A 72,089-nucleotide genomic window follows, 5' to 3' on the forward strand; every position below is an offset into this window, starting at 1 on the left:
GGGAACCCCATTTTTTATGTGATCAAAGGGGGAGAAGAATGTTAAGTATGTTAAGTCTAGGGGGAGGTACATTTTAAATTGAAAAATCGTTAGACTTATTTACAAATTAATTGCAAATTAACTATTTTTATTGCATTTGTTTACCCTAGCTTAACTTGAGTTGCTCACATCAAAAACGGGGAGATTGTTGGAACCCCAAGGTATTTTGAATTTTTGATGTGATCAAACAAGTTAAGTTAGGTCATGTTTTGTCTAACCCTTGTGTCTAAGTGTGCAGGAGCTTAAGAACACAGGAAGTCGAGCGGAAGACGCGGCTAGCGAGAAGGACGGCACGGGGAGAGAGCCGACGGACTCAGTGCGTCTGAGGGACGAGGTGACCGCGGAAGAGTACACCGGTGGACGAGAAGAACGTGTGTGGCGTTCAAGGGACGAGAAACCGGGAAGCAAGGCTGCTCGAGGAGAAGGCCGGAACTTGGGTTCGGGTGAGCCCTATTCCGGATGGCCGAGATCACCCAAACTAGCGGAGCCGGAGCGAACAAGACCCGGACCGAGACGAGCTGAACCAGAGACGAAAAAGTCAACTTCTGTTGACTTTAAGGCTTGGGGGGCCCGGAACCATTCCGGGTGCCCGGAGCAGCCCGGGGCGCCCGGAACCCTTCCGGGCGCCCGGGATGAAGTTTTTGACCAGATCGATTCTAACGCGATCTAAACGCTGAGGGATAAAGTTTTATCCTCCAGGGGGCCCGGAACCCTTCGGGGCGTCCCGACCAGTGCTATAAATATAGCACTGGTTTGCACAGATCTTTTATCTCACTTGTAATCAACTTCTGTGTGCTTTACTTTTCTGTCTGTGCTTTCAACGCTGTAAGAGGCTACTCCACCCAGAGGAGAATCAAATAGTGCGACATCTTTGCCTTGGATTAGCAATCCTCTGATTGCAAACCAAGTAAACCCTCTGTGTCTGAATTAGTTTCTAATTAGTCTCTATTGTTTATTATTACAAGTTCTTTTAAATTAGTTGAATATCCGAGAAAGGTTTGTGGTTTATTTTTGTAGGGCAATTCACCCCTCCCCTCGTGTCGGCCTTCAAAGGGACCAACATCACCATGGTAAGTCGTCCAACGTCTTCCATCTTCTCGTTTTGGATGCAGACTACGTTCTCATAGACGACGCCAAAATGATCCTATCCGAAAATGGGAGGGTGGAAAGTTGGGGATGTGGCTGCTGCGTTGACTGGATGTAGACCGCGTCCCGCTCTGCAAAACAAGGAACGTCAGTGCCGAGCCAATGAAGGGGTCTCCAACGTTAGCCTTCCGATACTCAAGTTAGTCACTTGAAGTGTAGAAGAAAGCGGAGCAACAATAACGCAAGCGCAAATAGTGAATAACGCGTACCTCTGTCGGTGCTTGGACCCCCTTTATATAGAGCTCTGGTGGGTGATGTGCACACTCCTCAAGGCATGGACATATTCTCCAATGTATCCTATGAAAGGATCTGTCAGAAAAGTACCTCTAATATCATACCTTAATAGGGCATACATATCCTAACAAGAGAATAGAAGCTTACTTCCGCTGTACTATCCGCTTGTTGACCATGTCTTGTGTCAGCGACACTATCTCCCAAAAGGATATCAAGAAATATAATAATAATCCCACTGCTTGGCCGAGCGAGGTAGCCGCTCGGCCGAGACTCCTCTACTCTGTCGGCCCCATAGAGATAACACTGGTCTCGTTGCTTGGTTGAGCTGGATAGCCGCTCGACTGGGACTCCTCTGCTCTGTCGGCTGCTCTTCCTTTTAGTAACTAGGCGTAGTAGCTTGTCCATCCCGCTCGAATAAGCTCTTCGATCTCCTCAGCGTAATGGCTGTCTTACCGTATTATCCCGAGCTGGACGATTGGCACACTCGGATACTGATTGATCCGACTGGTGGTTATAGTCTCTTGTCGATCAGACACTGATTGTCCCGACCAGTTATTGTAATTGACCTTCGCTCGGACATTGTAGGCGAGTCTTTTAATACCCTGGTATCGACTACGTTAATTTTGATCTCCATCTTGACAGTTGATCCGTGCCATCGTATCATACTATTTATAATAGATAAATTTTAAGATGGATAGTCCCCAATAGAATGGACTTGATATATCTAAAGAATAATACTTAAATTAGGATATCTTGAATTTTTTTATTGACCTCTCTTTCTCACTAAGAAGAAATATGGATTATTGCCGTCCACTATTGTAAAAGACAACAGCCCTTAGCGATGAATTTCGCTAGTTATTATTTCAGTTTTCTTTATTGCTTTAATCTTCGCTAGATATTATTTCGATTCTATATTACTTTAAAGATCAATGATAGTTAGATGCTGTTATTATTGAGGCATACATCTTTTAATTCATTATTGGTGTGCCATCTTAAGAACTGAGTGATTTGATCCTGTCAATACCATTACTGTCTATAATTAACTGATGATGCTCTGTTCTTCATTTTCTTACACTTAACACTAAATTTGAATCTTAAGAACTGAGTGATTTGATCCTGTCAATAGCATCACTGTCTATAACTGATGATGCTCTGTTCTTCTTCATTAATTACTGCAATACAAACATGCAAACTCACTCCACAGCAACAATGAACAGACCGAATTCACATCCAACAAAGCCAACTGGATGGAACACATGCAATTACACAGATCGATTTGATGCTCTAAACGCCGACGCTCTGCGCGATCCCAGGCTGCTGAGCTCCACCCGCCGCCGCCGCCGCCGCGTAGTCCGCCACCGCGTCCAGCAGATGCTCCGCCGCCTTCTCGAAGTTAACGAAGCCCATGAACCAGAACTCGTGCCCATCCACCGTCACTACGTGTATGAACTTCTGCGCCGGGTTCCCGCCCGACGTCGTCGGACTCACGTTCGCTATCTTCCCCAGCGGGATCATCACCTGCAACGATAAAGAATTAAATCCAGTTCATTTGATGGAAGATTAAGCTACTGATCGATCGATAGATTCGTATAATAAACCTTGTAGTAGCTCCAGGTTTCCTGACCGGAAGGCGCCCGGAAGGACAGGGGCCGGTCGCTGCAGAAGGCGACGTTGGCAGTGGAGATGTACAGGGTCCCGGCGACGGGCCCGGCGGCGGTGGAGAGGTAGCAGGCGAAGGTTTTCTTGAGCCGTTCGTTGGGGTCGGTGTGGAAGGTCCGCCGGTAGAGCGACTCGAATCCACCCTCAGTGAAGGCTTTCGCGGAGAGGCTGAGCTTCCCCATCGCCGCCTCTGTCATCGAAGGCGCCGCCTTCACTGCGAATCAAACACGACACAGATCGTATCAATCACCGGAAAATTCATTAAAAAAAACAGATAATCGTATAGATTCGATCGATTACAGTTGTGCCAGATGTTTTGCGCGAGGTCCTCGGCCTTCTTGGCCCAGGAATTGAAGTAGTCGAGGATGCTCTCCATGGGGCTGCCGGCCGGCCGGCTCACCGGCTGGAAGTCGAGCACGTAGGGGGGACGCTCGTCGTCGCCTCGCAGCGTCCACAGTGCGGCTCTCTGGTTCTCCGGGTGCGCCGCAGGCGCCGCCGGCGGGCCCATCTGCCTAGTCCCCCACTTGGCCTGCTCTGCGGCGTCGACGTGGGCGTCCACTACCTTGGCGTCCTTCTCCATGGACAAGAAAAAACAAGGATGCCGCTCGCCGGAGGCAATCGAAGACAGTGGAGTTGTTGGATTAATTGGGAAAGGTCGGCAAAGATCGATGGATATGGTTCGTGATGCAATAAAAGATGGAAGATTGAATTTTTATAGAGAGATTGGATGATCCATCAGGAAGGTGCTTAGCCCGCAAGGTTCGATTTTGTCAGTACGCGTGTCGGCGATGGGCGACGCGTGGGCTCGGCGAGAAGACGTGGCAAGGACGAGAACCGTCTCAAAGGGTAAAAACAGGAAAAAAAAAAAGTCGGCTCTTAATTTATTTATTTTTTAAATGCTGACTAGAGTTAGAAGTTTCCAGATGGCTAGATTTGTTAAGTAACGAAGACATTTTTTTATTTATCTAATGTACCTCTTATACTCTTTATCTGAAAACAATTTTAATTAACATCGAGCTCACATAGTCATCCAACTTTATTCGATTAATAATAGATTTTTCTCTAGGACGCATACGTCGATCCCCTTCCATACTGCAAGAAGGGCGGCGTCGCCACATAAGGAATGCAAAATCCTCAAAGTGCAACATCTTTGTAATGACTTTGAACACGCGTCTTATTGGTCTGAAACTAAATGTACACACTTGGCGCGCCTAATAACTAACAGAGGTTTCGTCGGAGATTAGTAACGACGACCTCCAGCAGTGGACAAGAGCACTTTGTTCGGTTTCTTCCCTTTCTTCACCAAAGCATTGGTGTGCTGCTCGGAGCTCTCCACTTCTCGGGCAGAAGATAAAATTGTGGCAAATGACGATGTTGTTGTGTTCCCAGAAGCTATATTTGAAGCAATGAAAATGAAGTCAAAGGCGGATTCATAGACGCTTCATGCACTCAAAAAACAATTATGATGAAGGTTGAGAAATAGCAATTTATAAGCTGGCCAAAAGGCATACCTTGAACATTAGAGGCTTTAGTGGCGTGGCCTGATGACTCGGCAGCTGCTTCACCACCTCTTAAAGAAGGTGAATCGTGTGCCGCAGCAAAACCAAGCCTTGTTACATCGGAGAATAGTTTCCTCTCACCAGTGGGAGGACTGCTGGATGGAATGCTGTTGGTGGTTAAAGCTGAACACAGAATGATATATAGTTGGAAAAGGTCTCACATACTTAAAGAAAGTAACAATCTTTAATGCAGCGTAAAATACCACCCAACAAATTACTGATGCATTGCTGGGAAATTATCATTGGAAATCTTATAAACAACAATAAAGAAATATTCCAATTGGTTTACGTGCATTGGTGGAAAATAATCATTGAACCTAGGGGAAAGGTTCCATTTGATTGATTGACATAAGAATTAGAGCATGTATACGTATAACCCAGATGTAATAGTGAAATACTAGATTATGAAGTAGAGAAAAAAAAATTGTACTGAAACATTTTCTCGCAGAAGGACATTAGGATGTTTCCAAAAAGGTCATACCTTCAAAGTCATCTGATGAAAATACAATATCCTTTTGAGCAAATTGCATCTGAGCAGAAGGTACTAGATTAAAATGTGAGGCAGCTTCAGCCTTACCTCTCTCATTTTTCTCCTAAAGGGGAAATTAAGACATGCAATTTCAAATATAAGAAAAATGAAATGATTGAGCATTTATAAGACAATTGAAGAAGACAGTCTTGGTGTTGGAAAATAATGCTTTATATAACTAGCGTGATAGCAAAAATATTATTGTAATCCCACTTCCTAACTTTTTAGGCTCATCAACATTGCCTCACCTAAAGCAACAGTATGACAGATTGCAAATGGCATGTAGCCTTAGTCTACATGCTTTTGGTGATAAGATTCAAAACCCCAATATGGATGTGAATGTTAAGATAGTTATCTTTTGCCAAGTTTTATAACCAAATAAAAAAATCCCAGTAGCTACTGACAGCAATACCCATTAATACACTTTAGAAGATGATTGTCAATCAGAAGAAAGAACAAATTCAAATAACAAATGTGGTGCATTCAACAGGGATGTTAGGATCCTAAGTCAAACTAGCAGTGTGATGTACCTTCTTTGCAAGTCGTCGTCTCTGCTTTTCACGCTTATTAATTTCATCCATGAATGGAGCCAAAGAATTGAAAGGTAGGAGATGCTTCAAATCAAGTTCACAAAGCTGCATGTAATAAAACGTTGTCAGGAGAAAAAATAGCCAACATTAATTATATTGAAACTTAGTGGGCAATATAATACCTGAAATGTTGTGGTTAATGAGAAATGACTAAGGTAACGGTATCTTTTTCGCATAGCTTCTGACTGTGTTATAGCCTCCAGCTCCAAAATTTCACCATTAATGCTGCATTGGCATTGATCCCATCATGCTTAGTCAGTGTAATGTAAATTTTTCAAACAAATATGTCTTCTCCTCATGACAACAAACAGAATTCTGAACAAGACATTAAATCTGTGTTTTGATGATAAAAATTATTACTTTTCAAATTTTCTTCTTATTTTCTATCTCCCCACTCTCTTTTCTCTCTTTTTTTTTTTCCAGTTATCTTTGTTTTCCCTTCATAGTTATACTCTACCCTTCCGAGATGCATTTAATGCAGTTTGATGGATTTTGAGTTTAGTTTAGGTCTAATTTTATTCCAAGTTTTAAACTTCTAAAGTTGATCAAGTTTTAATAAGTTTATGATGTTTATTAGGCGCATTAATTTTTTTAGAATAATTAGTAAAAAAACCTATGCCCTTTAATTGTTCTACAGAAAGGGGCATAGTCCTAGACCACTCTCATAAGTTATCTATTCAGTTTTAATAAAAAAAACCCTAGTTGTGAGGTGTATCCATTTGAGAGATGTCACTAGTGTTGCAACAATTAGCTTTGTACGAGTTTTGTTCAATTTCGGTAGTACATCACTGTCCTTGAAAGGAGGATAGAAGAAAAGAAGAAAGAAGTGAGAGAAGAAAGAAGAAATAAAGACACCGAGGGGAGAGAAAGACAGGAGACCAGGGCAACGTGTAGAGCCTTAGGGGAAAAAAGAGGAAGAAAATGAGGAAACAAGGAAGAAAGAGTTGGCCAAGAGAGGAACAAGAGAGTGAGAAGTGAAGCACTTACGATGAAGAGCATCCCATCTGTTATAATGAAAATAAAAAAAAAAGAAGATGATTTACTGATTTAATTATATTTATATGGTGTGCCTGGTTGGAAGAAAAAGATCCATGTATCAAATTGAAACTTATGACACAGTTTATGGATGCTTTATGTAATTAACCTTATTCATTGAGTCACACTTATCTTTAGCCTTTACAAAAATGTAGAAACCAAACCATATGCCTAACTCTTAGCAAAGATTGAAGATAGAATCAACAAAATAAAATTATCTAAGAAGCTTGTGCATGAGTAAGATAGCTCAAAATTGGATGAGCTCACTATCACCAAGGGTTTGTTTACTTGGAAAGTCAGGTGGGTCGGAATGAAGGGCTCATAAATTATATAGAATTCCATCTACATGTTGTTATTGCTTTCCCTCCTCCCTTGTATCTTCCATCCAAGTAAATAATTCTAAGGGTCCATCTGATATAGTAGAATGGAATTGAATCAAAGTGACATAAGAAATGAAATGGAATAAAATGAAAAATATTATATTTCACTTCTTTGTTTGGTTGTAAATAGAATGTCATAATTAGAGGAATGAGTCATCATATATTCGACTCATTTGGTTCATCTAACTCTTCGAATCAATATGATTCTATTTGGTCTGTGTTAAATCTACCTTCTCTTTCCGACACACCTAGTTTGTTGATCCATGCACTATGCTTGATTCGAAAGGTCCACTCAGCGCGTTCAGCCTGTCTAATTCATTAGGCTTGATCAATTTGATTGATCTACTCTGCCCAATTGATTTGCTCAGGCCAACTAACACTGTCAGCTCAAACCGTCTCCATCGATCCATTGGGCTATCCTGCCACAATTCATTTGACTGATCTGCTTGAACCGGCTGGTTAAGCAATGACACTTGGCTCTCCTAGCAAGTTTGATCCAACAGGTCAACCAAGCCTAATCAATCCATACAACCTGACTTGTGTGTCAAATCTAGTCAGGCAACCTAGCCTACCTGGCCTTACCTATCCACCCATCTTGTGCAATCTCAACTGGCCTTTGATAGGAGTGGAAAGAGGTTTTTCACCTATTAAATATGGAATGGGTGAAATAGAATGAACCATTCCACCTCAGATTGTCCACCCAAACATTGGAATGGAATCATAGGAATGAATTATTCCCATTTGTCCATTACACCACCTTTGTTTAAAAGATCCATCTCAGAAATTAATGTGACAATGCAGTCCTCCAGAAATCTTCAATGCTCACTTGGTTAAACAAACAAATATATTATATGGAATATTCATCAAGACTTAAAATCTATGTATTCAGAATTCTCTCTTTATTATCTCTTCAAGTGACTTTAAATCACTTGAAATGAGTTCAAAGGATTCATCCACCAATATCTATCAATTGTCCTTTCTACTAATCATCCTTTGTGGCTATACAACTAGAAATCTAAAAACTAGACAAATGTGAATTTCCTTCTATGGTGCCATAGCTATAGAAGCACAAAAACAAGCAGTGACTTATAACAGTCTCCACTATTTTCTCTAGAATTAATTATTCATTTACCCTCTCCAATTTGTGTTGAATACTAACATCAAACACCAATAATCAAAGTGGAAACTTAATATCCCTAGCGATCACATTTATAAACTTTAAGAAACAGCCATGTTAGACACTTGAATTGATAATTATGTTGAATATTTGTAATTGAGTTTGAGTAACAGATTATTTTCCTCCCAACTGTAGCAAAATAGACATTTGACTTTTGCACTAATCCTCCCACCATATGCCTGTTTCCCATGTTAGTTCCCACCAACCACCTCTAGGATAAACATCCTCTCCGAATTCAAATTTCTGAGTTAAACAAATACCGAATATGTAAACCCTCACATCAGCATTGAGCATGTTAACCACCTGCATAGATAGGAGCCTCCTGCACTAACAGGATTTAGAAATCCTAATCAGTATCACCTCAATGGATATTCAGTGTCAAAATGATGCCACATCTATGGGAACCACAGTAGTGTAAAACTTAGCCATCAATAATCTCTTGTAACTATTAATTTGCTTAGACGGTTTCAAATTTCAGTAGGTAAGGAAAAAAAGCACTGTTCCTACTTGTGATCCAATGCTAAAACTAGATGGCACAAGCAAAACTTGAATGTTCCATACCACTTGATATCAACCCATATATCACCAATATCAGGCAAACAAATACTAATTTTGACTTGTATTGAGCAAGAAGATTTCAAACTATATCTAAGATATAAAATCAAATGACAATGTATTCCTACCAGTTCCTTGGCATAGTTAGAGTTTTAATCATCATTATAGATTTTTGGGTTTCAATAAGTTTAGTTTTTACCAATTCAATTATTTAAATTTTGTTATTTAATTTTAAAAGAGTTGTTTACATTTGTTAAGAGTTTTGGGATAACCTAGTCGTGTTTTAATTATCTTATTTACAAAGGTTAAGTCATAATCCTAGTCTATAAATGTCTAAAGAGATCTCTTAGATTGATTTATCTTCCAATTTAATAATATTATTTTCCTCATTTGTTGATATTCCAATTTGGCGCCCATTGTTTCCCTATCTTCACTTCAGCTCATATGCTCAAGATCTTGAGGTGAGTCACTTATTTGGCGTGAGATGTAGATAGGGAAGAGGTAATTCAGCTGTATGAGGCAGAGAATGAGGCTCTGAGGCAAATTTCTTTTCGCATGTGGCCATGTGGGGCAATTTCACATTGGGGGCAAGTCACTGATTTTTGGTATCATAGGGTGCATGCATGGCTTTGCTGTTGGTGATAGGATCCAACAACGTAAGGGGTGTACTAGCTCATATGTGCTAGTTTTAGCATTCTCACTAGTGATAAGGAGCAAAGATGGATCGCTCCTCACTAGACCCTCGCCACCTACTTGATGGAACTGATGTCCCTTTAGTGCCACGAAGGAGCTAGAAGAACTCTCCTTGTTCAGGGAAGCACCAAAATATATTGGCTGAGGCGATTCAAAAGAGGAAGAGGTTGAGGTATCAAGTGCACAATGAGTTCAATAGACAAGTGAACCCTATAAATTACAACACATCCAGCAATCATAAAGTTAAGCAGTTCAGATGGCACAAAAGTAAGCTCAAGGAACAAAAAGCATAAAGAACACATAAATCATTGCAACTAAGTAAAAACTAAAAATTATGTGTCTAAATTTCTCTGCATAAATAAGTTTATGCACCTTGAAGGAAGCATATCATAGCTACCAAAGTGATGAAGGAGACACTTCATATTTAATGGATGAAGAATGAGAAGCTGACCATCAGTTGCCTGCCAATATGAAATGGCAATTTAAAATGCTAGAATTATACATACATGTACAGATAAAAAGTAATAATTTATGAGGCATAAATCTGATGGTCAAATTAGTATACAAAGCCTATGCATACCAAAATTGTTCTATGGGCGATTTGTGAAGCCCAGACCATTTTAGCCCGTATCTAAAAAAGGAAAGATGAGGACAACATTCATCTTCATGAGGAGGATAAAAGCTGCGATCAGCAGAGCAAGAAAAAGAGGATTGTTTTGATTGGAAAAGAAGAGAGGGAGAAACAAAGAGGAAAAATAAGAGAGGGAGAGGAGATCTAGCTATGGAATAGTGAACAGCAAAGGAAAGAAGAAAATTAGGAAAAGAGAAATGGATTGAGGGAAAACAGAATAGTTGATCATCCATTTTTAAGCTCTCTAACCCATCTTTGATTCATCAAGAGACCAAGGTTTTTCCTAATTCTTGTTAGTATAGTGAATTTATTTGTAGGCCAAATTTGAAAGATAAGTTTGGGTTCCAAACTAGAACATCTTGAAGAAGAAACATGTTGCATAAGGTAAGAATCTAGTGTAGTATAATATCATATTTTAATTGATATCCATTTTAATTGTTTATAATTTACATAAATTATCAAATATGACGAACCAATCATGGCCGGTCCCAAACCCGAATAAAGGAGGAGGGTTGCGTTAGATTACCAACCAGTGTTAAAACTATGGCAAATATTAAATGAATGGATCCATTAACTATTGTGCTAATGCTAGGTTGTTCCCCAGAAGGAACGTGTTGCAGGGTCCGACTATAACGTCTCGGCAAAGACAGCTTGGGTGTAGTGCTAAATATGCAAGAGTTCGCGTTGCAAAGTCCGACTGTAACATATCGACAAGGATCGCTAGATCTCCATGAGAACTTGGGTGTAGTGTTAAATAGACAAGAGTTCTTACACCATAAGATGGATAAGAACAGATATGATAGGAAAACTAATAATCTAAGATTTGAAACATGGAACATAAGAACCTTCACTTGTAAATCGATGCAGGTAGTAGATACGATAATTAGGAGAAAAATTAGTATTTTGTGTACAAGAGACAAAATGGATAGGCGAGAAGGCAAAACTGATAGAGAACTCGAGTTTAAAGTTGTGGTACACAAGAAAGAGTAAAACAAGAAATGGAGTGAGTATTATTATAGATAATTCGTTAAAGGATGAAGTATACGAGTAGTTAAAAAAAGGATAGAATTATAGTCCTTAAGATAATAGTGGCGAAAAAAACTATGAACATAATTAGCGTATATACACCGTAAATAGGATTAGACGAAGCAACCAAATTAAGATTTTGGGATGACTTAGATGAAATATTACAAAACATTCTGCCAAATGAAATAATTTTAATAGAAGGTGATCTAAATAGGCATGTTTGAGTTAAAAATAAAAAAATATAAGAGAGTACAAGGGTTATGTGTTTGGAATGAGAAATGAGTAAGGGAAAACTATATTAGATTTTACGATAACATATGACCTTATATTAGCGAATACATTTTTTTAGAAAAGAGAAGAACACTTAGTCACGTTCAAAAGTGGAAATAATAAATCGCAAATTGACTTTCTTATAGTTAGGAAGAAGGATAAAAAATTTGTAAAGATTACAAGATCAACCCTGAAGAAAGCTTAACTACCCAACATAGGTTATTAGTGTTGGATATATACCTCAAACATAGCATCAATAGAAAGAAAATATATACGACTCCTAAAATTAAGTGGTGGAAGTTAAAGGATGAAAAATAAATATATTTAAGGAGAAGGTAAGAGTACAAACATTAGGTAAAATATATGATGATTCTGATACGACATAGGATAAGATGGTATCAAAGTTGAAAATAGTAACTAAGAGTGTACTCAGTGAGTCAAAATAACATGCACCATTAAATAAGAAATCTTGGCGGTAGAATGAGAAAGTACAAGAGAAAGTGAAGAAAAAACGAATATCTTATAAGGAATTATATATTTGTAAGAATGAGAAAATTTTTAAAAAATATACAATAGCCAAGAAAGAAGCTAAGAGAGTACTGAATGAAGCAAAGAATAAAACTTTTGAATGATTATATGAAAAATTGGATACAAAAGAAAGGGAAAAAGATATTTATAGAATAGAGAGAAAGGAATACAAAAGATCTTATCCAAATAAAATATATTAAAGATGAATGTAACAGGGTACTAGTAAACGATGGAGAAATAAAAGAGCGGCGGAAGAGGTATTTTCATCAACTCTTTAATAAAGGTTCAGGTGACCAACTTAACTTAGATAATTTAAATAGGTCAAATGAGCATAGAAATTTAAACTTTTATCGTAGAATTCAAACTTCAGAAGTAGAACAAGCTTTAAATGGAATGCACAATGGAAAAATCATTAGACCAAATGATATTCCGATAGAGATATGGAAGTCAAGGTATTGAATGACTTACAAAATTATTTAACATGATATTGAAAATGAAAAAAAATGTCTGATCAATGGGGCATAAATACTCTAGTTCCCTTTATATAAGAACAAATGAGATGTATAAAATTGTACAAACTATAAGGGTATTAAACTAATAAGTCATACCATGAAACTTTGGAAAAAAAGTAATAGAAAAAAATTAAAGAAAGAGACCAGCAACCGAAAATCAATTTGGGTTCATGCCCGGAAGGTTGACAATAGAAGTTATACATCTTCTTAGACAATTAATTGACAAGTATCGGAAGCAAAAATAAAATCTGCACATAGTATTCATTGACTTAGAAAAAGTTTATGATAGAGTCGCAAGAGAAATTATATGGAGAATTCTAAAAAAGAGATGTGTTAGCGTAACATATATTAAACTAATTAAAAATATATATAAGAGTGTAACGATAAGAAGAGAAAATTACATTTTCAGTCCTGTAACTTGCATTTTTTTCAATTTTAGTCCTGTTATGAGTTAATTTATGTTCTTAGTCCTGTAACTTGTAATATTTTTCAATTTCAGTCATTTTTCCTCCAAAATTAAAATTTTTCAACGGAAAATGTCTAGTTTGTGGTTGGAATATAAAAAGCACATGGGTTATAAAAAATCAAAATCTCCAAATTCAATTTACAACTCATCATTTTCCGTTGAAAAATTTCAATTTTAAAGGAAAAAGGGCTGAAATTGGAAAATATTACAAGTTAAAGGACTAAAAATGTAAATTGACTCATAACAGGACTAAAATTGAAAAAAGTGTAAGTTACAGGACTAAAAACATAATTTTCTCCGATAAGAATAAAGACGTAAGGCGGAATAACTGAAGCATTTCCAATAAAGATAATTATGGACGAACTCATTGCACACATTCAAGACATTCAAGATAGTACCGTGGTGCATATTGTTTGCCGATGATATTGTTTTGGTAGATAAAACACGCGAAGGAGTAAATGTTAAACTAGAATCTGGGCATAAAGTACTAAAAGGAAAAGATTTTACGCTTAGTAGAATAAAGACAGAATATATGAAATTTAAGTTTAGCAATATTAGACAAAATGAGACAATTATTAAGATAAAAGATGACGAGTTACCTGGAACAGAGAACTTTAGATATTTAGGATCATTTTTGCAAAATGATGGAGGGATTGAGAGACATATCTTACATAGAATACAAGCAAGATGGTTGAAATAGAAGAGAGCGTCGGACGTTTTATGTGATCGTAAAGTATCTCTAAAACTTAAAGAAAAATTCTACAAAACTGCAGTTAGACATGCTAAGTTATATGGAGCTGAATGTTGGACTATGACTTGAGCGCATGACTTGGGCTATGACATACGAGAATGGACAGAATACGAATGAGAGCATTAGATAGAAAGTCGGAGTTACATCTATTGAGGGAAAACTCTAAGAGACACATTTAAGATGGTACAGACATGTACTTAAATGACCAATAAATACTCACTATGACAAACATGTATATCAAATGAGGAAGACCATACAAGACTTGGTTAGTAACAATAAAATAAGATAAAATTTAAGTATAGATGTTGATACAGTAGGAGATAGAACTCAATGTCGTAAATGATCCATATAGCTAACCCTACCTAGTTGTTATCAAATAATTATCAATTGGAATTATTGTGTTATTAATGAAATGCTAATTTTATATTAAAAGAAAGCTTGGGAACCCATTTACTAGAGTATCTAGTCTCAATGCAACGGCAATGGAATGAAAGTGAACCACCAAAGAGGGTTATATTCTGGTCATGTCAACATGACAGTGAATTGTCATATGGAACAATCCAAACTGCGAGGATTACCTAAATGTCAAACATCAAAGTGACTAGTACCACCAAGGCTAATTGTGAATATAACCTTAACCTAAGACAATTTTAATTGATTGGACTGAATATTTGATGTGGTTTATTAGACCGCTGATTTGAATCTGTAAACTTCAAAGATAAAATCTACAATATATTAATTATTATTTATTTGATACTTTGACCCTCACTGGACGTATGTATCAATGTGGCTAATAACATCATGCATGTACCAAGTGACACTGGCTAGAAGGGACTTTGAGTGAGGTGTTCAGATCCAGGTAGAAGTTTATCTTGTAAATAACTTTTTAGATATGTAGAGAAATCTTATATGTAACAGTTTATAGAAAGTTTAGTTATGAAATGAAAATCTTTTTCAATATATTTGTTGCCTTGTGTACAAGATAAAAGCAAATCTACAATATATTAATTATTATCTATTTGATACTTTGGCCCTTACTGGATTTATAAATCTATGTGGCGAATAACATCATGCATGTACCAAGCGACACTGGCTATAAGGGACTTGAGTGAGGTGTTCAGATCCAGGTATTAGTTTATCTTGTATATATCTTTTTTGATACGTAGAGAAATCTTACATGTAACATCTTCTAGAATGTTTAGTTATGAAATGAAAATCTTTTTCAATATATCTGTTGCCTTGTGTACAAGCTAATTTGTTTAGCAAAACCGCAACATTCTATTATGCTCTATACTACGGGTGGGGACAAATTAATGGTATCAAAGCCTAGGTCTGTAGGCACTAAAATATACTAGGCTATCTGTAAGGAACACTAGTGTGAGGTAGTATATGGAATTCAATACATTTCATGATGTCCATTTATATGTTATGAGACTTATTGTTTATTCGATAATTTTATTGAATGAAAATAACTCTTCATCATCTTGTATAAGGATGGTATGTGTTAGGAGCAATCATTTACATGTGTCATGAAGTAGAGGATCACATGGTAGTTGTGGTACTTATTGTGTGGTTAATCATCTCTTTTCAAATAGAAGCATGCATGTACCAAGTGACACTGTGTTTGAAAGGGCATGAGCGGAGTATTGGAGATCATGTAAGAACCTTTGGTAGAATGATCGTGAAAATTTCCTTTCCGATATGTACAGATATTACATGTAATGGTTTATAAAAAGCTTCGTTATGAAATGAAAAATTATTCATACATTTATTGCATATTTGCCTACAAGATGAACCAAAGATCAAACATTACCTGGTAGAAACTGTATGAATCTCTCTCAGTTACCTCATTGTTGCTAACAGAATTTTTCTGTGAAGATATGTCATCATGTTGCAATTTCTCACTTCCATTATGTGAAGGAGGAACTTGTTTGGGGCTATCCACATGTTCAGATTCAGCAGCCACTGGAAATACATTAGACATAATTTCTATGGAAAATCCATCTTCATCTGGAATGTAAGATGGTATCACACATTGGGGTTCATCTGTACACAACTTGTCACTTGCCAAATTTGTAGCCAAACTCGATAAATTATCTCTGTTTTGAGTATTAACATTGTAAGTATGTAATTCTCTCCACATTTTCATCCTTTCCTCCAATTGTTCAAGTGCAGCACAGACATACGGAAGCTTTTCTAAGTCATCAACTAGACCGGAATCTGCTTTATGTAGCCAAAAAGTGAGATCAGATTTTCCTTTTCTGACAGACAATCCCACATCCGAAGTTACAATAAACTTAGAGAATGTATCACAGAGGTCATCTGCACTACTTGATAGAGTACTTTCAACTTGCTTAGATTTTGGTACAGGAAATACTGAATCCTTGGATCTGGTTAAAAGTGTAAAGTGTGCATGATCTCCAACACTGAAGTTCTTAACATTCTCAATAAGAACAGAATATAAATCTTTGATTGATATCACCATAAAACAAAGGGGGCATTTCTTCCAGCATACCCCTTTGTGATTCTCCTCTCCCATAAGCAAGTACCTCAGTATACAAGGAAAACAATAAATATGCCCACATGTAGTTATTTGTGGGCAAAGAGGAGTCTCCAAACAAATTGGACATTGCACTGTAAAAGGAGTAGAGTATCTGACACATACCACATCTTCCCAATTTAACATTTTATCAGGATCTATGGATTCAACTTCAGAGCTTTCTCTATTCAAAACCACAAATCTGTAATTTGCTTGTAGAAACAAGTCTTTGTTATAAGGTTTTACCTTGCGTTGCCTTCTGGGAGGAGGAGCCCTGGGTTCAGGACGAGAAATTGGATCATAGTAGAAATTGAGCAAATGATTGGCATTGATTGCGTTGTTCCTTCTTGTAGATGACTGACTACCATTCCCTTGGAAACTGCTAGGCCCAGAAGAATGGACAAGATTTACATTTACAAAAGGCCGTTCATTCTCTACAACATGTACAAATTGATTGGCTTTGCAATATGGAGGCACTTCTTCTCCCACTGTAGACTGATACTCGACATTTGTGCCTCGTTTTTTGCCAAATTGGCTTTTCTTGAAATCATTCACTCTGTGCCGGTTCACCTGAAAGAAGAATAGTAAATTGATCCTGAGCCATAGAGCAAGGCACTTGTATTTTTTTTCATAGACCTCTTGTCATGCCTCAAATATCTATAGCTAGTTAACAAATATCTACAAGTTTGCTAATTAGAAACAGTACTTACTTAGCAATGATAAACATTAAATCGTTAGGTAATTGTCACTAGCTTTTAGGGGGGAAATCACTCTTCATTGCAAATATTGGCAGAGATATGTAACTTGTTATTGTCCCGAGTAAAACTCAACTCCACAAAAAGAAATGAAGAATCTAGCTTACCAGTAAATCCCATGATTGGCAAATATTTTCCATCATAAAGACTTTCAGAAAATGTATGGTACTTATTAGCTTTTATTAACTTGGAAGGGAGGATATGGGCATCTCCTATTTATTTCCACACACACACAATGCATACTTATACTGCATTGGATCTGTAGGTATGCAATTAGGCACTTATCTGCCATTTATATGGAACAAACATAATTGCTCTTCACATTAGACATACTTTGATGAAAAAAATGGAGTGCTCAGCACCAAACTGGTGCAGGACAAACAAAAAGGAAGGAGAGAGAGATGAAAAGAACCCAGGAGAAAAAAAAAATCACTTGATGTAAATTCTACCAAAATATATATATATATATATATATATATATATATATAGAGAGAGAGAGAGAGAGAGAGGGAGAGGGAGGGGGAGAGAGTAAACTTAGTGGGATGATGTGACTTAGTTGAACAAAAAATAAAATACTAGATCTAGATGTAAAGTTCAGATTTTGAAAAGATTTGCATTACATTCTTCTTTTTATTATTATTTTTGTTTTGAAACACATTGAACAAACTACTCTGCATAAACAACAAAGGTAGATAAATTCCATGACATTAGAATCATCAAAAGGAGATGAAGAGAAACTACCTGTGTCGCGCAATCAATGTTTTTTTGTATATATAAATGGCTTCAGATTCTTACATCAACTTAAATTTATCAAGAAAGAGCTAGAATAACAGTTATACTTTTGGCAAAAGTAGTGAACCTTAGGTCTATTAGTCTATTCTTTCATACTAGTATCTACATTGACAATATTACATGATAAAATATCTACAATTTACAAGCTAATATGTTGCCATTAAATAACATGTGCTCAAAATTAGCACAATAGCAACTGTCAATTGTGTCTGCGGAGGTTAAAACATGGGGTTAACCAATTAGAACATGATAACAAATAATATATCAGAATAAAAATGTCAAAGTGAAGGAGAGAATATATCTTAGATCATTATAAGATGAAAATAATATCAACGAAAAAATTCTTACCTTCTTGGGCAAATTGTGAGAATTTCCACCTGCAGCAATAGCTGATTCTGCAATGTATAGTTAAATATATAAATTTCAAATTTGTTGGAAGAGGGATCTACTGGCATAAATGTTCAAATGTGATCCACTAAGAGAAGTATTTAAATGAGTAAAGGCATGCAGGTCATTTCCCATAATTTTAAAACCCAGAATCAAACCATAAGGATTTCTCTCCAGATAAAGCTTACTGGTTTAATCTTTACGTTCCAAGTTGATAAACTTTATGAGGTAGCATGAAATTAGCAGAGTCTCACTGTCTCTAGCAAACAGAGCTTGTGCTAGTTCAGTGCACCCTAAACATCTCAATGATTCCTAGGGATCTAATTGAGATTTTATTTCTTCAATCAAAAACAATGGCAATAATTTAAATAAGAAACATAATGAATGGATATTAGCCAGAGTATTATAGGCATAAAAAATAGAGAATTTTAACAGAAACTTAATGGCTATATCCACCAATCAAACCCGAATCATTTATTCTTATATATTATACATTCCCGATTCTGCATTAAGCAAAGTAACGCCAATCCAAAAACCACCAAATCAAATTCCACTCAACTGAGATAGTGTCAATACCGACTGATCAAACGCCGACACAGAAAAAAAAAACGAATCCCCCCCCCCCCGGCGCATCAATCAGGCCGACGCAGACCAACGAACCCTAGATTCCAGATCGACGTCTCTATCCATCCAGTGCATCAATCAAGGGGGGTACTCACCATGATTCTCCGCGGAGGAAGGGGAAGAGTTATCGAAAGCATAGGCAGCCGCAGATCCAGAGGCGGCGTCAGCAGCACGGCCGCAGGGGAGTCCCTCGGACCAGGAGGCGAGGCTGCGGGGTGATTCCCGGCGAGCGCCATGACGAGAAGAAGCGTTCGGGTAGGATGGCAACGGAAGAGAAGCTGCGGACCTTTGGGCGTCGGAGGGGTTGATGGACATGAAACAGCTGCGAGGGCACGGGAGACGATGCTGAGGGAACAGTCGAAGGGGACCGTCGAGGGTGGGGGTGGATATTTAAGGACGACGAAAAAGGTGCAGCGGTAATTGCACCGCCGCGTCAAATTTGCAACGCAACTGCCCGAGCCCCGTCAAAGCCTGAAAGATAATAATAATAATTATTATTATTATTATTATTATTATTATTTATAAAAAAGAAAAAATCATCCCTCCTTTTTTTTAAAAGAATTATTAAAAGATTGAAAAACCTCTTTAATCATTTTATGCCTTTATTTTTTTAATTTGATAGAATAAAATCATATGTTTTGTTCCCTAAAACTCCAAGAACCATTCTATTTATTTTTTAAAACTTTTAATCAATTTAGATTCATCTAGTAATTTTTATTAAAAGTGTTAAATGGACTCAAACTACCTACTTTTGTTTTTTTAAAGAAAAATAATGTTCCTCGGAGCCCCTATTGTATTCTTGAATCATCAAATTTAATCGATTAAATCAATGTATTAGTTTTAGTAAAAACTGCTCAAATTTCACAAAAGCCTTTTATTGTTCCCTAGAGCCTCTAAGTCATCATATACCGTTAGTTTTATTGTTCATGATTTTTTAGGCTATATAACAATTTTGATGAACATTATTGAAAAGAGTTAATTATGATGACTCCGATCAACCAGAGAGGAAGGGTGCATAGGTGATGACCTAAAAATAAAAACTTTTCTTATAACACAAAAATAATTCAAACTCATTAGTAATGTAGAGTAGGAGTCTAATCGAGTCAAGTCGCGAACTACTCGAGTCTCGGTTTGAAAAATAGCTCTTTCAATTAAGTTAACAATATTGATGCAATTGATCTTTAATTAGGATTGACCAAGCTCGAATTGACTCGAGTTGAAGTTTCAATATTTAATCAATATGCATTGCAAGTCCTAATGAGATTAGACCGTAAAACTCCTAGTGGGACTAGGCAATAGAAGTCTTAACGAGGCTAGATAATGAAATATCTAGTTGAAAACTAGGTAACGGAAGACCTAGTTGAGAACTATGCAATCGAAGTCCTAGTTGAGAACTAGACAATAGAAGTCTTAGCAGGACTAGGTGGTGGATGACCTAATTAGGAACTAGACAAACCTAGTTAAAAATTAGGTTAACTCCAAATAGGTCAGCTGGGAGTTGAACACTTGGCACAAGACAGAAAATTCAAGTAGGTCACGTTTGACCGAACATTTGGCCGTCGAAACTTTTGAATCATATATCAAATGAGGTGATTTTCATTATAAAAAGGAACTCATTCAGAAATCTATATTTATCAAACTCAGGTATCAATTAACTAATGGATTTAATCAGTCGACTGATGACTTTAGAAATTGAACAGAAGCAAATCGATTCGGTTGCTAGACTCAACTGATAGAATACTGATGGCTTTTGAAATCGAACAAAAATAAGTCAATTCAATTGTTAGACTTAACTAATGACATCAATCAACTGATGGTTGCTATTAGTCGATTGATGTCAATCAGAATTAAACAGAAGCGAGTCAATTCACTTATTCAATTCAACTAATTCAATCAATCGATTGATGGTTACATCAATCAACTAATGTTCGAATTATTGATAAAATCAGACAGATTTCAGAAAATTTAGAGGTTGTTCAACGGTTAAAGATCATATCAATCGACTGATAAGTAAGATCAATCGACTAATATATAGAAATCAACCATGACCTAATGACTTTAAAGGAGATGTTTCAAGGAGTTTTTCGCTGCCAATTATTGAGGGTTTTGGAGGATAGCGTCGCCAACAAGAGATATTTCCAAGCTACAAGAGATTAAGCAAGCAAAGGTTTTGATTGTAAAGTCATTTTCAATTATATTTTGTTGGTGCAATCATGCCCTGGATGTTTTCAATGTGTTGACAACTATTTAAGTTTAGGTTAATACATTTGGATCTAACGTGTGCTGCAAGTTGTGCAGGAAGAAGTTCAAGAAGGTCGAGTACCGGAGTCTTGGCAGGAAAAGTCCTTGCAGGTCAGAAGACCGGGTGTAAGGCAAGAGAAGTCCAAGAAGGTCGAGGACCGGAGTCTTGGCAAGAAAGTCCAGGGATGCATTCATCCGGCACGAGGTATTAGTTGGGAAACCAGTAAGCAATCGATTGGTAAATCGATTGAGGCGCATAACTATGAAACAAGATACAGCTGAATCGATCAGACAATCGATTGGAGGAAACCAATCGATCGGCCGATCGATTGATATCCTCTGCGCGAGAGCACAGAGGGAACTTGGATTGATCAGCCGATCGATTGGAGGAATCCAATCGATCGATCGATCGATTCACATGCTTTCTGCGCAAGAACACAGTGCGAACCTGGATCGATCAGCCGATCGATTAGAGATAATCAATCGATCGGTCGATCGATTCAAAAGGTTTCTGCATGAAGGAGCTGTGCGATTTTGAATCGATCAGCCGATCGATTGGAGGTAACCAATCGATCGACCAATCGATTGAATCCACTTCTGTACCTATGAAATATGCGGCTGAATCGATCCAGTGTTGGCCCAATCGATCGTGACGACGCTCAACGACTATATTTGAATCGATTGGAGATGTGCTCAATCGATCGACGACGACGATCACGTGAGAAACGGCTACTTTTGAAGACAAATAAAAAGGGAAGATGTACTGTAGCAGAATACACACTTAAATACTGATTGTGCTAAGCAAAAGAGAGCTCTCCAAGTGATTTCAAAGCAAAAGATTTTGAGTCTCTTCCTCCTAAGCCTAGATCTCATCTTGTAAGAGGAAGAGGCAATCTTGTAAAGATTTCTCCATATTCGTTTGTGATAACGAGAAGAAGAAGTTTATATTGGAGTTTGATCGTGTGGGTGTGTGTCTTGGATTAGTCACCTCAAGGAGGTGGAGACCAAGTAAACCAAGGAGTTAGCATTGTTTTCTTGTTTCTCTTGTCTTTCATTTCTCTCTATTTACTTTCGCTAACAAGTTGTAGGTGAAAAATCGAAGAAAGACTATTCAACCCCCCCCCCCCCTCTAGCCATACGCAAAGGTCCTATCAATTGGTATCAGAGCAAGGTTCGCATCGGAAGAACTCATCGCCAACCGAAGCATCAAGATGGCATTTCAAGAGGGATATAGCACCGCTCGACCATCTTTCTTTGATGGCAACGATTTCACATATTGGAAAGGTAGGATGGAATATTATTTGATGAATGATATTGAAAATTGGTTTAGTGTTGTAGATGTATTTGAAAAACCAAAAAACGAATCGGAAGCACCCCTTCCAACCAAGGATTGGACAAAAGAGATGGCAAAGAAGGCTCAAGCAAATGCAAAAGTCACAATAACCTTACAATGTGGACTTTCAAATGAGCAATTAAGCAAAGTAGGACCATTCAACTCCGCCAAAGAGCTTTGAGAAAAGCTCATTGAATTAAATGAGGGATCAAGCGAATCTAGGAGAGCCAAGAGAGATCTTTTGTTAGGGCAACTCCAAACCTTCACCATGAAGACCAATGAAACCGTGAGTCAAATGCATGGAAGATTCAAGGAGATAGTAAATGGACTCCATGTAATAGGTGAGAAAATTGACAATAGAGATCTAGTAAGATATGCCCTTCAATCTTTTCCTAGAACCACTTTTATGGGTATCAATGGTTGATGCGTATAAGGTATCTAGAGATCTCTCCTTGGTTAAGCTTGATGAATTGTTTTGCGAGTTTGAACTTCATGAACAAGCTAATGTGGTTTCAAAAGAGAAAGGTATGACTCTTATTGTAGAAAAGAAGAAAAAGAAGAAAGAAAAGAAGGTGGAATCCTCATCATCCGAATCCGAGCAAGAATCATCGGATAGTGATGATGAAATGTCGGCAAGTGAAGTGGCACATTATGTCAAGAAGATGATGGGAGATCAAGGAAATTCACGAGAAAGGATGTGAAAAAAATATTTCAACCTTCAAAAGGTAAAAGTAGTCAAAGTTCAAGTTTTAACACTAATGTCATTTGTTATGGATGTAACAAGAAAGGACACATCAAGCCAAATTGTCCGGAATTGAGGAAGAAAGAGGAAAAGGAGAAGAAGAAGGAGAAAAAGAAGGAAGCCATGGTGGCTCAAGCTACTTGGGATACACCAAACGTTGACTCATCGGATGAGGATGAATTATGTCATGTGACCCGACATATGACATTTATGGCATTTGAAGATAACAAAGAAGAGTCAAGTCAAGAGGAAGGGTCAAGTGAAGAGGATTCATCAAGTGAGGAGGAGTCAAGTGATGAATTATCATCAAGTGACGATAAGATAAAAGAATCTCCCAAAGTAGAATTTCTTTACAAAAAAATTGCTCATCTCAAGAATGTTTTTGCTAAGTCACAATCTAGAGTGAAGACCTTGAAGGGAAAACTTAGGATCATTAGAAACGATGCATGCATGTCTAGTGAGTCAAAAATGCTCAAGGAAGAAAATGAAAAATTGAAGGATGATGTGATTGAATTAAGAGAATGTTTAGAGAATTTCACAAATGGATCCAAGTATCTAGATATGATTATTAGAGATCAAAGAGTCGTTTACAATAAAGCCGGAATAGGATATAGATCTAAAGAAAAGGAAGTTGCATATATGTCTTTAATAAATGATACTAGAAATGATGCACTTAGAAACAAAGTCAAGAAAAACCTTAAAGGCAAGGTAAAACAAGCTTGGGTGCCTAAGAAATATTTGAATGACATTTCCGAATCAAGTGCATGGGTACCAAAGAGTTGTGTGTTTTATGTTGTTTAGGTAGAAGAGAAGAATGATGCAAGTATGTGGATTGTGGATAGCGGTTGCTCAAGATACATGACCCGTGATGTGAGCAAGTTCTCCACAATAAATTATATAAAGAAATGAACGGTATCATTTGGGAATAGTGGGAAGTTCAAGATTATAGGTAAAGGTACAATTGAGGTATCACCCATAATTATCATTTATAAAGTCTTATTAGTTAAAAATATGGGATTTAATTTGCTTAGTGTTAGCCAATTATGTGATGTCGGATATAATGTAGAGTTTCATCCCAATAAGTGTTTAGTTAAGCACAACAATCTTGAAAATGTTATGTTAAAATGATTTAGAAAAGCAAATCTTTAGTATGTTGATCTTTCATATGCTTCTAACCCCTCTATTAAGTGTTTGATATCAAAAGAAGAGGAAGGATGGCTATGGCATAGAAGACTTGGACATATCAATATGAGGAACATAGCCAAGGTAGCTAAGATAGAGCTAGTAAAGGGACTACCAAAGATCAAGTACATCAAGGACAAATTGTACGATGCGTGCCAAGAGGGTAAGCAATCAAGGTCATCACACAAAGGTAAAACATTAACTAGCACTTCATTACCGTTAGAATTATTGCATTTGGATCTTTTTTATTGTCATAGAACACCTTCCTTGATAGGTAACAAATATTGTTTGGTGATAGTAGATGATTACTCTAGATATACTTGGGTTTACTTCTTGAAACATAAGGGAGAAACTTTAGAAACAATTATAGGGTTTACCAAGAGGGTAGAAAACGAAAAGAACCTCAAAATTGATAAAATTTGGAGTGACCATGGTTGACTTTTTTATAGTTGACTTTTTTCAACTAGCACTATCGGTCTAGCACTAATATAGTTGACTTTTTTCATCCGGGTCTTCCACTCCGGTCCTCTCGCCTCTGTCTGGGTCTTCCGCTCCAGCTTCGCTCGCTTGGATGATTTCGTCCATCTGAAATATGACTCATCCGAACCCAACTTCCGGTATTCTCGAGCAACCTTCCGCTTCGGCTTCTTGTCCCTTGAAAATACCGTGTGCCTCCTTCTCGTCCACCCGCGTACTCTTTCACAACACCTCGTCCCTCAAACACACCGAGCCGGTCAACTCTCTCTCGTGTCGTCCTTCTCGCTAGTTGTGTCTTTTGCTAGACTTCCTGTGCTTCTAAGTTCCTACACACTTAGACACAAGGTTAAATCCAACAAGACATAACCTAACTTGTTTGATCATATTAAAACTATCTTAAAATTCCAACATATATATCACATGAATTATAAATATAATAATATTTTATAAATTAAAACTTAAAAGAAAATATTATCGCTAACTCGAACTCTATTATATAGCTAACAAGTTAAAATTCAAGCTTATCTAACGATCTAAAAATGATATGTTAATGAATTGAGTTCGAACTAAGTTTAAACTTTTAAATAACTTATTCTCAAACCAAGATTGAGTTTAGGAAAAATCAACTGAGCTAAGTTCGAATCTGACTCGATTCGATTTAATTACACCCCTTAATATATATATATATATATATATATATATATATAATGCTAACAAAATAATTTTAGTGGTTCGGAGTTCTACTTTACTCCACCTATGGATTTGTCAAATAAATCATTCCCATAAAATTCACAATTATTAACTCCTTTACCCAAACAGATCAATCCTTTTGGAGCATATCAAAAGTAGATGAATCCTTGTACAATGTATATCTTCTCTCCAAATGGAACAATTGACAAATGAAACAATTAACTACGAAAAGAAGATTTACCACGAGCTTTAGAGAAAATCCTTGCTTTATAATCACAAGCCCTTGGACATTAATCAACTTGAGCACTTGGTGTTAATAAAACTTTAAACAATTTCGTGCCCCACAAAACCAAACAATCTCCATAAGATTAAGATATTTCTATTGTTCATTCGTCTGAAGGTCAATCCGGTCCCATGAAAATTTCTCACCAATCATCAAATAAATCTCTCACCAATCATCAAATAAATCTGGACCATGAGAGACAGCCCATTACCACAAGTGATTCGAGCGTCACATATATTTATTTACATTGTGTAGGAATTGAACCCTCCCTCATTACTCGGAAAACTCATCTATTCGCTTACCATCACACCAAGTTCTGAGGGCAAGCCAAATACTCTCCATATGGCAAAAAGCGATTCGCTCGCCTCCAGCGCCCCCGCCAACCTGTCCCTAGGTCGTTACCACAAGTGATTCGAGCATCACATACATTTATTTACATTGCGTAGGAATTGAACCCTCCCTCGTTACTCGAAAAACGCATCTATCCGCTTACCATCACACCAAGCTCTGAGGACAAGTCAAATAATCTCCATATGACAAAAGGTGATTCGCTCGCCTCCAACACCCCCGTCAACCTGTCCGCAAGTTAACACGGAGAAGGTAAATCATAGATGGCTCCTAGCCATTAATGTAGATGGCAAGGCATAAGGGGGAGGCATATTCGGATATACCAAATTTTGACCCCAAAATTTCATGTGACAACACCTCATACCTTAACCACCGCACCGCCCCAAGGACACAAGCCAAATAATCTCCATGGTTTATATAAGAGAGGCTTCAATGACTATTTTTTACCTCCAACCTACCAGAAACAACCTGTAATCAACTGATCAAGCACAAATAACCGTTTGGGCAACCAACATCTAATTTAGCAGTCAATTGAAAATTTTATCCGGTCCACTCCACTGCTCAAGCTTTTAGACGACTAAAATAGGAACATAAATATTTTATCTTTGAACTCTTGCATTCAATCGACTCCTAAATCGACTGAGGCTCACTTCTAATTGACTAACTCTAGTCAGAGATCCCGACTTCATTTGATTTACACCCTTGTAAGCCTATGCAAAGCTCAATATTGAGCTTAACCATTAATTACAATCAAAAACTTATTGCCCCTTGGGTGAAGACTTCCTTAAACCACTAAGTAATCTAAACTACAACCTAATCATAGTACATCATGCCAATAATGATACTCAAAAGTGTGACCTCAAGATTACAATCACTTGTAATCTCTCACAACTCAGTTTTTAGGTCTTCAATCTCAATTGTTGTTCTTCATTGTCTTTGAATTTACCTTGTGTTAGACCCTAAGTCCTTCAAATGCACCGTGTCATCCTATGTCCCTGCTAGCAATGGCTCCACCCCCTTTAGGCAACCCTAGTAAACCTCAATTAGGACCTTGACCCCTCAAATGCTCTAAGTCACCCTTCTCCATTCAACCATCAAGCTCGCCTCCCATTAGGTGATTATCATCAAACAAGTTGCAATCAAGCACCCTGACCATGTTAGTCATAACCTCTTTGAACTCCATTTTGCACTGTTAAGTTCTCACACACTTCATTATATCATCAGGGAGGATAAGGTTTAATGGAAGAAGAGAGCCTACGTAAGTGACATACCTTTAGGCTTCTATCCATGAGCATCGATGAGAGAATCACCACCCATTCAAGCTATGCAAACCACTTCAGATGCCATGCGATTTCCAAAGGTCATGCACAAAACAATTATTAGAGGTAAGAATATAATTTACACCAAATTACTTTATTTAAATATTTGGATATAGTCTAAGATCATTGAGGAAACATAAATAGAAACTTCAAGGTAAACTTTGAGCTCTAACTAAACCATGATAATTGAAAGATGTACAAGTCAAAATCGCACCATAACAAACACAACAGGGAGTATAAGGAAAAAAGGGGCTAAGATCATTGTTGACTAACATGGAATCAAAAAGTCAAATGCAAGCCATCGCTCTAAAAAAAGGAAGATCAACTAGAGTTACGGTGAAATGGAAGTTTTTTTCCACCATTATTAGAAAGAAACATTCACATAACAAGTGGAACTAGGTATGAGTTAAACATTTTCAGCGATCCCCTATTTTGCCAAAGGTAATGTAATCAAATTTTATCAAAAAAGTGCGAATCTCCATAGGAGCAAGCTCCACGACCAGTTTGGAAGCATCAACAGGTCCTCCCCTGACGATGGCTTCAGCTCTAGTAGAACCCTCAACTGGCCACTTCAGTCTTTTCTTCTCCATCTCAGACCTCTCTTGATTAGCAGACAAGTTTGTCTCTATTATGTTGGTGATCTGAAATAGCAGAATCACAGGAAAGGTAAAGGTTTCACTTTGTTAGGAAACCAATTTTGCAATAATCTCTCTACCTTTTTCCCAGGGAACATCTTCGTAAGCTTCACATAGGCAATAGATGAGAGGTCCTTGTCTTCTCTGACCTTTTGTTTTATCAGATAACAAAGCATTCAAGTATGTTTGCGGAACTCATTGAATCAAATGACAAAGGAAATAGAATTGAATTATTAAGCAATACCTCATAAAGGTGTGCCAAACGGAGGAGAACATTTCCATCTTCAAGTGCCTAAGATTACATCAATTTTGATTGAACAGCATAACAAGAAAAACTAAAAACATAAATAGAAGCAAGTTGTATTAGCTTTGCACAGAGATACGGTCTAAGTTTCCAAATTGCTTCTAAACGTTTGGACAGGAAAAAACTATGAATTCTGTGAGGCAACTAAAGATGGTGCACTCAAAGTTGTCTTAGCATTGAATGGAAGTATGAATTCTGATGGTCCAGTGTATATCTAAAGATAAGCCATGTATTGATTTGGCTTTTGCATTTCCAAGCTGTTTTAATTCCAGACACATAAAATTCTCATTGGTCAGGCTTAGTGCACAACTATTTAATCTCATTCTATTGCCACCGTTTACAATCTCAAAGTACAAGTAGTACACATACTATGATTAGTTGGTAATTTTACTCAAATCTATAATTCTTTGTATCCAGTTTCATGAAGTTGAATTTGATATGAAATCCTTATTGAGTTTTAATCATTACTCGAAATAACTCTTTTATCTTCTGCGATCATTACCAATCTTCACTTCATCAATTAGAAAACAACAAGCATCAATCAATCTCAAAACTTAGACAACAAGAACAAGGTCCTAGTGTCATTGATTTTCCGCCTTTGGGCAGAGTTGAGATGGTAACCACGAGGTAGAATTGCTGAATGGTGCAAGGCGTGTGACCATACCCTCTCCCGTGGGGACCATTTACAATTTCCTGATTAACTCCCTCCCAATGGTGTGGCAGTCATGGGGGGCTTCTAGAGTGATGGATTTCACTTTTTACTGAATAGTGTCATTGATTTTCCTAAACATTGAAAATTTCTACAAAAATTATCACCTAAAAAGTACAGGATTAGCTTAGAAATATGCACTAATATGCAAATAAAGGAGTGCAGAGAGAGCACAGAAAAACAACCGTATGTCCTTTTTTATCAGAACTAGATGTTCTTCATTGACAGACCTGGAGAGTTACGAGAGCAACATTATCTGGTAAACTGTAGGAGGGGTCAAATGCTGAGAATTCTGTAATATGTGAGCTTGTCCAGTTACCACCATCCTGAAGAAAAGAAAATTTGTAAACATGAATTCAAAAACTTTAGCAAGCTAACACAATACCTGTTCTGAGAATGCTAGGAGGAGTGGAGAATATATCTCCTGGCCAAAGCTCCTGCGCCATTTAGATCCTTCTCCAAGAGGATCAATTCTTATGTAGAATTTACCTCGAACCTGTCAATATTTGACAATCAGCTTCTACTTAGTTACTTGACATATCTCTATTTAGATAGATAGTATGATCAGGCATTCCTCCCCAAAATAATGGAGATTTTGTTCACAAAGGTGTAATATTACATTACATAAACAAGTTCTTCTTTCGATAATCTAGGAGATCAGAATTTGATCAAGAAAAGTATTGTCATATTCGAATTATTGACCCTGAAATTCTGTCAGCATGCCTTACAGTTAGTCCCTCAGATGAAAGTGACTCTGGTTACAAACTAAACATAAAAGTGGCAAATGTTTACTTACAGTTAGTCCTTCACATTCATCATCAACACAAACTGTTTCATTAAGTGCCTCTCCTACACCACGACCATCATCATGTAGCAGCCTCCTGTAGCATAGGAAAACATAGAAGTAATTTATTATGCACTAAGTGAAACATAAAGAAAATTAATTTAATCCATGTTCAGATGATGTAATTAGTCTTTTGAGATTTCACTTGCAAGAACTTACCTATGAAGCATCAGCTCAATTTGTCCATCCACAATGCTAGAACCACCAACAGCACGGTCTACCAGAACAGAAAGTTCTGTATTATTATCTTGAATGTAAATTCCCAAATTGATCTGTAATAACAACATGCATTATGTGCACACAAAAATAAATTGACTATCTGTTAGATACAAATAAGAATAATAACCCTGTCCGTTGAAGAATAGATGAACGCAACATGTGACTCATTATTTTAAAAGTTCTCCTGTTTACTTTTATGAAATAGATTAGAGTTACATTAAGTATATCTTACACTCTACATTCAGGTTTCAGAGGAGAAAAATAAAGTTGTAATTGAAGAATCGTACAGGATAGTAATTTCCAGCGACAGGTTGGTTGACTTGAATGTCCCAGTCTGATCTGTAATCTCGGACCTGCACGTGATGTAAGGTTTTCATACGTTGACATGGTTATTTTGCAGGTGGCATAATAAAGATTATTATTGAAATTGGCATTGTGAGTTTTGATTCTCAAACCAGAAAATAAACATTAGTGGAATCAATGCTTCAGAATGAAAGACTATAATATCCTACAATTTAAAAGAATATATATTATGCTCTAACTGAGCCCACTTCCCGAGGCTAGGAACACTCGCTCCAATGACATACAATTCCATCAACACATCCTTTGTGTCAGTCAACAGATTGTGCCACCAAGACACTAAACAATGCTCATAGCACCTCCACACACAGCTGTCAAAGGGTAAGAGCATCCCACACACACAAGTATGTTATAGGAGCAAGCTTAACAACCTGACTCAACACACCTACTACCCACCTTAGTTTGTTACGGGGGCAAGCATATATGAGGGATGTCAATAGAACTGGTAGGAGAGTCTCACAAGAAGTCAAGGTTGGACAAGAGCAAAATAGGAAAGGTAAATATAGATGCTCCAAAATATACAATTTAACCATCATTATAACTGTGCAACATCTAACCCACATCATCATGTATTACTCCATGCTCCATACAAGCAATTCATCATTATCATATAGGGGCAAAACACCTATGTCAACCCAAAGGGATGTCTCCAACATAAAACTATAATTAGGTCATGTGATCCCCCAGTTAAGCATCAACAGTCCTACCTATGATACATCCTCCATATCCATAAAGTCAAGTCATCCTTTGGTCAAGCATCAATAACCAAATCCATCATGTGCCCATTAACATTCATCGTCTTGCAAGACTCTAGTTAGGCATCAACGGCTTGAAAGGCCAAGCACCCCCCTAAATGTTACATAATCCCTAGTAAGACATCAGTAGCACTACCCATCATGCGCCCTGTCATCGACACATGAAGGCACTAGAGGAGTCCAAAATACAAGTCCCCCTTCCCATCCTATCGTAACCCATCTCATGCTCTAACAATTATATCTTAGCTTATTCTTGTTAAGGTAACGTGCTCGCATATGACATGTTAATCTGTCTATAACCATAGAAATCTCTAGATAAATATCATGGTTATTTAAAGACAAGCATAAAGCATGCATCATCAGCCGTAAAGTACCATCACTAACAGGTAATATCAAAATAAAAAAGATACCCTTAACATAAGTGGACATAAATCTTAAACATGAAGAAGATAAGTGTGCTACATGCCAAACATGCACCTATTGCAGAAAAAACAAGAGGAGCAACAAGTCCTCGACCTTTCAAACTGAGCAAAGCATATATCTCTCACTTTGAATAAATCTCAACAAAACCTAAGCCACTTCAAGCAATGGTGAGGAATCATCCTACCTCGAGCCAACCCTCATGCCAGCTAAAACCACCAATTGAAGACAAGTCTCACCTCCTGCCCAAGCTAAACTCTTAAAACTAGAACCAAAGCCCACAGAGTCATCAACCTTAGAACATTCTTCACTTTTACTCATTTGAGCTTGATGCTACAATGTAGTCTAAACCTTATTATTAATATAATTTTGGATAGTACTTTTGTTAATTGTGATTACAACCATAACAATGTGAATGCAAGCATATTCCCTTTAAGTTGACAAAAATGTTGGGATTAAGAATTCAAGTCCTTATCTAGGAGCTGTATAGGAGAACTAGGATAGGACCCAAAACAAAATCTTAAGTGATGTGGGGAAAGCAGGGGCCACATGGCAAGGGTGAGAACCAGTCAGAGTAAAGTCATCTCAATCCAACCCAATGAAGAGCTTGGGTCATGTTGTCAGAGATCTCAGGGCAGAGTCATGTAACTACTGTTCGACCTGACTGACCACAAATGGGGAGGGAGTTCAACTGGGTGGACGGGCAAATGGGAGAGTGGTTAGGACACGTTTTGAGAACGTAGGCGGATGTGCAGAAAGTGCACGGTGAGGTCCTTTCCCACTCTCCCTCAGCCTGATATAAAAGACCACTCGTATAGGCGAGCAGAGGTATACGATACTTTTTCTCTACTATCTAACTACACTGTTTTGTTGAGTTTTCATCTTCTTCCTATGTCCGACTTGAGCATCAAAGGAGTTTCACTGAGGTCCACCTTGGCCCCCTTCAAACTTTACTATGTGGTACCAATTTTATTGCTTGCTCGTCAAGCGTGGAAAAGCTCCTGACTCAATTTCAGTGTTTATCATTCCATCGATTTTCACCTATGTCAGACGTTTCTATGGTCATCCGCTTTTCCACCCCAAATCAACAATTGACACCCTTTGGTTTAGCCGATCAATAAGCGACCCAATCAACTACCGACCCGATCATTTCAATCGAAGACTAAACACCAAAACGATTTGAGATTTCAAACCTTTGATATGATAGTATCAGATAGATGTTCCACTAGAAATTAAATATGAAGAAACTGGTCCATATCATTCAACAAAAAGCCACAACAAATTATAATTTGTCTATCATAACGTCACTTATAAGATAAATACCCAATCACAAACTAATATACAACATACCCTTCTCAGAAAATCTCTTCCATTAGAATCTGTGTAGAAAGTTTTGTTTGTCAGCATGCCTGTTGTAATTTTGGTCACTATTTCCTTTCCAATTTCATCATCCACTGGTATTGGCCCAACCTAAGTAGAAAAATATATTAGTATAAAGACCTCTCTGCAAAAATAGGGCAAATTATGAAAACTCTTTTAATCACAGTTCTTACAGTAAACTCGACTTCTATATGCTCCTTTCCCTTGTAAACCCGGGAAATCTGCACAAGGTGAGACAAAATTGAAAACTGATTATGAATCTTTGCTTGGTTGAATGCCACTAAACTATTTAAATTTTTCCAAGATAACAACAACCAGAATAAGAGAAACTCATTTGATTTCTCTCCTGCAAAGACAGCATAACAAGATATCTTTGTATGCAAAACCACAACATATCAATGAACTAATACAATTCATCAAAGTCATCCTAAATGACTAACTGTAGTTGTCTCACTCACTACGCTAATTTACAAACTGTTAAAGTGGGGAACGTTGTTAGAACAATTACCCAACTCAGATGCCTAATATTGGACAATGCCCTAATTAAGCCCTTTAATTGAGAATGCCCAATCAAGCTCTTCCAACTCGGTCAAAATGGCTTCCATTATTTCACCAAGCCGCTTAATTCAAGAATGAACCTATTTCACTAAACAACTTGAGTGACTAAAAAATGGAAAAAGGGGCAAAAATGACCATTAAATAGCTATTTTTATTTTGTTCATTTTACATCTTATTTATTTTTAATTATTTTCCACATTCAAATATTATTCTAAGATAAATGTCATTTCAAAATATTAAATATAATATAACAAAAAGTTTCGTCCAAAATATTAATAAATGATTAAAGTCAAAAACTTTATGTATGTACAGAAGTTAAAGGGAAATGTCATCAAATTAATATTGTTTTCTTACTATTTTAAGAAAGAAATAATCAATAATGGTATTTAAGCAAGATTTTAAATTTTATAATTGAGTGCTTGCAAAATTAAAATATGAAGGGGTAAATATATGAAATAGTATGTCCTTAAGAATGTAAATGCTATTTTGCCTACATTATTATTGTCATTTGACACTTACACCCCTAAGGTTTGTATTTTTAAAATTAATCCCTATTCTAACTAATCACTAAGTTTAATATTTAAGTGTAACATTTACAGCCATTGGAATCTGGTGACTCTTTGACAGGAAGAAAAGAATCCATGGGATCATAGTGCAGGCAATGGAAAAAACAGATACCAATTTAGTTGTTCGAGGAAAAAGGAACACGGGCAAGTTATATATCAAAACCAGGATCTTGCAAGTTTCTTGGTAAATTGAGATTTTTAAATTGAACTCTACTAAATATTCTACTCTTTGTATGACTAATTTGAAACATCAAAAGCATCTCAAAGAACTTTTGAAAGGATACTAAGGCACCTGTGCAATGACTTCTGATGAAGTGTATATATTAGTAGTAGAAAAGGAATTGATATATAATCATCACATGATAACTAATAAAAAAACCATGTGAGACATTCACACACACTTCATAGACTGGAGCATATTGATTGATAACCCACTGATTGCACAACTTTGAATTTCTCACAAACAGAAAAATAAGACAAAAACACTGACAAGTAAGAAGGTTTCTGTGAGCCTCATTGCAGCAATTTGTACTAGTAGCAGGCATGTGAACATGACAACAGAAGAGCTAGCAGAAGTTTAGAGAGACTATAGATCCACTCAGTATACAGTCTTAATGTGGTTTTTGTAATGTTTGTATAGGGATTTCCTGACTATTAGGAACTAAGAAGGTTTACCTGATATATCCATGGACTTATCTGCTGATGTATTTCATCTAATATGGGTCCTTGTACAATTGTCACTGGTGCCTTGACAAAAAGTTAAAACTGGGTTAATGCTGAAAATATTTAGAACAATTTTACCTTATTAGCTCCTGTTAAATGAATAATTCAAATGACAAACAAAAAGTACCTCCTCTTTCGGTGCTATAGGAAATGTACCATTTGGCCGAAATATGTATGCTCCAGATGCCTTTAACAATTGAGACAAACTCTAGGTATAAGTTATCCACAATGGCTACCATTAGAATAAACTGATTGTCTAACAATTTTCTACAAACATCTATCAGATTTGAACCTGAGGGTCGCTACCACGTCCACTGTCTCCAGCATAGTAACTGTATGAAAGTTCCATAGTAGTTTTTACCTTGAATAAATCACCATCTTACACATATTAAAGGTTTTAGAAGAAAAAAAGAAAAAACAGATCAAAGGAAATATACAATTACATATTAGAACAGGACAAGATATAACCTTCATAAAGGAAGAGTTACAAGAAAGTGATCATAATTCGTACCACATTTTAGATAAAAAGAAAATTTTCAATTAGCATAGAAAAAGAAAAGTTAAAGCTAAAATTGCTGATAGCGAAATACCAGACTTCGTGTATTCAAAATATGAGTCAGAGTTCCATCATCCACATTATATAGAAGCTTTAGATTTCCTTGCCCAACTTCAATATTTCCATTTGTACTTTGTTGTGATGAATAAAAGGTCGATGTTACAGAAACTGACCCTGGAATTTTTATTCATTATAGCATATCAAACATTTGTGACAAGTAGTTAACCATAAGACGAAAAAAGGCTAAGCAAAAAAGATCAGTAAACCTTTCCCAATTGCACTTTTTACAAAATACGTATTGAAGCCAAGTGGCTGTACAGAAACTGGAAAGGCAAGCCAAAATTTGGGTGTGGTACTAGGAGAAAAGCCTGTATATGCCTTAACATGGTTATTTCTGAAGTTAACTGAAGCATCTGATATTGGCAAAAGCTGTGATTCAATCTCATTTCCCTTAGAATCATAAACAGCAGATTCACTGATAACCTGCAGCAAGTACAACTATGAATTAGACTGTAGAACTAGTTTATGCTGAAAACAATTATTTTTAACTTAAAATTTTTCTCAGCCTCCTTCCATAATCATACAAAAGAAATTTCCTTTTAGTCCCTATTCCTCACACTACACTTCCATTGTTGTGTAGAATTGGTTTATGCTGAAAACTACAACTTTCGGCTTATGCTTTGTGTTGGCATCCTTCCATAGTCATATCAAATAAATTTCCTTTTAGTCCCTATTCCTCACACTACAATTCCATTGTGAATAAAAAGAATTAAATAAAATATATTTTGAGAAATTGTGTATCTAGCAAAAAATAAAGAAATAAATAAATTGATGCTGAAAAGAAAATAATTGAAGAAAATAAACTAAAGATTAATTCAAGAATGATGCATCCACACTAAAAGGAAACAAATTGGAAAGTATTTGGGATTGGCATTTCCATAACAAATTTTAAATTTGATTTTTTTCGTTTGGTAACTTGGAGTCAATTAGCATTTTCTATTTTGCGAATTATGAGGGAATCATTACAAACCAATTAAGTCTCACAAATTTTCTTATTTAGAATATTTGTTTTCACATGTATTATTGAGTTGAGTATATAAAAAAAGTCCACGGTCTTGTAATTTTTTTAGCTTTAAACTAATATAATTTCCAATTTGTGTTCTTTGTGTGAGTGTTGTTTTTCTAGGTGAGGTTCCTATTCTGGTGTCCAATCTGCTACATCAAGCGATATTGAAGCTAAAACATGTACCCTCTCCATTCCTCATCATCCAATTTCATCCACCACCTCCATTGCATATTCGCTGTCATCTTCCATCATTATTGTTCAACCAGTAATTCCTTGTTCACCATCCACCTACACCACTCGTGAGACAACTCTCTATGGAGGAAAGGAGGTTGGCCTCCCTTCGCTATGTCCTAGTGGCTTACTATGACAGTGTCACTTGCATTGTCCAGAAACACCGTTACCTCCCATTACAACAACACTATCTGCCACCTTCATCGAAGAAGATGCAGCCAATGCCGCCTTCTTATCCGAGAGAACTTCCTCACAATGCCCACTATCTCCACCTGATGCCTCTTGCACCAGTTAGATTCCAGACCGCTTCTCCAATCGAGCCTCACACTGTGGCTCCCTCACACGAATATACAACAAGCACAATCTCTAATCATCACTCACTGCATACGTCACTACCTTCTCAACCCACAGATCAACAACCACCCCCAAATTTGGCACCTCCATACATCAGCTAAACTCACTTGCTCTCTCCCAATCACACGATCACCGTTGGTGACCACAATTAGGCGTCTTCCTCGGAACGACATTACTATTTATTTTTGTGTTTACTATTAAATTGAGCCTATAAAAGAAGTCCAAAATCCTATAACTTTATCAGCTTTGAATTGATCTATTTTTCAATTTGTCATGTGAGAATTATTCCTCTCACCTTTGTGTGTGGTTTGTGTCCTTGTTCGTCTATTGTGCTACATCAATATCTCTGCTATAAGGGAGTATAAGAGTGTGCAATGTGCAATACAATGGTATTCTTGTAAGTCAAGAATCTACTTGCAGGTACAAGGATAAGCAGTGAAGAACTTAAACGGACCCCACCCACCCACCCCAGATAGCATTTGCATGGCAACAAACCTGTGTCTTCTCTGCCTTGCAAATTATATTACCTTAGAGCAAACAAAATATCTGCTATTTAAAGGGATATGATGAAGCTTACTTACAGGTATACGGATAACGTCGGCCCGTTTCCAACCAAGAGAATTGTAGACAAGAATAATCTACAAAATAATAAATTTATTAAATATGTGTGAACCAATATAAGAATTATTTTCATATGATGTATTATAGAGCACATCTGATATCTTACCAATGTTTTTCCATGAGACAAATCCACTTCGGATGGAGGGCAATAGGTTATGTTCAAAAGAGGACACTAAGAAAGAAAAGTCATCCATGAGCATCCAAAAATACTGTACGAAATTCATTATTCATGTTTCTATTGCATCAGAACAAACGAGAGACTAGATGAATGAGTAAGCACCCTATCAGGCAAATAATCAGAATGACAAAATGCGTTTATTTTATATGATGTCATGATGTGATGGAATAAATAGATAGGGTCAGGTTTGCACATGACGACTCAACTTCAAGTAGTTAGAATAGCTACATAGCAGTTATTTTCATGTGGATAATATATCTAAATAGGAGTCAAGGCTCGGAACATAAGATCCCTCTTCTTCCCCATTGTTTCCATCTTCTTCCTATGATCTCTACAAGTGAAAATACTTAGGTTACAAATCCAAGAAAATTTTCCACATTATTGATATCTTTTTAGACTAATGATACAGTAAGCAAAAGTTTCTTCCTACACAGAAGAAATCAATGAATTTCAATTTTTCAAATTGTTTATTCCAACATTGGTATCAGAGCAACATTATTTCTTAAATCATGGCAAAATCAATATGGTTGTCAGTCGATAGCCCATGCTGATATTGTTGTTGTATAGGCCACCGTCGACCACTCACGAGGTCACCCAAGCAATGGCATCAATTGCCTGAGTGTGTGGACAGGTCACAACCCTGCATTGTGCGGTAAGATGGAGGTTGACCACTAGCATCAATCCTAGTCCCAGCTTAAGCAATTGTTGAGGTGCAGGCTCACCGGTTGGTGCAAATTGAGTGTGCACGGCATCAACCAAGTTCCTCCACCATGATAGATGGTGGGTCCTTTAAACTTTCATTACAAATCTAATTCACTGATAGAGAAGAAAGAAATATGTAAATGGTAGCATCTAGATTCAAACCTGAGGTGCATGCCACATTGGCCAATGCAACGACTATTATGAAAATGGTGTTTTTTTTAGATTTACTATTAAAAATGTTTTCCTACTTAGAATCATTTATTATTTAGCAATAAGCTTTTAAACTAATTAGTAGTATTCATCTTTCTACTGCCTCACTGCAATTTACTTGCATCTTTTTTTGAATTCTACCTCCTAAAGGTGTTACGTGTGTAACAGTTTAATTGGAAACAAAGCAGGTCCTTTTCATAAAGATATCTTTTGGTCTTTTTTGTGTTTTAATTGATCGATTTGTTTTTAGTGGGTGTCAGATGGTGAATTCAAATTTTCATTTTTGGATTTTTTTTGTTGTTGTGGAATTATAGTATAATTAAGATACTTTATATGGATGTTTGCAATTTCCAACTGATTTCATTATGTTGGCTTTGCAAGTTCCTCAAAGAATAGGTAGAGTTGGGGTTGGGACTTGATTTGAGTCTTACACTTGATTGATAGTTTTTGACTAAGCATTTTGTCATATTAGAAGATAGAGCATGAAGAAGAGTTTATAATTGGGTGTGCTCATAAGATTCAATAGTCATGCTTGTGTTGGAGCGTGCACAGGCATCTATCACAGAAAGGGAGAGTGCAGGGGCACATGCCCATTGGGTGGGTTCACACTAGCTCATCAAAGTGGTTTGCAATTTGTATGTGGGTTGCAGTCAATGATATCTTGTCTGTTTGGCGGTTACTAATTATTTATTTTAGAGTCCATAGCATGATATTAATTTTGTTGTTTACCTTATGTTCATTCACCATATTGCTCGAGTTGCTTCACCATATTGCTTGAGTTGCTTAGTTCTTCTACCTGCTAGTTAACTTTCTGGTCTTGCTACTCCATGACTCTGAATAAAGGATATCTAGTTCCTTGGTGAGTTCGAGTCTATTTTAGCTAGGATTGCTTTGAGAACACTTCATGCATTTTTGTAATTTCTCTCATAGTTTCTTTTGTTTTGCATTGTAGAACTTCCTTTATGGTTGTCTTGTTGGATTTGTCATGTTTTTCTTGTGCTTTGCAATCTGTAAAAATAATTTTATGGTTGTCTTTTATAGTTAAAATTTGTTTAATGGTTTTTTCTTATATCATGATTTCGTATTAATGGTGGTGTTTATTAGTATGTATTTTGATACCCTATGTTTTGTTTGTACGAATGCAGCTTGTACATCAAGTATTGACAAAATTGTCATACGCAACTATCATAAGTTCCATGCCATGCCAATGGGCATGGAGATCCATTTGGGTCATAACAAGATCTAAGAAAGATAAAGATCATAAATTGAATATTGTATTCATTGCTTGACTAATTATTTTTATCTTTGTGATGATGAAACATAATTATGAATACAAATAATTGAATAACTCAGGTCATGACAGATAAGAATGTTATAAATGATCCACAGGACTCCATATTATACATACTGCAGTTCTATTTGAACATAACTATACTCTTAATAGATAACAAATGAGCTCTTGGAGTATGCTACTCACACTGCCTAATTATCAAATATGAACTATGTAGAATGGGAGGAAACATAAGAATGCTCACCTTCCCATTGAGTTCATCATTGTCCTATATTTCTACAAGACAAGGTTCTTAAGTTGTGAATCCAAGAAGATTTTCTATAACAGTGTTCTCTTATAAGGCCAGTGATACAAGCTATCAAAGATCCTAAAACGAAACCAGTGGATTTCAATTTTTCAAACTATTCCAACATGATAGATCAAGAATCAGGGAAAAATATTCAGTATCAACCAAATAAATGCATGAATTTAGCTGAATAAGTAAAATAAATTAGATAATGTATCAAGAGCATAGCACTAAACATTCACAAGGTTTACGTCAGGTTGGGTATGTTTATCTTATCAAGGAACAAGGACTACTGTCTGATTATATCTGTTATCGGATAACTCAACAAGCAGCTCAAGTAATGTTGTGTCATACTGTCATCCACAAGTATCTATAACTAAAATCATCAAGATGTTGGAGAGGAAGAGGAAATAATTTTTTTCTTTATATCTCAAACTATTTATAAATACAAGAGGACAATCTAGACACTCCTCTAGATTAATGCGTATTAATCTATGCATTAATCTCTACATATGATGAATGTGATACAAGAGGAAAAGCTAGACACTCCTCTAGATTAATGAACATTCGATTTCCTAGATACGATGAATGTATTCTAGATACAATGAATGTATTCTACTCATTCATATGCATATCCAGAACAACTAAAATATTTGAGTTTATATTTCCAACACAAGGAACCAGAAGACTACATGAGACACTTGTATATAGTAAGAGCAGAATGAAAAAGCAGGAAGGAAATTAAAAGGAGCAGTGAATTCACCTGTTCAAATTTTGTTGTAATGTTGTCGCAATCTGAAGTTGAGTTCAACTCTGTTAAGCAAGCAAGAGAAGTTCCAACTAGCTTCTCCGCCTGAAAGATCCCATTCAATATAGAGTAACTTCCAATTTGTCAATGGTAATATTAACAGACTGCATCTTACAATGAGTTAATTTTGCAACCTGTGAATAGCCTATTGATAGTCGTTTGGCATAATCATTTGCTACGTGTTGCTTTTCTGTTCCAGTGACAGCATCATGATGTTGAGCAATAGCTAAAGCATCAGCCAGACTGTCCGTTGTATGGCCAAAACTATTTCGTCCTTTGAGAAATTCTAATTGCCTGGCAGCCTGATTGTGTTCCAATAAGTTTTAAGAATTTTTTTCTCGCCAACAGAGAATTGACAAGAGACCATTGGTATAATGTACAATGACAAGGAGAAATTTCAAGCTTTCTAGCTTCATGGAGCAAGAAGATTACCAGATAATAGCCACTCATCAGTCTCACATAACCTTTTAAGGCTGGCCTACTTGTGAAGTAACCAGTCCAGTATGCATTTGGATTATCTGCATAACTAATGTGCAGAAACAAATTTGAATGAAAGACCAAAAGCTAATAGGCACAATAGTATCTGCAAAAAATGATATTGAGTAATTGAGTTCACTCACGGAAAGAAGTCATCAGTCTTCAAAGGCCAGGATTCCTTAGATGCGTACTTTGCATCAGTATAGATGGAAGGTGTAGAATACAAGGCATTGACCCGCCCATCCTAGAAAAAGTCAAAAACACTTAGTGTTTCACATTTTCTGAAGGGAGAATAGAATAAGACACTCCCATGACTAGACCCAGTTGAAACTTAGAGACAAGTAATGGAAGGTTTGCATTGGATGTAAAGTATTTGTGATGTAATTATGTAAATTAAAAAAAAAAAAGGAGGCCTTTGAAGATTTTCAAGCGAATTGAAATTGGTGTAGAATATACTTTATATTGTTGAAGTTCATGGTTAGCCAACCCCACTTAGTAGGATGAGGTTTAGTTGTTGGTTGTTGTATTGATGAAGTTCATGGTTGCTTAAAATAATAGTAGAAATTAAAGTCCAGGATTTTTTTTTTCAAAAAAAGAAATTAGAGCCACTTTAGGTCATGGCATCACAAAACTTTAGCAAAGGAATGGTTTTGAAGGATGAAAAACAATGTAAGCAATCTTCTGCAGCACGGTAATATCAGAGACAACTAGAAAGAATATACTTTGTTGACATAATGAATGAATTTATCCAGCTGCCTAAACCATGAATTTGCATATTGATACTTGAAATCTGTCCCCATTGTAAACATTATATGATTTGTCCTGGTAATATTTGCCTGAGAATAGGAAACAATTTATCATCAGTAAGAGTTGGAAAATAACAAAGACATGTACCAAAATTGAAATGTGACAAGGCACAGGAACTGATCCCTTAGATAACAAAGGCACAGCATGAAGTGTGTACTCCTTGTTATTGAGTCAAGAAATAATACATATGAAATGCATTTGAATGAAAGAAAGCACTTAATAAGTTTGTGGATAATTTCTTATTTAGAAAAGGTTTGTGCAAAACATTGAATCTTGCATAGTTTCTGAAGACGCAGCAACCAAAAACAAATGTTCATTAGATATGATCTGGTTCGCATATCAGATATGTGCATACAGCTAAAACTGAAAGTATCCATGCAGCAATTACTCATGCAAACATTCCCAGTCTCATAATGCTAGATATGGAGGAAACTCAAATCTTCAAAAGAATAGCATGCAGAAAATCTGGTGGCAAAGGGGAAAGATAACCAAGCCGCAATGCAAACTACAGTGTAATTAAACTTGGACACGAACAATTGGTTCAAACAATTAACCAGGGAATTAGACCCTGATCCAATCTGGTTGGATATATATCAAACTGGTGGGTTCTTTTATAACTGCATCTTAAACCAAAGTTGCAGATCACTGTATCAATGCAGTGGTTGAGACCATTCAATGAGGCTATTGGTTTTGTCTTGAAGACCCAATAAGACTATTATGTTTTCAAATTATGTTTCTCATTGTTTTTGTTTAAAAAAACAAGATATGCTATGCTAAAATCCAATTTATTTAATATTTTTTAGTGATATAATAAGTTTATCAACATTTTATATGTATGCATAGTATAAAAATGAACTAATTTATCATACGAGTAGATTCTGATAATACTTTAGAGTTTAAACAAAAATTTAGGTTATTTTGATATATTTTATTATTGTTAAAGTTGAGTGACTCACTACGTATTTCAAAAACTCATGACGTTAAGAAAGAAACCAATTACCAATTTATATATTTATATTTTTAACAGACCCCCTTCATTACTCCCTATATGTGTGGGTGACATCACTCTTCATGTGCGGGCAGAGTATTTGACTTGATTAGTTGATTAGTTCCAACCTCCGAACACATAAATTGATTAATTTTTTGGTGGGATTTGACCGCTGACCACTTTGATACCGTGTTAGAGTTAAGTGGTTAACCACTTATACCAAAAGCTCAAGCTGATAGGAAGGGGACCAATTACTAATTTATATATTTATATTCTTAGCAATTATATATAAGCTTTTACTTTTAAATAAGTTATAGCAAATTTATGATGCCATTGCCTGTGTCAACCAGTTTGACCAATTGAAGCCTTGAACACTCTTGTTGGTTTAATCTCCAATCTAGTTTTCAGAAATTAATATTTGGTCCATAACTGATTGGACATATTCTGTAAAGAAAAACAAAGTCACAGAGAATAAAAACTGCTGCAACACACACATGACAGAATCAAAATCTAACTGGAAAGTAACTAATTGAATGACTACAAATTTGGTTCTGCAGATGTAATTATGCAGTTCATAGAAAAAGTTCAGCTACCCAAGGATCGCAAACCAAAAGACACGAGGCATAAGATGCAACCATTAGGTTGATTAGCCTACCTGTGATATAGCTGCAGCCACAAAATCATTCACACGCTCTTGAACATTGTAATCAAACAAAAGAGGATCATCCTTCATCAGATATCAATATAATAATCAGGTCCTCTGAAAAATCCTGAACATTTAAGAACCGTAAAAAAGGAAAAACAAAATTACCTGAACAACAGGAGAATCATCATTCACTTCAAAGTAAAAACCACCAGGGGGAGGTTCATAGTTCTTTGGAAATATACCAGCGAATATCTAAATGAAGGAAACAGGATAATGATTCAAAATACATCTGAAAATAGTGAACTTATGATGAAATATTAAAAAACAAATGAAAAACAACAGACTCACTTCTGTAGTTGAGCCAAGCGACTTAGAACCCCGCCACACAACCTCAAGCCTCTTTAACTCTTTCCTCTTTTCCTTGTCTTGGTAGTCCATCCGAAAAAAGTAAAGAGCATCAAATCCAACCTGTAGTATTGCTCATATTTCTTTAGACAACAATGTCATTGAGCAGATTGAATAATATAGGTAGACAACAGATCTTTTGCTCCCACAGCAAAATGTTGAAAGATAAACGAGGAGTTCACTTACTCGACTTCAATGTTTCTAATTGTCTGTGTAGTGCTTTTTTCATTAGGCATCTTAGTTGTGTAGTGTTCAGATAAGGAGATCACCAACAGTACAAAAGTGTTAATTTGGTAATAATTTTGAAATAAGCAATCATGTAGAATGGCATTGTTTTGGTGTAGTTTAGGTCAAAGAAAATGGATCAAATGAGATTATCTCAATTTCCAATAGTATTTTAGCTAATTGTAGCATTTTCACCAAAGATGAAACAAAGTTAGGATCCCATGAGCAAGATCAAAACATCATACAACATTTACACACAATTTCTTTCATTGGTTAGTAAATCTATTTACCCAAAGTTGTCTGGTATAGATGGGTGTCTCCTCAAGATATGGGACAGAATGTACACAATACAAATGCCTCATGCCTCAATCAAAATACGTGAGATTGTACATGACATAATACTTCAATGCATGCAGAAATTGTGTTATAAGTCATCATCATCATTTACAGAATCCAAAGGCACTTTGTGTTACATGAACTAATGACGATACGCAGAGGATTAAAAGTGATTACTTGGGAATTAATAGTTGCAACTAAGTTTGGATTCAGCAATGGTTATCGTCTTATCGATGCAATAAAAGGCTTGACCTCAAAGACTTGGCAAAAGCTTCACATTTATAGAGAAATTGAAACAAAACCATGTTGGTTCCTCGATGAGGAATTTTTCAATCTTCCAAGGGAGGTTAATAGTATAGTTGATGCATTGTGACATGTATGTAATTTCATAGCATAAAGATTGTCGTCAAGACAATTTACTTACTACTATTGAAGCTCTAGTGTAAGATGAGCGCCCACAAATCCCAGTTGTAGATCACAATTATCATACTTAAGCACAGTGGTTGGCCCTAATAAATTAATGGGTACTAAGTCGCGACAACTAGTATCAGAGTGGACCTAATCCTACATAATGATATAGCCACCATTGGACCTCATCTGTTGTGGATTAGAGATGGTTCCAAGCTATGAGTTGGACTTTAGGGGTTGCTTAGGACATCAAGCCTTAAGGAGGGAAAATTGTTACACCCTCATTTTAGTCCCACATGGCAAGTTGAGTTTGTCACAACCCGCTTGGATACACTAATTGTCAAATCTAAGTATTGCCCAAAATGTTGAAGCTTCAAATTAATATTAGTTAATCTCAACTAAGCTTATAAAGCTTCTTTATGTAGAGTGCTTTTATAAATTACAAATGTTACATCGCTTTTTCCATAATGAAAATTTAACTTACTATTTTGCTTAAAAAACGAAGAAAAAAAGGATCTGCATTTGCATGCAAGCACGCCTTAAAATTCCAATCTATTGATGAATAAAAAATGGAAAATTAAAGTATAAAACGTTGATTTTAAATTACTTGAAAGGATAAAAAACTGTACACATCAGCAAAATCCAAAAGAAACCATATACATCAGAGCATGTTAAGAAGCACTTTATTCTCATAAAATCAGTGACCAAAGGTCCATTAGAGATACTATATACTGGATGTGACTTGTGAGTATAATACAAACTTAAAAATTCTTCATTTGGAGAGGCGAACGGATTGAGTTGGGAACTCATAATACCAGTGAAAATTCATTATCATGTAGCAACAGTATCCAAGACATTACCTCAGCAGAAAGTAAGTAAGCTTGCACTGCTGAATGTCCAAAAGGATCTATCTGCCAACCAATCCTTGGTATGATCCCAAATTCTTGCTTGATATATCGGTGCCCAAGGGTTGTCTGATCGATCATATCAATATAGTGAACTGTAGCTTCATCGTGCATGCACATGCCTCCATTTCTTCCAAAAAAGAATGAACGAAAAGAAGAAAACCTCAGTATGAAAAACTGAAGAAGTTTGGAATGCAGGGTTAACTAACTGCGGCATCATATCTCGAGTTCATCTAATTCTTATGAAATGAAATAGACAAACTTGTTGGAATATGAAATAATATTGCTACTGATCAAATTATGAAAGGGTCGAGTCTTTACATGAGTTCCAATTGGCCAGAGCTGAGGAGCTCCTTCACTGTCTTCTTAATCGCATCACTCTGCTGCCTCCACCATCGCTGAAAGAACGCCTGTATTCCATCACAAATATAAGTATACCGCTCAACCCCAAAATCCCAAATCAAACCCCACCCAAGTCAACGAATTAACCACGCACTTGTTCCACATAGATGAACCTGCGATTCTCGTCCGCCAACAGTGCAGGAATGATCGAATCAAGAACGTTCTGAACACATGCTCCCTGTCGACCAAACAAACATCAAAGTCTCCTTACTGATATCACTTCAAAAACCCCACTCCGATCCACCATAAATCGGGAGTAAAATACCTGGATGGAATTGTTGGAGCCCACGTAGTACTGGTCGACGGTCTTGAGCCACCCAACGTCGTCGTGGGTATGCGCGACGATGTGGACATTGAGCTTGTCTGGGATGATGCTCGGCGTAGTATTGTAAGCAATGTACTCCGAATCCCCCACCGAAAACGATACCGCTAAGAATGCGAGAAACACCAGAGAACAGAAAGGATCACGATCGATCGCCATGGATTCCGGCGAGCAGCAGCGAGAGAGCGAGCTCTGCCAACAGGAGGATGTGGGCTCGTGGAGGCCTTGATAGAGGCGGGGGTTCGTTGTTTCGCGCTTCTCATCCGTTGGATAGGTTCTTGCACGAATCTTACAGTCCACGATCTAGCTCACCGACCACAGACTCTTGACTAACAAGTGTTCTCCCGGCGATTTGATAGTTCCGCCGGAACATGATGATTATACAATAAACCAATCGGCTACCCAATAATTCAAAGACACGTGGATGGATTAACGAGTTCGTGGGGTTGTCGAGGGAGTAGCGTATGGCTGTGCGAGTGGGGTGATTAGTTATGGATAAGGTCCAGCTCGGAACAAACACTAGTGTGATTTGCTGGCTTTAGCGAAACAAAAACAGGCTTCTGTAGCTGCTAGAAAGGGTTCGTTCGCATCATACTACGTACGTGTTGAAATTTCGTACGTCGATAGCGCAGATTATGTATTAGATGATACTATCGTTAAACGACGCCGGCCCAGCATAAATTGTTCGCCGCGCTCTTGTTTTTTTTTTTTTTTTTTGAAAGAAAATAAATAATAATTTAATACGATGATTGGACGTTTGTGAATTTAGTAATGTTCGATTTGTTTTACATCTATTTTATTTTCATATATTTTCAAATAATAAATTGTTGACGCGACGTCTATAATCACTAATTTAATTAATGACGTGACATCATGTCAAATTCACAGAATATATTAAAAAATTTAATACGTATAAAAATTTTTTATTTTGATATCGATATAGAATTTAACATCTTATTATACCCTTTAGTATTCTATGGTATACTATAATATATATTTTAAAAAATTATCATAAAAGTTGAAATATTTGATAATTTTTATTATATTTTAAAAATATAAAAAAATATAACATTGTAGAGTTTTTTATTTGTTAAAAAATCATTTTAATTTCGAGATAATTTTATTAGAAAAGTTTGTTAGATCAAGTAAAGAAAAGTTGCAAAACAAAATTAAGTTTTTTAAACTATTTTTTCATAAAAGAAAATAACAACAATAATAAATTAATACAATGACAGTTTGTTTATGGTTTTTTTTTTCTGGTTTTATCACTTGGAATCTCATCTTTTAAGAAATATCCCATCATTTATACAATAAAGCTATTTATCAAATTACTCTCGAGTATTAATATCATTAGTATAATCGATCTTATAATAGAATATAAATAAATAAATTATAAAATGTTTTATCTAATACAGTAGTCTTCGTACAAGAAAAGTCAAATACCAAACAAGATTTAGAATTTAACATTTAAAAATTACTCATTTAAATAAAACATAAAGTGAAAATCATACTAATGATTATTTATGGGAAACGAAGGACGGGGTATTTTGTTATTTTTAAATTTCATTAATCCGGCGGGATTAATTTATTTTACTAAAAAAATTTTAAAAAATCACTGATGATCATTTTCATGAGAAATGAAAAGAAGGTGTCGGTATTATTTCGTGCTAATCTATTTTTAATTTTCATTAAGCATTATTATGTGGAAACGAAGGCCGGATTGAATTACTTTGTTTTAATAAAATAAATTGATCCGGCGGTAAGAGCAGGGACCCCCCCTCTGGGGAAGTCAACGCTACATGAAAGTCAAAGGGTCAAATGGCCGACCGGAGAAGGGGAGACCGGTCGGCCGAACGGGATCTCATCGGAGTCAAAGGCACCCGGCGAGAAGTCAGGGTTCCGACGCTCATGTTGAACAGGGTCGTATGGCCGAGCGGGTGGCCCGCTCGGCCGAAGGCATAAAATAGCAGTGGACCAACACATATGACCGGCCGGATGCAAGGGGACTGCGACCGGCCGGATACTCGGCATGGAGTGAGGAGACAAAAGGACAAGGGAACATCTTCTGACAGCGGGTATATTCGACGATTGGACGATACACAGGATCTTATGACAAAGGATTCTCTTGTCACATCAGAGACATGCTCGGACTGTAGCAGTATGGTGTCAGGTAAGCTTATCTGACAAGCACATACCGAGGTATGGGCTGATGACACGTATTCGCCTCGGTATGTGTGTGTGAGCTCCTTCACAACTCTATATAAGGAGCCTTATACTTCGTTGGAGATACGCATTTCTACGATATTCGGAGTCACTTCTTTGTTGTCCACTTACCTGACTTGAGCGTCGGAGAGTCGTCGCCGGGAACTCCTTCCCGGGCCAACTTTCTTGCAGGTTCACCGGAGCTCCGTGTGATCAGTCGGGGATCTACGTCAACAACGAGGAGAGCGCCACGTACCCAGCGTCCGTTGATTCAGCGTTCGGACAGGATCATAAATAATTTGAAATTTTGATTATTTGGTGAGCAATGAGAAAAGGTAAAATAAAATTGTCAAATGACACTCCATTATATATTTTATTCAGAAAATATAATTATATAAATATACTTATTCCCCTTATTGTTATAAGAGTAAAATATAATGTTACATTATAATCAAACTGACTATATATAGTTATACGAAAATATTTTTATCAACTGCTATAAAAATCTTAAAGAAATTTTTATCAAATTAAAATGATTTAAATAAATTTTAAATAATTTTGATCAAAATATTTTAATATAATAGTATTCTATATTTTCAAATAAAAGATATTTTTAAAATAAAGAATATGATAAGATGTTATTTTAATATTTAAAAAAAATATCTATTTAACAAAAACAATAACAAGGATACCTTTAAAATCGTTCAACCAAGCTATTTTTTATGTGTTTTTTATTATTTTTTGTCAGAAAGTAAAACACGAATATATATGCATCATCACATATTATAAATTCATCTCTATTAGCAAATTATAATCCTACATTACACATTACACTGATGATGAAAATTGAGTACAAATACTAGTAACCTCATCAACTTAAAGGAAAATTTACATACAGTTCTTATTGGTAAATAAATTTTTATATATAATCTCCATCCATAAAAATTTTTATTTTCACTTCTCAGTCAAACATATTTATCTAATTGCCCATGATATTTTTAGATATAAAAAGTCCAAAAATCAGTATAAATTCTCTTAAATTCAGTATATTAAATTAGAATATAGTATATTTTCTATCAAATTGAGTACGTTTCTTTTTTCATCTCAAAATATACTCAATTTTAAATTACTATGTTAAATTTAATAGAATTATACTCATTTTTAAACTATTGTACAAAAAAAATATGAGGATTAATTTTGATAAAAAATATAATAGATCCTAATATAAAATACTAAATTATAGTGTAAAGTGCTGAATTTAACAAGAATTATACTTATTTTTAGACTTTTTATACCTAAAAAATAAGATAGATAATTTTGATAAAAAATATACTTGATTTTTAATATAAAATATTGACTTTAAGAAAAATTATATTCGTTTTTAGACTTTTTGTACTCAATTTTGGACTTTTTGTACCTAAAAAATCTGAAGGGCAATTTAGATATCAATATTTGCATGAGAGAATTGAAACAAGTAATACTTTGCATCAAAAAATGAAAACAAAATTTTTTGGACATGAAAATTACATGCAAAGTTAACATTGTAATTGAGGATTTTTCTCTAATTTACCGTCAACTTAAATTGATCTAGAAATAACTTAAAATAATTTTGGTAACAGAAAATCAAAATAAACACACATAAGTCAATTCATAAAGAACTCGAATTCGATTTTAATAGTTAAAATAAAAAAAATAATATCTATGTGAAAAACTATAGAAGAATGCCTAGGCTACGATGGGTAGATACATGAGCATAAGACGAAGATTGAGCTGCCAAGATACTGACATTGTTGGTTATTAGTTGTATAATATTATTCATATAAAAAACAACTGTACTTAAACTTAAGCAGATATAGTAGGCAAAAGAACAGAATAGATATGTTAATCATAGCACTAGTTTAAAAACTAATGTTTAAACAGCTAAAGAGATGCCAAATCTTCAATAAGGCATCTTCAAATAGAATTTCTCAAAAACAACATTCTAATTTTAAATCCAAGTATATATCCATAGAATGGAAGTTCATATCTGCAAAATAGATTCCGTTTAAGAATTATGACTCAAGGCCACATTACTTACGCATCCACACTGGTGATTTCTTCGTTAAGGACCTCAGCAACAACTGATAGAACTGAACATTTTCGCTTTCGTGATGTTTGAATTGCTATGCTAGCTTCAGTTTCAGAGTTGGCCGCATTAACATCTGAATTGCCATCAACAGACTCGACAGGATTCTTTTCCTCAATGACTTCGAGGCCATCTTCGCTAGACATTTCAGCAACCTCACTATTTTCATCCTCTTGTGCTTCAGTCTTTTGTTGAAGTGATTCAATCAACTGCATCAACTCCCTATTTACCTGGAAATGCCAAATTTGGCCACTGAGGTCTTCAAAAATTCCTTTATACACTAAATAAATAGTTGTATTGCAATGATCAAACTATGGTGATTTATTGTTCAATTGATTACCTGAGGATTTTGCAAAAATTCAGATATATCAGAGGGACAAAAGGGACACTTTTTGACAATTTTCTGTGCTCTGAGGGTACGGCCACCTTCACGAGTCCTTTCTCGAACAAATGACTTATCAGCATATGCATCAAGCAAGCAAGACTTGCAAAAGTTATGCCCACAAGGAGTGGTAAGTGGCAGACTCATAACTTTCCGACACAGTAGGCAACTAAACTCTGCAACAAAGGGCGAATCTCTAAGAAAAACAACCATAGGGAAATATAAAAACTTTGAAAACTTGGTAAATTATATAAAAAATTTTTAAAAAAAAAAAGAAAAAAAAGTGCATCTAACAATTGGACTCACCTTTCAAAACCATCTCTTTTACAGACATATTCTGTGCTACCTTTCTTGCTTTCTTTACAGACTTGCTTTCATCTAGATTTCCAGTGGTTATAGGTTTTCTACTGACTGGTGGAGGTTTCATCCATTTCCATCCATGTTTCTCCTAATAGATAAGCAATTAAACAACAAGAAATAAATTTATACTGATTAGATATTGGGAATATAATTAACATTATATGCTCAACAAGATCTTCTAGCTCATGGGTCAAGTCTAACCTACCACATTTTTACATAAAAATATTAAATTAGTTATTAATATTGGACCTGACATGATAGGTTCAGGTTTGTGTTGGGCCGAATCCCAGCAAATTTTAGCTATGGCCGACAAGCTTGAATTGATCCAGGCCAAGCTCAACAACTTATCAAGGGTCAACACACACCTAAACCAAACATAATTCATTGACATCTCTACTTTCAATGTCAAAATCTCCACCTATCACTTTCTTATGTCTATATAATTAAATGTATATATAATGGAAAATGTCCCATTATTAATTTAAGAGGATACATATAAGTTTCACAACATATTCAGAAAATCCCATATTCAGAGGAAGGAAAATCCTTTTTGACTTTTATTGCTTGACACAAAACAAAGTGTTAATACAGTATACAAAAGAGCTAGCGAGATATTCAAGTTATCAAATAAACCTTTGTAGCCCGAGCAAAAAGGCACAATCCTTTGATAACCAATCAAAAATGAAAACCAAACAAGTTATCAAAAATTAAAAAGGAAAAGCTTCTTGGACCAACTAAAAAAAAGTTGTAATGGATTACAAGTGATCGACAAACCCAAATAAACACTTAATTGACCAGCAAATGACAGAGAGCAGACACATACATTATAATCCCATGCTGGACTTTCCTTCCTTTCTATGACATCAGTTGCATTCTTTAGTTCTTTAATGGGAGGCAAAGGACGAGGCCGATCACCATGATCATCACTAGATTCAAAGAATTGTCAGATTATAAAATAATAATAATTTCTGATACTGAAAAAAACAGCATAACATAAGCAAGACCTTGTCCATGGCGCAGGTTCATTATCGCATCGAACAAAAAGATACCTGCATACCTTGAAACCCTGTGAGAAGATGAAAATAATATAAGCTGAACTGCAAAATATGTGCGACCAGAGTAGAAGGCAATCTTTTAGACAACGCTTCAGCACTAGAGAGATATACTCATCACACATAAAGTCTACCTGAACTCCAACCTTCCTCCAACACTTTTCAATCCTGTATATCCCATCATAGCGAACACCAATCTCAGGAGCATACGACGAGCGCTTTTCCTTGTGAGACCTTCCAAAATAAAACAACGCTTCAGCATCACAAGGATTTTTAAAAGTAACAGTCAACCCACTACATATACAATATGCAAGGGCATATGCAATAGGTTATTAAAAAAATGTTATCTATATTAATGAAAATGACCGACATATAAACAACAAAGAATACTGATCAATCCATCCAATTGATAAGTCTATATCAAGAAAATGAATGTCGTGTACGTAAAAACACTATCATTATTAACACATACAATTAATAACTAAAGGGATCTATCACTTGCAATACTAATGTTTAAGTTAAACTTGCAAATCACATACTAAAGATTCAAAAACTTAATTTAGTGTTTTACAATCACATAAATTAGCCTTTTTTAATGTTGGAAAATTTTCACAAAAATCCTTATTGGGTTCTTGAATATCAAATGAACCATGAACCGATTTTTTTTATTTGCCTTTCTAACCTATGCACACACCTAGCCTGCATGGGCACTCAAAGTGCCTAAAGGAATGACAGATTACATATTTAATGTTGTTTCTTGTCTAAAAGAATTACGAGGCCACATGAGCAATCTTTTTAGAACACTCTCCATGGCATTTCATGTAAGCATAGAAAATGGATTCAATAGAAAAGAAGGGATAAACTTGAAGTATGAACCAAATGAAATGAGCTCGCTATGTAATTCTTAATAAGCTTTTTTTAATAAATTTGTAATTAATAAAATGCAAAACTAGTAGCCTTATCTTCTCATATTTAGCTAATAACTACATATATGTATAAAAAATAACTTACTGTTTGGGTCAAAAAACATTATCTAGTATCAAACAATAAGATTTGGATAAAATGAATTTCATTTATAAAAACAATTGAATTTCCAAACACGCCAAAGTGATAAATTTCTAAATCAATTATTTTTATTAGACTACTTAAATCTCCATTTTTAATTAACTTGCATCATAATTATTGCAATGACAGTTTAGTCAATTCCTCATGAATGAAATTTGATCTTCAATATATCCAAAGACAAATCATAATTACTATTTAGGATTGGTAAATAAATTTATTTCTCCATTTAGCTTTATGCAAAGCTATATCACTAGTAATGTTCAAATGAAATAAATCACTCTATATTACATTGCTACTTTTCTCTAAGATAAATCCAACTCAAGGAAGCAATGTTAAGGAAGAATCTATCTCGACTCATTTCCGCATTTAGGCATGCAAGCGGATACTAAAGAAGAATTATATGAATGAAATCATTACCTCACCACTCGAACAGGATATCCTTTGAGGCAACTAGCTTTTAATGCTGCATTGAGTTTCTCAAATTTCTGATCAAAGGCCTGTTCCTTGTTTGTGCGTTTGTTTCCACTTAAATCTCTTCCGCCACTGCCAATTTTTAGGTGGTGATTATAAGATCACAAGCATTCATAGCAATTGAACAAAGACAGTAAAATAAAGGAATTATTTGTTTGTGAATTAACACATCTTTTGAAATTTTGAGAAACATACTTTTGAATAATTAAAACACCTAAAACAAAGCGAAGAATATACTGCATTTGTTTGTGGCCAATATTTTGTAAGGACAGAATCAAACTGGGATTCGGTAGTATTGACTGAATGAATAATAAGCAATAATGAGAAATGCATAATTAATTAGATTTTGTCTAGACAGTACAAATTTGGCATTTGTATACTAGAAGAATAAGTCTGTTTTACATCATACCTCAAATTTAATCAAAAAACAACATAGCATCAATGTAGCCAGTGTGTCTAAATATCACTTTAGAAAGCATTCTTCAAAAAGAGCAACAGATTTATTGTTTAATCTTGTGAGTGAGTATAAAGACTAGCTCTATACAATTATGAAAATGTCAGCTAAGAATGTTTCAGAAACAAGTGGGCAAAATGTCACCTGCCGGTATAAAGGAACCATTCTCCATGATCTTCATCATCTTTGTATCCACCAGAAAGTGCAACTGACTGAGCACCATAATCAGACTGGCCAGCAATACCTGCCACATGGGGTAAATGAGCACCCCATTGTCTGCATTCCATTCTATCTTCCCATGTCTCACCAACCAAAACACCTTGGCTTCTTTTCGGATCATTTTCTGCGAGTATAGGGCCAAAATGATCAGGAGGAACAGTAACAAAGATTTGTCCACTACAAGCATTGGCTTTCCCAGCTCTCTTAGCTCGTTCAGTGGTAAATGCTTTTTCAGGTCTGTTCTCATTTCGTATGAAATGATATACAGCTGTTGGACCAGCAGACATATTGCATTTTGCAGCCTTTGCCATACGAATTGCAGCAACAACAGCAGAGTTGATTCTAGGTTGTTCTGCCATTTTGGACGGGATTGGAGAACGACACTTGGCACAAGTGAGTTTACCCTGACCAACCCATCTTTGGAAGCATTTTAAACAGAAATTATGACCACATGGTGTCTGCAAGGAAAATGTTCGAGAATAAACATTCAATTACACTGGGAACAAAAATTAGTGATATCTAAAAATATAAAACTGAGTTTGTGACAATTTCTTAACAATTTAACATTGATATAACCACTTTGCTATGCTTCAACAAAATGAAAACCAAAACAGCAAAGTAAAAAAGTTGGAATGGATGACCTCAATAAGGATAACTAACAAAGACTAACTCACTCATCACAAAGCTTCTTCATGATAGACCACTTAAAGGAACATACTAATTGAACTATGAGACCACTATGGAAATGCACATGCACACCATATAACCTCTATATAAGAACTAATAGGAGTAAACAAACTCAGAGAAATTTCTTAACATACAACATAATATTGTCTTGATCATGTGTGATGTCCATTTTGTTTTTACACAAGGAAATATAATAATCAACACAATGCCAGAGTATTCCTTTCACAATTGATTAAGGCAAGAAGAATATACTACTGGGTGATAGTTTTAAACCATATATGTTATCCATTCTTGCTGAACTGTTTTGACTGATTCATTTTCAATAGAAACAAGTCAAAAGTTCCTTCAATTTGCCATATGGAACCAATTCTTTCTGAATCGGTATGCCTAAGTTCAAGATATTATCCCACCACTTGGGAACAAACTAACTTCAAAATCTTTCCATCTAAGGCAACCATTAATCACTAACAAAAGTGTTCAACATTATTAACTGTGCACTAAAGTTCAGTGAAATGCAAGCTGAGCAACTTATTCAATTAGTACCTTTTCATAGTAGTGCAAATACCTCAAATTTTCAAGGGTGAAATTGACAACATATAAAATAATGTCAAGAAAGGGAATGTACCACAATGAGTTGCATGGTTCAGATAAGATCATCTAATTTCATTCACAATTTGAGTGGAAAAAATTTTCAGAATCTAACCACAACGTCTCCCAAGTCCAATTGTAAAATGGCTGAAGGAATTAACCACAAACCAATACCACTTGGCAATACACTTAATAGAAAAGAAAATGTGAATAATATTAATAAAATTAAAAACAAAATATATGTAATAAATTCATAACTATATAAACTTGAAAAGTATTACCAAAAATATTCTTTTAGCATATATAAAATTGTAACTATAAGTCTAAAATGATGAATATAAAAGGAAAATGCATGTGATCTCCAAATAATATAACTGTGAATCTAAAAACTTATAGATAGCTATTTTTTAATTACATTTAAACTTCTATAACAACTTGACTTAATTCATAAGCCAAACATTGTATTAATGTCCATTGTTTAAATTTTGATATCATAGGAACTAAAGAGCATGATATTCTATTATTGGTTTTACAAGAATCCAGATACTATCCACATAGATACAATCATTAATGTTAAAAAGAAGCACATTTGAGCACAAAATCCATTTTTATCGACCACAAGGGATAGACTCCATAACTATGCACTTACGCATTTTAATACTGCTTATTTTATAATCACCTTAAAGACCTGGACTAATACCTATAAAGTAAAGCTAGCTTCCCACACATGCAGCACAATAAGAGCAGGAAGTTAAGCCACCTTTAAACCACACTTGTTCATGAAGCTCTGATGTTCCCATCAAAATTGACAAAAAAGAACTCCTATGAATTTGGGATTTCTATCTAAGAAGCTCAAAATGGTACAACATCATAGTCAAATAATATTAACACATGATAAAAGTTAACACCAATTTATCTCTATCAGCCTATGTTTTCAAGCTTCTCACCTCTCTTGAAGAATAATGTTCCTCTTTAATTTACAATATTAAAATTTCTTGATTGCATGATCTTGTTTACATTGATAAATTGTCTAGTTATGATGTTTATGAACCTAATCCATCTTTTCAAGGGTCTCAAACCTCAAAGGTTTCAAACAGATAGTGTTGAATCTGTATAATTTACATATGAAAGGTTACGATAGGTCGAAAGCTTAATTTAGTTTCATTTAACATTAAAGTTATAATAACTATTATTTCATACCATAATGATGTATTATCTTCATTTCTTCTTGAATATAAATACAAAGAAATGACTGATTTTTTTCTCATTGCAAATTACAATTTTAGAAGTATCAAAACATGAAATGTAAGATGTGAGATTAGATTAATGCACTCAGTCACACATGGAAATTGTATGTGATTAAAATTTTCAGATAATTAAATAATTCCTTTCTAATATTATCTTAAAGGGCTTTAGCATATTTTATTTTAGACAAGAATGCTAGCCTACACACCTCATGGTGCACACCTTGTAAGCACAAAGTGTTTTTTTTCTTGAATTTTTTGGAGCTTAGGGCTTAGGATTTAAGTTATAATATTTATGCTAAAGTTTTTTAAAAAAAAAAAATTACACATGGTGCTCACAAGGTGTGAGCCATGAAATGTGTAGGTTAGCAAACCTCTTATTTTAGAAGGCATTCACATAAGCTTATGCATTGTGGAACTTATGAAGTTCATTTACAACTAAAGGATTATATAGCTAAACCAATATATATCTTATTGATTCCATATCATGCTCATGTTAACATTGGTTTATTTATACACATTTCACTAAATAAATAAAAGAACACATTGTTTTAAAAGAGGGTCATCTAGTCGGTTTCAAGTGACCATTTCACCTAGTTGCTAGATGGCCCTTTTAAAAAGTAGTTTAAGTCAACTAGGCAATCTAGATTGCACAAATGGTCCAAGCAGTTTAGGCAGGTCTAAGGAAAAAAGATTAAGTGGTTTTAATAAGTTGTATTCATTTAATATTAGAAAGTAACCCTAGTTTTTCCCATTAGCCCACCTAAGCCATCTTGTTCGCATCTAACTCGCAAATTACACGACCTCTACCTCCCCTTTTTCACCTGATATCTACAACCTAGACTAATTTTTGATCTTTTTCCTTCTATCTCTTCCCTAGGTGTATTCTCTCCCTCTCTTACATTGTTTTTCTCATTCATTGTTAAATTTTCATCATTTAAATGCAACATGTTTAAGATATACACACATATTTATTAACATTAATCATTCTTAATTTAATATATTTGTCTTCTTTATTTTACTATTATTTTATGTCAAGTGAGTAGGTGTTTTCCTACCACATAGGTGCTAGGTTGTAATACCCCGAGAAATTCATTTTATTTATATTTTGTATTGTTAGTGATTAATGTAATTATTTTGCATTGGATCAATGAGTTATAGTTGAGCACTTATATATTTAATCATGATAAACATGACTATCAAGATCATTGGCACATGGTTATATGTGATGGCAAGTTGTCGTAAGTTTACACAATTTCTCAGATCACACCAAGTAGTTAAGTCATTTTTAAATTTAAGGAATTCAATAGAAACTTATTTTCCAAATGGAAGGTGATCGAGAGTTCAATGACAAACATAGGAACTAGAGGTCTCTTTTGAAATGTCCTTAAGAAATTAATTTTTCCCAAGTGAAAAGATGAGGCTATTCATTTTCCTCAAATCTCTAGACCTAGATCCCTATTAGGTGGAGATTTTTTTGAGGCTAGAAGAGTACCTAAGTAGGGTGGTGGGATCTCTCTTTTCTTCTTCACTATCTTCTTCCTCAACAATGGCTAAAAACTTCACGAGGTGGAGTTAAGGCTTTGTGATTTTCATGGAAATGTTGACAAGAGGAAGAAACTACTTCTTGATGGGAGCCTATTTTTTGTCTAGATGTGGGTTCATCGTCATTGAGGATGCTAGGATAAGCCTCATGATGTTAGTGGATTCATCATTATATATGGCACATGGACCAAATCAAAGATGCCTTCAAATCTAAGCTAATAAGGTAAGTCCAATTGAAAGATATGAACTATAAGCCTATTGATTTATTTATATATTTCATTTGCATGCATGATATTAAGACTATGATTTAGCTCTTTAGTCTTAGGGTTGACCAAAGTAATTTAGTAGTGTTAGCCAAATTGTATAGATTTTTGGCATCGACCAAATTTCTTAGTGGTGTCAACCACACAACATACAAATTATGGCGTCGACTTATAGCGTGCATAAGTGTGTCACACTTGATATTAGCAAAAAAGTGCATACACAACATACCAATGTACATTTTTTTAAAATGTTCACATGATGACATGGTTACGTTGTTGTATGGATGATTTCTAAATTAAGAATGTGATATGTCCATGATTTGCTCTAGAGGACTCAACATTACCAAATCAATTCTCACTCAATTTTTAGTATGGTTGGGCTTCACTTTAAGAAAATCCTTTATTTAGGTCATTTTATTTAGAATTGTTAATATGTCTATGATTTGCTCATAGAGGACTCAACATTACCAAATCTATAGATTTTATCACTGCATCAAATATTATTATTTTATGTTCCTTTACAATCATTGATAGAACTAATTAACTACACAACACAATAAACCCCTTAGCTCTTTTATGGGATTGTCATTATATATAACATGAAAATAACTTAAGAAATCCATGTATAAATTAGGCCTCCTAATTTTTCTACATAATTTTCTCTTAGGAGATCAAACATAGGAACAACTTCTCTAATCAAGATCCTCACCATTTTTTCTTCTAGTACCAAATTTAGAAATAGTTTCCTTTGTAACAATTGTCAATATTTTTATTTTTCTTCTAATAACAAATTTGGAAATTGTTTACTTATCATGGAAAATTGCATAACTTACTCTTTCCAATTAATCAAAAAAACAAAAAATGTACTTCAAAGCTAAAATATCCTAGAAAGTAATTCCTACTAAAGAAAAAAAAAAATAGATGATTTTTTACCATTATATTTGATTATAGAACAATGATAAGTAGGGATGGCAATTGATACCCTTTTAATCAAGTACCCATCGGTACTTGATTAATAAATGGAGGTTGGTACCTATTTTATTTTAGTTGATCAGATTCAGATATTAATAATTCAAGTATTCACATGTAGTTAGACAAGTTTAGGTATGAGTGAGTAACCAAAATAAAAATATATATATTAATTTAAATTATAGATAGTAATTTTAAAATTTATCTTAAAATTATATTTGATTTACTAAAAATTGTTCTATGATAATATCTATCTTATTCATTGTAGCAAAAGATGATTACGCTTACTCCATGCACCCCTCACAACCCATCCCAAGATTATGTGAAGAGAGATAAATCACAAGATCATCTTATAGCTGACAACCAAGTGGCAAGGGGATGAAAAGAGTTTTTTTTTCAAAGGCATATGCCCTCCGAGAATTGATCTCTATCCCATTGTAGCAAATCTATAAACTAAATACCCCGTGAGGACAATATTTATCTTATTCATAAACTTCCATTTATGTTATTTAATGATTTTATTAATAGTTGTTAATAGTTATATTTGTGTTAATTGATGTCTACTTGAATATGAAATTCAAGTACTCATTCATTAGAGTACCCAATAACTACCACCCAATTATGTGGCATATTTGGGTACTCAACAAGTATTTGTTTAGTTAACGAGTGGATATAGGTTTCAATCTTAAGAGTTTATATGAATATTTAATGGATAGGATACAAATAATGGTCGTAAATGGCATATATAATTTGCATATGCAATTAGAAAAATCTTTCTTGATTAAATTAAACCAATTTATAAAAAATCAAGTTAACCTATTTATGAATGATCATTTAACCACTATCAACATTAGTATCAAGATCAGATGATTAGAAAGCGTGCACACACGCGCACACGATATGCATTTTTTTCACTTCCTTTAGCCTAAATACTATACCCTAAACTCTAAACATAAAAAAAACTTGATGCACATGGGTGTGCACCATAAGGTAAGTAGGGTAATATTTTTGTGCCTATATATATAGAGTGAGAGAGAATTGATATCCTACACACCCACTTGTGTGACACACAAGGGCAACTAAGTGCATGGGGAGCCTAGAAATGACCCGAGCACCTAGAATCAATGCACATGGGGTGCCTAAACTACTTCTGTGCTCCCTATGCACTAAGTCGCCCATGCACATCACGCATAGGCAAGCAATATATCAAAATTATATATATATATATATATATATATATATATATATATATATATATATATATATATATATATATAAAATTTTGATATGTTGCCAAATTCCCATGCCAAACTCAATGTGGACACAAGGAAATGTGAATTAATCACGAACAAAGCCACACACAAAAAGTCTAGTGACATAACATTACTCTATATATAGAGAGAAGAGGATGTGTTACCCTCCCCCTTGCACGACTGAGGGATGCCCACATTGTAGCACTAACCAAGGTCTGCCACATGAACATCCCCTCTTAGTCGCGCACAGGGACGCACACAAGGGAGTGGGCAGTGTATCATCTCTCTCTCTCTCTCTCTCTCTCTCTCTCTCTCTCTATATATATATATATATATATATATATATATATATATATATATGAATTTTTATCATCATCAATTTAAAACAAAATTACTAATATAAATGTATATATTGGATAAAAGCAATATATAAAGAAAACTTGTTATGATAAACAATAAAATCAAAAATGTATTACAATAAACAAAAAATCATATTTATTACTACAAAATTATTAAGATAATATTGTATTAAGAATATTATAATACTATATTATAGTTACATATTTTCTATTATAAAGAGACAATTGCAACCTAAACACATGCAAATTAGATTTATAAAATTTATCCAAATTAATAATAATTTCTCTCAATTAACTTTGAGAGAGAGATGAAATATTCAGTTTGACAAATGTCTATTTATGAGCATTAGTAAGGAAAAAATGAACACTCCCATGGCAAACTCAATTGGTGGCAAAAATGAGAAATTTAGATGAAATTTTAGAAGTGCACCCCACATACATGTTTACAAGGATAAACCAATAATTCACTCAATCCCCAAGCTTTCAAAATCTTCTTTGATAAAATTTGACATTCACTTTGACTAGATTTTGATCATTTTTAATCTATTGTCTTTTTTTTAAAAAAAAAAAAACTTCTCTAACAATTTTATGAAATAATCAATTTCTTGAGAAAGAATAACACAACCTTTGCCAATATTATCCATCTCGATTGATATGTATCAGTATGACCTTGACAAGCATAATTCTCTAAATGGGGCATGCTTGCAACACCACAATATTTAGTTTGCAAAATGATCATGGTTCTAAAAAGCCCCCGTTTGGATTATATATATGATCATCAAAATGAATTTTTAAAGGGATTGTATAATGACATATATGACCACATATGATATGATATATGTGGTTTGCATGTGCAGACAAAAAATAATAATTGATTAAGTTAGACAAATTTAAAAAAAGAAAAAAGACAAAATGAATTAAATATTGAATTTACTCTTGTAAAGTACATAGAGGCTATACAATGGGTCAATCACATATTGTTTACATATGTGATAATGTAATTTTTAAACCTGAGAATTAGAGTAATAAAATACTTACCTTAACAAGCAAATAGATATTTCATTGTGCTATTGTAAAAACATCGTCTACTATAATATCAAGATGATTGCATTGAGAAAGAATAATGTAACAACCATAATAGGCGAAGAGAGAAGTGGAAGAGGACTTTGACATGGCAAGATTTCTTAGTCAACTTTGATATCAGCCTCATTGTTACGTCTTAATGTAACATGTTATTACCTACTTAGATAAGAGATCTGAGCTCTTTAATTGTCTCATTGACTTGCCAAACTCAACCACTATCCTAAAATATTAACTACAAGTTAATAACAACTCTTTAATCTTAAGCTTATAATATAATTTATAATGTGGGACTAATTATGGGGGTTTCATGATGTCTCTCATTATGTTTTAACATAAAATCCAAGCTCCAACTTATAGCCTAAAATAACCCCTAATCAATAGCATGCAAGGCACAATGGTGATTATACCATCACACATGGAGCCCATTCAAACATCTCATCATGCACAGCTTTAATACCTAGTGTATGACTCACTTAAATAAGAGAACCAATTCATTAGTTTTCCAAACCCAAGTAGTGGCTCAAATGTTTAAGCTCAAGTTAATAGTGAATTCTGACATTAAATTAAAGTTCGTTATACAATTTATATTGTAGAACTAAACTTGGGGTGTTGCAAAACTTACTATTCTTAGCCCTTATTGGGTGTCAACTCTGCCTTGGTTGTCATTCAGTTGATGTCTCAACATGACAAGGCTTTCCTCTCTTTTATCATTGACTCTAAGATTCTATCACCCAATCTATTTACTCTTATTGTGATAGGAAATTCGTTTTTTTTATAATAGCTTTGACTTAAATTTGATCTAATGAATTTAACTTAATAGTATAACAAGTTAGATTTACTTTACTGATTCAATTTAAAATTTTCTTTCTTTTCTTCAGAATCACATTTAATAAAATTCATATATAATCAATCATATTGAGTCAAATAAAATCATTATGGTTCTTTGGCCTTAAAATTCAAATGTACACATATGAAATAAATGTTAGACATTCACTTCTATGTTTGATATACTATAAATGTAATTCAAGCAATCTCCATTAGACCAAAATAATTATTAGTTATATTAATCAAATGAACAAATGCCTAAAATAGATTAAAAATTCATCAAAAATATAATTTTTACAACAAATCAGGATTAGTATTGTTATGTTGAATTCTTGCATATAGACTGAATAAGATCTTAACCTAATCTTGACTGTACATTCATAAATCTAACAAATAAATATAATATTCACAATAAAAATGATAGAAATTTTTACAAATAATTCTAACAAAGTGAATGTAAAATTCAAAATTAAAGAGTTTCTTAATGTGAAATTTTATAAAGTAACTTTACAAGCATAGATATTATAACAGTGTGCTTTTGAAAGAAAAAATAATTAAATAGTTTCTTAATATGAAATTTTTTTAGGCGAGAAACTTTACATGCACAAACATTATAAGAGGGCAAGAAACTTTACAAGCATACACATTATGGCATTGCGCTTTTGAAAGGAAAAAATAATTTAATAGTTTCTTAAAGTGAAATTTTATAAAGTAAGAAACTTTACCAGCATAGACATTATAACAGTGTTCTTTTGAAAGAAAAAAATTAAACAAAGAAATCTAAAATGATTACCAAAGACCTGATACTTAGTAGATATTAGACGTGATAATTAAAATAAAAAAATAGTAAGTAGAAGAAGAAATAGAAGTTTATTTCAATTGGTTAAGTTTATAACATTTTGGCCCATCACTATAAATGGTACGGTTTCTAGAATAGTTTGAAGCTACAGCAAAACATCAACAACAAGAAACCCAATAGAGATTAGAAGGGCAGAGGTTGAGCTCAATTCTCAATAATTTTTCTTGAAAAATAAATAACGGGTGTTGAAACAAAACCTAGCACTCTCAAAAATATGAAATAGAAGCACACAAACAATAAAGTTGATCAGATTAACAAAACGAGTAAAATAATTTTATTAGTTAAAGTACCAATATTTGAACCAGTATAATATTTAAGTAGAGGAGCAAAATATACTATCAAATAAGAAGATTCGAGTAACAAGCTACACACGGAAAATCTTGAAGTATCAAGAAACAGATTAAGATCGCTTACTAGTTCTGCATGTACGAATAGGCAATAAAATTTGACCATAGTGACACATTCTAACGCAAGTAAAAGGAATAATATCTCACAGTGACAGGGCGTTCGGGCAGCTGCATGCAGAAGGAGCAGTTAAACTTCTCGTCGAGCAAGTCGAGAACACTTCCAATCCCTTTCCCTCTACTCGCCTTCTGGTCCTCTTCTTCCTCCTCATCGCTCTCCGCTACGGCGGCCTTACCTCCGCCGACGAGGGCCTGCCTCTGCCTGGCCTTCTCCGCCTCCGTTAGCATTTGGTCGGCGTCAATAGCCCTTATTCCAGCGATGAGTTCAGCGTTGCCGCTAACGGGAGCAGCGGTGAGGCCCTCCTCGGGCGGGTTACAGTCGGGGCAAAGCCACTGCGCGACGACGGCCATGGACTCAGGCGGCTTGGAGAGGCACTGCGCGTGCCACGGCGAGACGCAGGTGCGGCAGAGCACGAGCTCCGCCTCAGGGGGAGCCACCTTGCAGACCATGCAGACGCCATCGCCATCGCAGGGGAGATCGAGCGCCATCGAGGTCCGGAAGGGGGAAGGGGCCGGTTAGGGTTTGGGGAAGAAGGATCTGGAATTTCCTGAGTGATTAAAGAGAAATAAAAGCGCGGGATTTCTAAAAATGAGAGGGGATTTGAAATTTGGCTTCCCTTCCTTTGAATAAGCGGGGGAAATGGGTGGAACGTTGCGACTATGCGGACTCACTATACTGCTATTTAGGGGAAAAAAAGATACGAGAGTATCGTTCATTTCCTACACGTCTGGTGGGACGCGGATGGCGTGAAGGGACTTCCGCAGAATCACGTGAAACCCAGGAGCTGTACGATTGGAGAGGGAAGGGGTTGATCCCGGCCGGTCATCCTCAATCCAACAGTCACGATCAATCCCACTTTAATCCTGTCATTACGGTAAACAAAAAAGTCATTGTTTAAGAGTATAATTTAAATTTTGATAACAAATTAAGTCTAATGCCAATATAAAGAAATAAGTTAAAATCAAATAATCCAGCCGGATTTTGATATCATAGTTAAGAGAACAACTAAGCTACAAGAATTAAAAGACACCTTGGAGTAAATATTTTAACTTATTTTAAAAATAGTTTACATATGACTTACAAATGGATAGAAGTGAAAGACTTAAATGGCTCTTTTTACAATCTGACTAATTTAGGACCGTCGATATAATACGTATTGTGCTAATGGAATTGGACCTAAAGGTGGAAATCAAACCTAACTTGATGGTAGCCATCCCGATCAACTCATGCGCAGCGACTCAACCAATTAGGCAATATTCATGGCAACAACTTAAATTCATGGAATTGCACTTCTAATTTGATAGTAATGAAGTCTCCAGTCCCCTTTTTCGGCTAAGATAGTAAGTGAATTAAACGTCTGTGATAAGTCTAATGTTCTAACTTCATAAAATTTAATTTATGTTTATTCAATATATGAAAGATAATTAAATAAAATAATTTATTAAACTAAATAAATAAATTTAAACATATATATAATTAGTTCATTAATATTTATGAATATAAATTATGATATATTTATTAATCATATTCACGAATAAAATTTATAAATCATATTTATCAATAAATTTTTTTATCAAACTTGTAAGTAGACAAACATGATCTCAAAATAAACAAATAAGTTTATAATACCAATCTCATTAACCAACTAAAAAAATTATAAATATGAAAATTTCAAATAATCTCAAATAAGAGCTAACCAAACTTCAACTAACCTCAAGTTTATAAAAAAAACTAAGTTGTGTTTCAACAAATATTTTAATGATTTAATTCATTTTAATTTAGATTTGACTTAACTCGCTTATTAAATAAAGTAATAAATGAATAATATAAGCTTTGACTTGACTTGACTAATATATACATTTAATTTCAGTTCAAAAAGAAAAGCCTCCGCTAGGCTTGCTACAACTCCTACTCATGTGGGCTGACGCAAAATAAATAAATCAATCAATCAAATAGCTAAACCGAAATTTTCTTATCTAACATCAAATAGCTAAGTAGAAGCCCTCAAAGCAATAGTACAACCGTAGATACCTTCTCGGTTTCTTAAACATTTAAGAATTGAGTTTCAACTTTAGCGAATTAATAAATTAATTTTTTTTAATTGACGGTTGCCCTAAGAATGTTGGGTTGATGGGTCATCCGTTGCAAGTGCTTCCCGATTAATTCTAATAACCGATAAAAAACTTTCATAAAACTGAATTGATCATCCCATAATTAATCAGTGTAAGCTAAATATACTCAACTAAAAAAATAAAAATAACCAAGTAGAAGTTTCATTTAGTGGAGGGTTCAATTTTGCTTGGTTTGCTGGTCATCTACATCTCTGTGTAATTTTCCCTTCTCCTTCATATCTTCCATTCAAATAGTCGACAACAATGTCGTAAGCATTACAAATGATTGTTGAAAACACAACACTACAACAAATGATGTTTTAATAGTCCTACTCATGTTTGTACTTAAAAAAAAAGTAGATATCTTCCAAGTTTAATGTGAAAATTATACACATCAAAATGTGTATGATTAAGTCCACATGAGTATACTAGATCCAATTTAATCCATATGGGTGGACTTAATCTTCATAAGGTGGACTTACACTTGATTAATACACATACACAACTAATTATTATTAAAGTAACTAAACTCAATTAAGTGATCTAATGGTTTAAGCATATAAAGAGATTTTGGATTAAATAGATGTGAATTCAATGTGTAAATTCAAAATCTTGTTCATTAACATTGATGAGTTGTTAATGATAGATGGACTTTAAGTTGGATAGTTTCTATAGGATGAGTTTGGTATATAAAGGAATATGCTCATAAATCAAGGCACGTTCTAGAGCCTCTTCAACCTTTTTTCTTCCTCATTGAGAGAGAACTAAGGATTGATGCACCCCACTCCTATAGAAGACTATTATGCACTAGCAAGAACTCCGGCGACAAGTAAGAAGCATTAGTCTTTGTGATGGATTCGGGTTAGTATTTATGAGCTATTGTTTCAATTTCCTATTATGCCACTACAAAAAATACTATTATTACCGACGGAATTCATGGTATCGGAAGTATTTTGGTCGGCATTCACTTTACTGACGGAAAAGTATTTCCAGCGGTAAGTACCAATGGAATTATATATTCCGTCGGTATATTACCGACTGCATTTTTTACCCGTCGGTAAAAAACCAAACGGTGGTAAACGGAGATTCCCGACGGAATCAGGGGTTCCATCGGGAATTACCGACGGAATCAGTGATTCCGTCGGGACTTACCGACGGAATCAGTGATTTCGTCGGCGATATATCGCAAAAAGTAACTGTTCTTTCGATATTTTACCGACGAAAACTATAATTCCGCCGGTAAAAAACTGGAAAAAAATTGGAATCCAACCCTTGTTTTGCTTGTTTCCCATATACAATTTTAATACAAATACAAACCATCACAAGCGATGGCATCACAAACACAATCCACACAATATATTAACAACATACAACAACAAGATCACAATATAAATCAATCCACAATCTCCAAAATACAACATACAACAAATACATAAACATAATTGAACGACAAATAGAAAATCTCCAAATTATAATAAAATCTAAGTATCAAGTTCTCACAATCATAAGTATCTAAAAGTATATAAGTGAACGACAAATACAAAATATCCAAAATACATATCATGATACATCACCTATACATATATCCGAATATAATCCTGTAAAAGTCAAATACAATAGATTATGATTAAAATAAATCGATGCAAATGTAATATAACTCAAACATTGTTATATATAACTAATTTTACTTGTAAAAAAAAATACCTGTATTATATTTTGGATAACCAATAATAGTGGTGATGGTGAATGTATCAGTATGAACTCCTGAAAAATGTAAAACACTTTAAGATACGCATCTAATAATATCCCAATACAATAAATATATTTGACTTAATGAATTTCTAAAAAATTCTAAAAAAAAATCAAGTTATAGTTAAACATACCTCAAAAAAATCTAATCATCAGCGGGGTCTGGATCTGATGGGTCTGGGGTCCCATCGTGCAATGATTGTTTGCATCTGGGACAATGCCTGCTCTTGTGCAACCCACTTCTTCTCCCACTTCTGATCCATGGAAGTCGTCTGAGTCTTCAAGTCTTGGTTTTCTTTTCTTAATGACTCCACCTCAGAAGAAGAAGAAGAGGAACTTGCACGGCCCCTAGGAGTCCTCAAGCGATCAAATACCACCTTGGCTTGGGAGACAAGGTCGTAGAGGGAGGAGTTCTTTGTCCTTCCACCCACAACATCATAATAAATTTTGTTTATTTCCTGGGTGGATAGATCCTGTGACTCCCCTCCCTCTACTGGTGACTGAGATGTCTGAGCAACCCTGCTTGTCATTTCCTCCTGTGTAGAAAAAATATACAATTTATATCTTATACACAATTATTAAAGCTAATTAATCATTATTAAAGATTAAATATAAATTGCAAGTTAATAATTCAAACCCCAATGTTCTTTGATCGATCATCAACATATGTGTCATCCTTTCTCTGGTGAGTCTTGAGAAAGATCTCCAAGCAAGTGGGTTGTCTTTCTAAAGAACGCTCCTGCATGCACAAATAAGTTTGGCTAAAATTATACAAGTTCATTAATAAATAAAAATTTAATTTATATAACTTTAAATTAAAATCACCAGATCCATAGCGTGCTCAACAATGGATCGAGATCCTGATGTATGCCGAGCAGATCCAGTACTCCGGCCACCTGCTCTGTATTCTTATTCGCTCGAGCTTTTAGAGCATTTGTCTGCCATCTTTCTATAGACCAAGTGGTCGTCCATGCACTCCAAATCTCGTCGGATACATAAGCAGGCCGTGTGTCATCCTTTCTCACATAGTATAATAGGTCTTTGTACAACTTGGAACAATAAATATTCCAAGTTTTTGCAAATTCTACCTCGTGCCCCTCCTCCCATGTATATTTTTTCTGCAATTTATAAATAAAGTTTTAGTATATTAAAGGATAAATATAATGTACATATTCAATTTACTTACCACAAATTATTGATAATAGAAATCTTTAGTTGCAGCATCTACATGTCTCCATGTAGTCCCAGATATGCAGACTCTTTCCTTAAATTTTCGTGTGATATATGTGGATACTCGATGGTCGTCGGGAGTAAACCTACATATAAGCAATATTAAGACATAAGATATATGTTATAAATAAAGAACTTGAATTACTAATAATAAAAAAAATACTTACGACTCTCCAACAACCCTAAGGACGGTGGATCCACGGAGTGGTGCTGGAAGATCTGCCATGATACCTTATATCTACAAAAACATATTACAACACATCATAATAAGTCTTTAATAACATGATAAATAAGCAACAAAACATGATTAAAGCATAACTTATTAGATGAATAATAATGCTAAAATTTAATCAATGCTAGACTCTGGAAGCATTTCTACTCAACATTAACAGTTTGTAAGTCGTCGTCGCTAGACTCTGTTAGTTCAACAAAATCCTCACTGCTGGATTTCTCTCTATCATCTATCTCCTCGTCAGTGGCATTACCATCTACAAGTAATTGTGATGTAGATTGGAGTTGTGAATCAACCGAATGTCTCTATACTTCGTCATTTTGAAATACATCATGGTTTTGAGCAGTAATAGTATTCGGCATTTCTATGGTAGAACGAGACTTCAATCGACAAACGGACAATCATTCACTAGCTCTTCTTCTCTTCGTAGGATATTCAAGATAAACAACTTGACCCGCTTGTATTGTAAAAATGAAAGGTTCAAACTTATTGAACCTTCTGTTTGCATTAACCTCTACTAAATTATAATTTGGATGTATTCTGGTACCTGTTCTTGGGGTTGGATCATACCATGAACATTTGAACAACACACAACTTTTTATCGGTAATGCAGGATACTCAACCTCTATAATTTCCTCAAGTCTACCATAGTAATCAAACTCAGTGTTATTGGTGTCGATAGACCATTATTAAAAGTTAATCTCTGCGAATCTCGTTGTCTCACATGGAATTTGAGACCATTAACATAGTAACCCGAATAGACCATTATTTGGCGTAGGGGTCCAGATGCAAGATTCAATATTCTATCATCTTATACATTAGATATTCTTTGGTCTTTCACCTATCAAAATAGTAATAAGAAAAATTAGGACCGAATTTATTTTAATAAAGAATTATGAAAATTTCTCTAACTCACATATATTTGAAACCATAATGCAAATTCGGTCTCTAACTTTTCAGCAACCTCACTTGCAATCATTGATGGATTTTGAAGATGTAATTGTTGCTCATACAAGCTTTGAAAGAAGGTAATTATAAGAAAATTAGGATATCAAGCAATTAACTACAACGAAATAAAAGCTTGATTAGAGAAGTTAACTTACTTTAT

The 72,089-nt window shown here is 35.1% G+C and overlaps 4 protein-coding genes across 4 annotated transcripts; all 4 read right to left on the minus strand.

Annotated features, from left to right (window-relative positions):
* Positions 1–2,528: 2,528 nt before the first annotated feature.
* LOC121982218 (GEM-like protein 5) lies at positions 2,529–3,785 on the minus strand. The gene is made up of 3 exons (XM_042535184.1): positions 3,379–3,785; positions 3,018–3,292; positions 2,529–2,937 (listed from the first exon to the last, which is right to left on the minus strand). Exons 1-3 carry the CDS (start codon positions 3,656–3,658, stop codon positions 2,704–2,706), a joined length of 789 nt encoding a protein of 262 aa, XP_042391118.1. The 5' UTR covers positions 3,659–3,785; the 3' UTR covers positions 2,529–2,703.
* Positions 3,786–4,101: 316 nt separating this feature from the next.
* Positions 4,102–19,287, minus strand: LOC121982220 (RING finger protein 10-like). Its single transcript, XM_042535186.1, has 9 exons — positions 18,973–19,287; positions 18,215–18,261; positions 15,594–16,889; positions 9,969–10,057; positions 5,879–5,981; positions 5,697–5,801; positions 5,119–5,230; positions 4,590–4,760; positions 4,102–4,470 (listed from the first exon to the last, which is right to left on the minus strand). The coding sequence occupies exons 1-9, from the start codon at positions 19,190–19,192 to the stop codon at positions 4,319–4,321; spliced, it is 2,295 nt and encodes a 764-aa protein (XP_042391120.1). The 5' UTR covers positions 19,193–19,287; the 3' UTR covers positions 4,102–4,318.
* Positions 19,288–27,823: 8,536 nt separating this feature from the next.
* Positions 27,824–47,407, minus strand: LOC121982219 (alpha-mannosidase At3g26720-like). The gene is made up of 29 exons (XM_042535185.1): positions 47,133–47,407; positions 46,962–47,045; positions 46,787–46,875; positions 46,421–46,595; positions 44,535–44,654; positions 44,352–44,438; positions 44,196–44,267; positions 42,468–42,581; positions 41,889–41,989; positions 41,701–41,794; positions 41,403–41,570; positions 41,224–41,313; positions 37,900–37,965; positions 37,754–37,810; positions 35,788–36,004; positions 35,556–35,695; positions 35,258–35,326; positions 35,093–35,152; positions 34,918–34,989; positions 33,292–33,339; positions 33,089–33,208; positions 30,491–30,556; positions 30,144–30,256; positions 29,937–30,021; positions 29,526–29,636; positions 29,371–29,466; positions 28,372–28,419; positions 28,208–28,276; positions 27,824–28,133 (listed from the first exon to the last, which is right to left on the minus strand). The coding sequence occupies exons 1-29, from the start codon at positions 47,346–47,348 to the stop codon at positions 27,909–27,911; spliced, it is 3,072 nt and encodes a 1,023-aa protein (XP_042391119.1). The 5' UTR covers positions 47,349–47,407; the 3' UTR covers positions 27,824–27,908.
* Positions 47,408–51,242: 3,835 nt separating this feature from the next.
* Positions 51,243–66,232, minus strand: LOC121982221 (E3 ubiquitin-protein ligase ORTHRUS 2-like). Its single transcript, XM_042535187.1, has 9 exons — positions 65,689–66,232; positions 55,445–55,977; positions 54,793–54,918; positions 53,445–53,544; positions 53,263–53,324; positions 53,082–53,184; positions 52,205–52,346; positions 51,857–52,074; positions 51,243–51,746 (listed from the first exon to the last, which is right to left on the minus strand). The coding sequence occupies exons 1-9, from the start codon at positions 66,145–66,147 to the stop codon at positions 51,465–51,467; spliced, it is 2,025 nt and encodes a 674-aa protein (XP_042391121.1). The 5' UTR covers positions 66,148–66,232; the 3' UTR covers positions 51,243–51,464.
* Between the last annotated feature and the right edge of the window lie 5,857 nt (positions 66,233–72,089).

The sequence above is a fragment of the Zingiber officinale genome, chromosome 5A, assembly GCF_018446385.1.
Source record: "Zingiber officinale cultivar Zhangliang chromosome 5A, Zo_v1.1, whole genome shotgun sequence".
Lineage (NCBI taxonomy): Eukaryota > Viridiplantae > Streptophyta > Magnoliopsida > Zingiberales > Zingiberaceae > Zingiber > Zingiber officinale.

What these genes read in the sequence shown, in the direction of transcription:
- LOC121982218 (XM_042535184.1), bottom strand. Translation starts at nt 3,658, where the DNA reads ATGGAGAAGGACGCCAAGGTAGTGGACGCCCACGTCGACGCCGCAGAG. An exon ending in GCAAAACATCTGGCACAACT is followed by an intron (nt 3,293 to 3,378) that starts GTAATCGATCGA and finishes TTTGATTCGCAG; the next exon opens with TGAAGGCGGCGCCTTCGATG. An exon ending in AAACCTGGAGCTACTACAAG is followed by an intron (nt 2,938 to 3,017) that starts GTTTATTATACG and finishes TTATCGTTGCAG; the next exon opens with GTGATGATCCCGCTGGGGAA.
- LOC121982220 (XM_042535186.1), bottom strand. Translation starts at nt 19,192, where the DNA reads ATGTCCATCAACCCCTCCGACGCCCAAAGGTCCGCAGCTTCTCTTCCG. An exon ending in TTCCTCCGCGGAGAATCATG is followed by an intron (nt 18,262 to 18,972) that starts GTGAGTACCCCC and finishes TATACATTGCAG; the next exon opens with AATCAGCTATTGCTGCAGGT. An exon ending in TTCATCAGATGACTTTGAAG is followed by an intron (nt 4,761 to 5,118) that starts GTATGACCTTTT and finishes TTCTGTGTTCAG; the next exon opens with CTTTAACCACCAACAGCATT.
- LOC121982219 (XM_042535185.1), bottom strand. Translation starts at nt 47,348, where the DNA reads ATGGCGATCGATCGTGATCCTTTCTGTTCTCTGGTGTTTCTCGCATTC. An exon ending in TAAGTCCATGGATATATCAG is followed by an intron (nt 33,340 to 34,917) that starts GTAAACCTTCTT and finishes CACCTTGTGCAG; the next exon opens with ATTTCCCGGGTTTACAAGGG. An exon ending in ATTGAGCTGATGCTTCATAG is followed by an intron (nt 30,022 to 30,143) that starts GTAAGTTCTTGC and finishes CCTATGCTACAG; the next exon opens with GAGGCTGCTACATGATGATG.
- LOC121982221 (XM_042535187.1), bottom strand. Translation starts at nt 66,147, where the DNA reads ATGGCGCTCGATCTCCCCTGCGATGGCGATGGCGTCTGCATGGTCTGC. An exon ending in TGCCCGAACGCCCTGTCACT is followed by an intron (nt 55,978 to 65,688) that starts GTGAGATATTAT and finishes TTTTCCTTGCAG; the next exon opens with ACACCATGTGGTCATAATTT. An exon ending in GTCCAGCATGGGATTATAAT is followed by an intron (nt 52,347 to 53,081) that starts GTATGTGTCTGC and finishes CTTATCTATTAG; the next exon opens with GAGAAACATGGATGGAAATG.